The following is a 70,581-nucleotide window of genomic DNA, read 5'->3' on the forward strand; positions in this document are numbered from 1 at the left end:
GGAATATTTGCTGTTTTCTAACACATTTTTCACAAAAACCCCAATGAGTTTGAGTTACATTAAGCAACCATTTAATGATGTAGAAATTGTGTTAGAAGCATAAAAATTCAAATGAAAAATAACATTTTGACAGTTGTCAGCTGTGTGTGAATGAGAGGGAGGCAGGTGGAGCAGTGAGGCTACAAGGAGCAGAGGTCACAAAGGTGCAGGACTTCAAGAACTTAGAGTCCACTGTCCAGGAAAACAGGGAGTGTGGTAAAGAGGTTAAATGGATGGACAAAAGTAGAAGGGATGGAGCAGGTGGAGAAAAGTTTCAGGAGTGATTTGGGACAAAAGGGTGGCAGCAAAGGTCAAAGGAAAGGTTTACAGACAGTGGTGAGAGCAGCTGTGTTGTATGGTTTGGAGACAGCGGGACGGACAAAAAGACAGGAGACAGAACAGGAAGTGTCAGAGCTGAAGATGTTGAGGTTCTCCTTGGGAGGGACATGGATGGACAGGATTAGGATTGAGGTCATCAGAGGTACAGCNTGGTTTGGACATGAGGAGAGGAGGGACAGTGGGGATATTGGTAGAAGGATGTTAGAGACAAAGAGGAGATATATGGATGCAGCTAGAGAGGACATAGAGGGAGTTGGAGTGAGGACAGAGGACACAGAAGACAGAGTTAGATGGAGGAGGATGACTCACTGTAAGTTTATATGGTAAGTATAAATATATGCTTACAGTAGAACAGAGCTAATGCAGGACAGTGAGCTGTATTCTAGACTACTGGTGATGACATTTTGGGGAAAAAAAGAGTCATCATTGCCCAACACCGAGAGGCGGTAACAAATTATGCAAGACTTTCAATAAAAGTTGTTTATAATTTATTGGAGTCAACTCTGTGTGTCTGTTAGCTAAATATGTCATGAACCACTGGATGGATTTTAATGAAACTCTCAGAAAGTAGTCATTAGATGTGTGTCTACATCTGATTAACTTTTAGTCAACCCAATTTGAGATGGTTGCCACAAATAACCAACATCAGCCAATAAAAAAAAAATCTCTACAGTACAGTCAGTTTTACAGGCTGAGCAAAACCCTGATGTGGTAGTAGCTGAGAATATTCACAGAATATACAGAGAATATGGGTATTACATAATTTTTCAAGGTTTGACCAAAAAGGCAATGACTTTGTCCTTGGAACTTAAAGTTATTATTAGAAACAGAAGTACTTTTTGGGTTACCACTGTGAGCCGAGTGTACCATGGCTGCTGACCTCTGTGCGATATCTGACAGATATAGACATGTAGAATCAGCTTCGTATGAAACCACACACTCCTTTTTCATGATGACTAAGAAACAAACGCAGGTGTCTGCAAGTTTGTGGGCTTTGTTTCTGCTGGAGGAACTTCCACAGACAGGATATCTTTTTTTTCTGTTTTGGTGTTGGGTGGGAGGTCATCTAACTGTTGTTTTTTTTTCACTTTCACTGTGACTGCAAGTCCATCTGGGCCTGGAAAACAGCAGTGCAGCTGCAACGAGAGGAACGCCAAGCAGGGGAGGGGAGACAGTCGGGGAGAGTGAGGGAGAAAGGCTTCTCCTGCAGGACCGTAGGAGAGTGCAGAAAAAAAGCAGGTCCAGGAAAGGCTCGGCGTGCCTCCCGTTGGGGCGGGCATGAAAACACAGGGGCGCTGGGTGAAACACGTCAGGACTAAACCCTTGAAACATAAAAGCAGTGAAACACTTCTGTTATTTGGGCCTCAGCTGGACACCACAGCGCTGCGCTGCAATACCAGATGACTGGTGTGGGAGGTATAAAATTGGACCCGTGCACAGGAAGTCAGCTCCGCTCTGAAACTCTAACCAGCCCACAGCTCCTTATGTAGAATATTAGCTGTATTGTCTGTGGCGTTGCGGTGAGCTTTAAAACAGATCAACTGCTACACGAAGTTCTGATATTTAAAAAACATGCAGGGGGAAAAAATAATGCAGTCATAGGAACAAAATGTGTTAAGCTAAGCTGAGCTTATCTTAGAGTATCGCAGAGGAGGCACACCTTAGCAGATGTGTTTTTTGACGAAATTTTAGGTCAAGGCACATCTGGCATTCATTGATTTTTTTCCAACTGACTTCCCTGGCTAGAGCTAACCACAAGCCTCATTGGAGCTCACACCTTTAGCCCTGTTAACCCCTTACAGGTCAAGCTGGAGCTCAAACAGTGTACTCTTGGCGGATGCTATTGTTTTGTCATTAGCCTACAGTAAAACTCAGGTTACTGGACAATTGACTAACGCCTCAAGTTGACAAAAGTTGCTCAAAAAGTCTACAAAGAAGATAAAAATCAACTTAGGGAATCATTTTTAAAAAAACACGTAGGGTTTTCATTTTGAATTTCTGGCTACAAACTGTTCAAAGTCTGAGGATTTGAGGGCAAGGAAGTCAAATTAAACAACGGTTTCATAAACTTCAGTTTTATAATGATTATTATGCTTCATCTGAATCAACCCAGTTGAATTAGATTAAAATAAAAACTCAACCAAGCTAAATAGGAATAAACTAGTCTTCATATAACTAGATTTGAATTTGAATGGCACGCCATGATTTATTGGAAAATCTTGGAGAACGTTGTTTTGTTTGTTTGTTTTTCTCATGAACCAGAACCACTGAAAGGATTTTAATGAAACTCTCAGAAAGTAATGACTGGATGTACATCTACAACCCATTAACCTTTTGATTCAAGATGCTCGCCACAGCTGAGCAACTTCAGAAAACACAAAAATGGTTCTAATTTTACAGATATAGATCTTAAGCTCGGTGTGGTAGTAGATGAGAGTCATTCACAACACATACTCTGAGTGCTAACATATCTTGTGAGATCTTGCGAAAATAAGATTATCTTAATTTGGCATAAAAGGTGGCACATTCTTTTAAAGGAACTCTAGACCTTTAGTTTTTCAGGTTATTTAGCGGTATGTAAATAAACTGAAATGAACTAAACTGGACTGAATTAAATTGAGAAATTGTTAACTTTGTTGTCAGGATCGACTTCCTCTTTTGTTCATCCGGAGCCAGTATTGTCACAATCAAATGTTTGGCCCTAAATACCAAGGAGTCAACACAAATCTGCAGAGCTAAACAAACAGACATGCAAACTTATTCAAAGCAGGAATATGTGCCTCCATAAGGTCACTGATCCACTGACAGCCTAATATGTTCAAAATTAAAGCAAATCTCAATGCAGTGCAATATGTTCCACCCATTAGCTTTTTTAGGATCTATTGTAGATTTACTACAGCCTCTGTACTTATTGCCACTCAGGTTTGATCTTCCTACATGGTCACGTTTTTTTTTAAGTCTCCATCAATGTCACATGAGGATGCTGGCATCACAAACTGTCAACAACGTTGTCTTCGCCACAAAACACCTTATAAGGTTAGAGGAGGACAGAAGAACCTATAAGGCTGTGGATTTTCACGCAACAGAATACTGATCCAAAATTAGACTTCTTTAACATGTTCCACACACTTTTTACTTTACTTTCTTCACATTACGTACACGCTGCCTCCGACAAGCAGCAAACTATATATGCTTTGCCTACGCATTGTAATTTATTCATATTGGACATTGTCACATGTTGAAGCATATATTCTTTTGACAGTTCAACAGTGTTCCAGTGAGCAAGTTCTCAGTCATCCAGGACATGGTAAATGAGTTGGTTTTGTTTTTTAACCCTTTTTTGGGTTCCAATGTGACACCTTATCAAGTCAGGTATGGATCACAGCTTTATAAATTCTCACTGACGCACTCCTGACACTGAAACCTTTCTGCTAAAAAAAATAAATAAAAACGCTTCTGCTTTAAATATCAGTCTACAGACCACAGAAGCGCTCTAGTATCTATTAACAGGAAAAGGCTGCTGAAGTAACTGTGAATGATGTCTAACCATCGCTCTTTTTTTGCTACTCTTCTTTTGATCACATATACAGCACCTGTGAAAAGGTCTTCACTTTTGTTAAGCAATTTGTGAATCGTTTGGGCATAAAAAAAACCTTAAATTGAAGGAATAAACNGGGGGGGGGGTTGTGTTTGTTTCTGGACACATAAATTAAATTAAAAGAAATATTTAGATATCAGATATCATTAAATACATGATGAACTGAAGGATGATTCATCTTTCAGGTCCTGTGTCAGGCCTTTCTCAAAGACCTGACCATGAGATACTGTTTGCTCTAGATTGTTTATTTATGCCCAACACTTCTGCTTTTGTCTGCTACAGTCCACTTTTTGTATTTTTTGTAACAATACACTGTCATAGGTATCAGTTGTATTGTTTAGTGTGGCAACAACCTGAAAATGAGTGCAGAAAGAGCAGCTAATTGCAAAAAAAGAAAAAAAAAACCCATTGAAGGGCCTTCACAAAGTGCGCAGAACAATTGATCGAGACAAATTTCAAATATTCCAAGTAGTTCTGGTTCCTTGGAAGCGAAGTACAGATGAACTAAAGGCCTTGCATTCCTTGAAGGAATGTCTCTTTTCAGCTGCCTCTCTTGAGTTTTTAGACTAAGATCCTCTCATGTTGAGAAATGACAGAGTTGGTCAAACCTTAAACATAAGGAAATGAGAAATCTTGCGTGATATCACAAGATGTTACGCTCAGAGTGGGTGGTTACAATGACTCAACAACCACATCAGATTTCAGCCTAATGTGTGTACCACTGACTGAGTTACAGTCTTTTTTGTGTTGGCTAATGTTTATTAGCTGTGGTGGCCATCTTAATGTGGATTGACTCCAAGCATTATTCAGTTGTAGGTGTACATCCAGTCATTACTATCTGAAAGGTTTACTCAAATCAGTGGTTCGTGAGATATTTTGCTAACCCACAAATAGGGTTGACTCCAATGGTTAATACACAATCAGTAGCACTCGGAGTATGTGCTGTAAATCACAGCTATCACCATACTAAATTTTAGCTGTCAAACTGAGTGAATTCTAGCCATTTTTGTGCTTTCTGAGGGGAGTTGGCTGTGGCGGTCGAATTGAAATGGGTTGGCTCCAAAACATAATCCCTTGTAATGGTGCATCCAATGAATATATCCTCAAAGTTTCGTTACCATCTGACCTGCAAATCATGATATATTTTTCTAACAGACAGAGAGAGGAGACTCCAAATAGGTAATGGCAAAATCTTAAACTAAGATCTTGAGCGAGCTGTTGGCGCTCAGAATATATGTTGTGCATCAGTCCCAGCGACTACCACACCCAATTTTAGGTTTAATTCTTTAGGTTTTATTTGATTTTGTCTTGTGCTTCATATTTATATTTCAGTAAGAAACAGACAGATACACACACAAACAAAAACATTATTGTCCATCTTTGTCTTTCAGCAGTGGGGTCTGGTTAAACTTGTACAGTACTGGATTCAACAATAAAGGAAACTATCTTTCTATTATTAATTCAGACTAAAAAAACAAACTCTCTTTTGTCATACTGAGCAATATTTTCCCCTCCCCTGCCACCACTTTTACCCTGTGTAAATGAACCAAACAGCTCTTCTCATTGGTTGGTTGGTTGATGCTGAGGTAGTAGCACTGGTCACAGACCAGTTACTCAACAAATGAAATCTATTTTTGCGACGCCGTCTCAACCATGTGAGAACCTTTATGCAGACATGACAAATTAGCACCCGCGTTTGTTCATTTCCACCGTGCGGCCTTTCACCCGACAGCGCACAAAAACCTTTTCGCTCCGAAGCAAATCAGCTACTCTGACGCTCTATTAACGGGACACATCGCAGCCACAACTCCAGCCTTGTTTCACTGTGTGACAAAGAGAGAAAACCGACCAAACAGAGGGTAGGATGGGAAGATGTGAAAGGCTGGCATGCAGCAGAGTGCGTCGTGATTACAGCAATAATATGCTAAAGAGTGTATGACATCAGCAAATGACATCTGGTGCATTTTTTTTATTATAGACCGTAGCTGCATTTTACTGGAAACATTTGGCAACAGTAAAAGTAGGGGCCTTTAACCTTTTACTGACATACTCATCCCCACACTAATCGCCTCTGAAACTTCCTCCTTTAGCCAAACCCCCTCGTCATCATGTTACTTGGGCTAACACTGATTTGGTATTAGAGATAGACAAACTTCCTCAAACGACACATCCTTTTCTGCCAAATGTAAGCAAATAAAAAAATAAACAGAACAAAACCAATATTGTTCCAAAGAAATCGACGAATAATACAAATACTGTAAATCTGCAACTTTTATCTGACTGAATTTTATAGTCCAGGTCCCAATTTCTGACTGAAACAACGCATTCCTGTATTCACGTGAGCAGAAGGTGGGGAAATGCTGCGTTCGGCATGTTGCTCATGTACACTGATACCTAACTTAACAGGGTCAAACAGTCAAAGTCCTGACATTTCTGTGACGGAAGTCTGGACTACTTCTGGTTTTCTATCCTCAGTCTAAACCTCTAACTCCAGCTCATTTAATAACAACTTTAAATGTTTTCCTTGGCCCAGCTATGCAAATTAAAGACCTGGCCTTCCTTGAAGGAATGCATATCACCCACCACCTTTCATGCCAGAGTTTTAACTAAGATTATCTTCCACTGATAAATAGTTGGGTTACAGTTGCTTTGGTCCAATCCTAAAAAAGTTATGTTACGCCTGGTCCAGCAATATTGCAAGATCTCACACGATTTGTGAGCACTATCACATCAAACTGTAGATGAAAAGCTGTAAAATTCACTGGGTTATAGACAGTTATATGTTTTATAAAGTCAGTTGGCTGTGGCGGCCATCTTGCATTGGGGTAACTTAAAAAGTTAATCAGTTGTAGATGCAGTTGTATAGATTATTTTCGGTAAACTCCAGTCACTCATGAGCTACAGACAGAGTTGACTCCAATAGTTAAAGGCAAAGATCTAACGCAATCAGTTTGGGCTCAGAGTTTGTTCTGGAGGCGACTCTCAGCTACTACCACACCAAATTTTAGCTCAGTATCCATAAACCTGACAGAGATATAGCCATTTTTGCATTTGCGAATATCGATAAGCTGTGGAAACCATCTTGAAACAAACTCCAAAAGATAATCTGTTGTGGTAATACAGCCAATAAGTACTTTCTGAGAGTTTCATTAAAATCCATGCAGTGGCTTGTGAGGTTTAGCTAACACACACACACACACACACACATGGGCACAAACATTATCACCCACCATTTGCTTTTCGGTGGTGGGTGATAATGATACTCTCACTGCAGCTGTCAGTCAGCTAGCCCAGCTGTTGATGTTGTCTTTACAACAAACGTCAATACATTTTTAGGTAAAACTGCACAAACAGAATTAAATTGAAGTGTGTTTCTTTGGCTATCTACTTGCTAACATAGTCTAGCCATTTAATGAACAAAAACTTCTATTTTTTTTTCTTCCACTTTTCAATAGCCCCTTCCTTGTGCTGTAAACAGAAACTTTCAAAACAGCATCCAGGAAAACCTTTCGCTCATCTATTTTGAACAGATTGAGCACTCTGTGTTCCTACAAGAAGACAGTGCATTCAGAACGAGAAGGCTTTTGTACTTTCCCAGAAGCTGTCAACTGTGCTCCAGCAAGATGATGTACACACACACATACACACACACACACACTTCCATTGTGCACCACAGGCCGTGATTGCGTGGCAATCATGAGAGAGGGTTAATTGTTTTCTGGCCGGCGCATAATGTGGCAGTCTGTTTCCCCTCGGCTGAACGGGTCAAAGCAGACACGTCACATACTGCACTCGAGGTCAGCGCAATGGAGATAAAGGGGATGACTCACACAGATGAGACAAAGGACCATCGTGCAAAGGGTCGCGGAGGGGTTTCGGGTAAATGATAGAGGAAAACAAGGAAAGCTGAGAGGAAGAAAGTGGGAGATTAAACATTCGAAATAAAGAGACCAATGAAAGACGACCGGCAAAGCTCACAGAACACAGGATATTTCTTAATATCCAAACTTTAAATACCTGTGTCAAAGTGAAAAAAATATATAACAGCATCCAAAGGTATTTTTAGAACACAAAGCAGGCTTTTGTCTTAAATTAAAAGTTGAATGACAGTAATAGGAGTTTTGTTAAACAAACGCACAAAATGAAAGAACAGTCCAAAAAGTAAAAGCATGAAATTGACATTTTACAAGCAGGTATTCACGGACTGGTTCCTTTTCAGGCAGTTTCAGTTCAGGCACTTCGGGAAACCCCAGTCCAACTGGACCCCAGGTTTCACATCACAAAACTGACCACTTCACATACCTAGCAAGATTTACTAGGAAACGAGTCAAGCGATATCGTTTTCTTTGTTTTTTTTTAATGATTTTCCTCATTTCTAGTTATCACGAGAAACCCTCTCTTTTAAATCACAATAAATAAAAAATAGCCTGTTATCTCAAGACAACAAGCTGTTATTTCTAAATAAACAGATGAACAACTTGTCTCAAATAACAATGAATCTGCAATCGCATCTATTCTCGGCATCCGTGCACAGTTACACACTCAGTTTTATGGATTTCATTCAAATAATTAGTGGCACAGTACTGCTGAACGCAAAAGCATGCAAATGAAAAAGATAGTCCCCTTTCACAACCTGTGACGATATGTTTACAGGCGTGTTGTTCAAAAAACACAGATTCTGGGAAATTGTCTGCAAATCTGTAATTTCACAATTGCAGGTCTTAACTGAACTTAAATTCTGCACAAACAAAAAAAAGTTAAATCTATCCTCTTTGCATTCTAAAGTTGTACTTATAAAGACTAAATTAAATCAATTTCTAATCCTCACCACATCCTGAAATTGATAAATTCTACCTCAGATAGGCAACTCATGAGCACTTCCTCTGTGTTTTTATTGCGTTTATTTAACGCTCAGCTCTCCGAAGGGCCCATCACGGATCTCCAGTCAGCTTGAGGTCCAGACATTAACCATACCGCCATTCTTTTCATTTTTTTACCCATTCCGTTGTAGATTTGCTGCTGCGTTTGGGACCATCGTCCTGTTCTGTGACCCAGTGTGGTCCAAGCTCCTAGCTGTCGAACAAACAGCCTCACGTTTAACTCTAAAATACTTTCATGTGGTCGACTCAGTGACTGCAAGGTGCCCAGCTAAGCCCAAATCATGACCCCTCCACAACTGTGCTTGACAGCTGGTACGAAACGTTTGTGCTGATTGGTTTCCTTCAAACCTGCTGGTGTGAAGGTACAGTCAAACATTTCTACTTTGATCTTGTATTTTCAAAAAGTCAGTTTTCCAGAAAGTCTTGTTTCTCAGACGTAATTTTGCAAACCTATGCGGTTCTCCAATGTTCCAGTTAGAAAGACGAGGCTTCTCCATTCGAAAAAAAAAACACAACCTACTTATTCACTCCAACCGTCTGACCGTGAATGTCACCGTCTCACGTGCAAACTCAACTTTTGTAAACTTAGAAATGCAGCTTTCAGGTTTCTTGTTTGTCTTGTTTTTGTTTAACAAAGGTTTCTCAGAGCGTCCCACAGTCTAATCTCAGGGGAAACCCATGGTGAATCAACTCACATATTGTTAGGCAGCAACAACTGCTTCTCTAATATCACTGCTGGCGTGTTTCCTTCACACAATAAACGATCCGGAGCAACAAACTAAGCATTTTAGAGGTGCTGGCCGCTCCTTAACCGCCTACTTTCTGTGAAAGCAGTAAGACTGGAGCAAGGTTTCTCACAAAACCACTTCTACTTTTTGATTTAGTTTAATAAATATGACGTAGTTGGTGTGTCAAGCATTGTTCAAATGCAACTGTATATACCTACTTTTGAGATCTGATATGAAGTGCGTTATATAATGTGTCATGAAACCCTAAAAATGAAAAAAAGGGTGGTTACTTTTCACTGTTACACTATATCCTTGACTTGACACCACAATTTCGAGTCTGCTCAAGTCAGAGTTTAAAGCGTCCTGCCGTGTTCACACCTCGTGCAAACATAAACTGATCTGTGATGAAGTCTGTTGTAATAAAAATGAATTTTGTGGGGCTGCGCTGCGACAAACGAGCTACAACGTTTGCAAAGTCGTGGGATTCTGGAAACGTACACAGCTTCTAAAAGACGGAGAAATGTGCGAGTGTCAAATCTAATGTCTAGTTTTATCTGTGCGACACTCAAAGGGCGTGGCGCTGCACTCGAGAAAGCGCATGGAGCAAGTTCCCTGCACACAGCATAATGTGCATCCGCTGAACTTCCCCTTTCTAGTAAAGCTGCTTCCTCAATGTGTCAGGTTGTTGTGGTGTGCAGCTCAATAGTTTTGTTAGAAAATTCTCAAACTTTTTAGTAAATGCTCTTAATTGAGCTTCAGTTAAATGTAACAGTGCTAAGTTCTGTTATGTGTTTCCTCAGACACACAACTATTGCTGAGAAATACTACAAATCATAGTTTTGTTTGTTCTTCTTGGACTAACTACCTCTATTAGGCGTTCGTTAAACCGTTACAGACATCTCAGCCTGCAATTATAGAATTTGAGAAGGTGCAATTCTAAAAGCACATTGGGTTAGCAAAATATCAACTCATGAGATGAGTTCCTGTCTCATGTGTTCAAGCAGCACTTCCCTCCAGCTCCCCTGCCAAAAACTTTTAACACTGTACGTGTTAAGCCCAGCACTTGATGTGGTAATGCAATTCACATAAGTGTGCAATGGGTGTAGTAATCATGCCGAATGAAGCACAACACCCCACGGACTAAGAAAGTGTCGTGCATTTGTTTTTAACCCTTTGCAGTTTGCATCCACGCAACGCTTTCGTTAGAAGGGGAGGGTTTTTCAACGGAGTTCCGCAGCTCCGTCCCGGGGTATTCTCTGGAATCTGCCCCGACAAGTTGAAGCAACAGACTTGACAGGTGGGCAGGTGCTTTTCGTGCCAAACCATATTAGCTGTGGCAGACGTGGAGTGCTGCTCTAAAAGAATAACTTCTTGTTAAACTTATATAACTTTTTTATTCACACTGACACCACTTCTGCGGGCCCTCGGTCTGCTGTTAAAACTTGGTCGCGCCCCTGTTTTTTTTCCACTCTCGCGGTGTATAACATCACAAAATATATTATTTCAAAAGTGTCCAAACAAACCGTTACACCTTAAAGGTGAACCATAGTATCTCTAAAAGTCTTAAACAAATAATAGACATTTAGACTGAGTACTCACATCTTCCATTATAAAGGAGCAGGGTCCGTTATGTGGCTGAGAATTAGCTGAAAATCGTACGACGTCGCTTTTTTCTCTCTCGTTTTCTTTTTTAAAAAATATAATTCTCCTCCTCGCCCGAATCGCTTTACTTGTCGACGAGCAGCGGACTCATTTCCAGCAGCGGACGCAGTAAAATGTTGAAAACAAGGAACTGTGCAGTTTATGACAAGGGTCGCATCGTTTTCCTCTTTTTTTTTTTTTTTTTGCCTCGGAGGAGGAGGAGGAGGAGGACACACACTCACAGAAAAAGAAAGAAGAAGAAGAAGAAAAAAAGTTCGAAGAAAAAAGTTTTTGGTTTCCGGTTTAAGTCCTTTTTTTACACCAGTGCATTAACAGTTGTGTCGAGGAGGAGGAGGAGGAAGGAGGAAGTCTCTGCCCTGCCGTGCCCGGCTCTTCGTGCCCGGTTATGGCGCACTTTTTTGGGGCAGAGTTTGCTCGCCAGGGTCGGCCTTTGCTCGGTGGCTCAGATACAGAAAACACCTTCAGGCGCAGCATCCTCTGAGAGCCACACATACATATTTCACTGTTTGTAAAATAAAGCAGGTTTTTCTTTTTCTTTTTTTTCCCAGCACAGCTTTACACACTGTTCCATATCTTATTTGCTTTTAATCGACGCATTTTGACAGATTTACTCCAGGGCTGCTGTGGTCTCTGATTTATCTGAACTTCCTGGTAGGTGTGGCCGCCATGAAAATCATAAACACTAATACTTAACAGATGGGTTAAAGGCCACCAGATGAGAGGGTTTTTTTCATATCAGGAAATAATAATAACAAATCTGACCCAGGTCTTAAAACAACAACGTGACTTTCTTTATGTAACTATTGTTTGAGAGAAAACTAAGCCATAAAGTAAAAAAAACAGTACACTAAGATGAATGATGGGGTGATACCAGCAGAAAAAAAATAAAAACATGCTGTAATCAACTTCTTTTGCATAACTTTGTCAGTTTGGCACATTGCTGTGAAACATTTTTTGGCTCACTCTTGACACAAAATTGAAAACTGCATAGTTGTTGTTTTTTTTTTCCTTTCCAGTCAAGGTTGAGGTCTGGACTTTGATCTTTGATTGGACCACACCTTGGTTCGTTTCTTTTTTTTTACCCATTCTGTTGTAGATCAGCTGCTGTTTGGTATCGTCATTTCACTCGAGGATACTTTGGTAAATGCAGGAATTCATGGTTGGCTCAACGAGAGCAAGGTCCCGTTGCTGCTAAACAAACCCATATTATTATCCCTCCACTGTCGTGCTTGACAGTTGGTATGAGGTGTTGGTGCAGCTTTGCCGTCTTTGTTTTTTCATCTAAGAAAGTACTGTAAATTATGGCTAAAAATCTCCTGTCAAAAGGACATTTTTCCAGAAGTCTTATGGTTTGTTTACGTTTAGTGTTGCAAAATTAGTTCTTTTTGGAGAAAGTTTTCGCTGAGATTTTCTTTTCCCTGGTTTCTAACAAACGTCTTTTGAATTTGAGAATGGGTTCACAGGGCTGCCTTACCTTGTGGTGAACTTGTTGTAAGTAAAAGACACCACAAGTTGTAGGCTGAGGGGTCTATGATCCATTTTCTCTATAACACCCCTGCCTCATTTTAACCTGTTTTCCACTTCCTGTTTGAGTTATCAATCAGTTAAAAAAATGTCTTGTTGTTTTTTGCTAACAGTGAGGTCTTTGGTGTAATTGGTGTCACAAATAGTGTGATTTTATTGCACAATGGTCTTCAGTGTTGCATTGCATTTTTTACATGTGTTTGTGTCTTAACCATTGTTTTTATTAGAAACAATGAACGAAACCATCACTGCTGGACGTAAAATGCAAATTAGTATTTAATATTCCAGAGGTATAGATATGTATTTTAAAAAACAAAAAAAACAAACAGTTTCTTCAAGTGATTTGTGCCAACTATGAGGGTTTGCTCTCATGGCCTGTGATCAGTGGAGGCCTGTGAAAAGTTGTCAGGTTGCAGATTCTGACTAGGAAGCCAAGAAATACAATATTGAGGCTCTGTGTTCTTCCTGTTTGTTCCAGACATCTTCTTCTCGCAGGATTCAGTTCCTGCTTCCAAGTCATGGAAAATGCCTGAGTTCATATCTTACCACCCACCTGTGCCTGCCTTTTGTATCTTGTGCACAGCAAGCACAGGATGCAAAAAAGGAAGTTTCTGCTGGTTATAGGGGTTCTTCAACTCACCATTAGGTCATAGTCTTGAAGATAAGGCATCAGGCATTGTGACCTGACAGCCTCACTGAACTCAAACAGACTGCATAGTGAAAAAGTACTTTTGATCCAGGAAAACCAGCTCAAAGGACCAACAATAAATAGTGATTTGATCATATATTATGGGGCGGTAGCTGGTATACTGGTGTTGGTTGACACATAAAGGAATCCTGTAAATGTGCTGTGGAGCAGCGGTACGGCATATTGGAAAGTCGCAGTTTTAATTCCCCGCCATACCCGTATGTCACGGCATCCTTGAGCAAGACAGCTAATCAATAACTGCTTCCGGTGCTCCACTGTGATGGGTATAATGCAGAGAGCAAATTTCGTTATTGTATGGGTACATTCAGTGATGACAACGTATAGCGCTTTTTTCTTTCTGAATGTAGTGTTCTGCAGAACTTGTTAAACAGCACAGCTAGACACATAGTAGTGTTATGTTGGGGTCTGTAATAAACCAGAAACCACATGTCTATTAGTGTCATATGTAGTTGCGCTCAACATTCGAAGCAACTGAAACTTGTAGTCACATAAACAACAAACTTGCAGTGTTTGAAAAAAGAAATTTAGCACAGAACCATGTGAGTGAATGTCCAGATTAATAAAGTTTCCTTCAATATTCTGTCAGAATTGGTAAATAATTCTGTCAGTGGAGCCAAGTTCAACTCAGTAAACAAATTACCATCAATAAAAAAAAGTTACACTTTACTAGTTACATCTTGAACCAGACTGTGTAAAAATACTTGTCCCTTCAAACATCAAGAACTGGGAGGACAACGAGAAGTATTGCAAAATATCATCCTATTATCATGTCACTGCTGCAGATAGTGAGGCAAAAATATAAAGCTTTGAGACACATTAGTACTTCCTTATCAAATGCATCGTAATGAAGAAAGATAGGGGAACAATTAATACTCATTATGTGAACTAACAGCTGATGTTTGAAAACTTTCATCAAATGTATGTTACATTTTATTTTGATGTTATTCCTCCTTGTCCAGTTGACAGTGATGTTCCTGTGACTGTAAAACTGGGCACTGATGATCTGAACACTAACAACACTTGGAGTTGGACCTCCCATCTGACGTGGACCTCACAGAAGCAGATACAAATCACCTGTTAAGTTTTTATTTTTCATCAACACTCTCAAGACTAATAAATAATTTAGTTGCAGACTAAAAACAGTAATTAAAATCTGTCCTGAAAACCTGGAGTATTAAAAATTTAATAATAAGAAATCATATATTTTAGCTAACATATACTAACTGTGCTGTATCATAATTTATAACATTTGAAAACTAGAAGCACTCAGAGAGCACACACCTCCACCAAGGGCACAGGTCACCACTGAAATTGAATCCATTGTTTTTTGTAACAACTCCAACAGTTCCTGTTCATTAGTTTTTTACCTGATCTTTGCTAACAGACAGACAAACTATCCAACGGACACAACCGAAAACAGAACTTCCTCAGTGGAGGTAACAGAAGGGTCACATGTAGGAGCAGAGAGAAGTTTTTAACAAAGGGCTTACCTGTGACCTTGACCTTTGACCCCATGAAGCTTGAAATCAACAGACATCATCTCTGACCCATGAGGTGTCCAGCTGTGTGGTTTGCCATGCCTACATTACACTGTTGTAGAAATAGAGTACTAGGTCAAATGTGACCATGACCTTTGACCTTGAACTTCAGTTCTCCCTTGTAGTGACTTTCCTGAAAACTTCATGACACTACCGAAAACCTCCTTGATGGAAGTAACAACTAGAGTTTCATTTTTTACTGAAACCAGAAAATCTTAAGTATTCCATCAGTGTGAGGACACACACCTGAACCTCTTAACATTTGAAAACAACATTTTATATTCTCATCAGAATATGCACCTGTTGTTGATTTATAACTTGAAGCCTTTTTCTGTTATTTATTATATCCTTTCTAACAAGTGTGTGAAAGCTTTCTGTCATCAAAACAAAATGAACACACATACAGATCTTTCGGAGGTCTTCCAACTTTAAAAAAAAAAATCCAACGCTGTTAATACAGCGTTGGAAAAACAGAAAATTTACATTTCCCCGTGGTGTTGACGAAATATAAACAGAAACACGAGTGTTTAGCGGAACCAATGAGCTCGTCGTCGAGAGCTGCCCGGAAAGTATAGAATGTCGGACATGCACTGAAATATTAGCATAAACAATTTCATATTTTGGTGGCATCTCGCCTTTTAGCAGCTGTTAAGAAAGAAAAGGCAGTATGAGTTTTTTATGAGGATTTATGAATGATGTCCGAGGCTGCTTTTGAAGAAGTCTCCGTTTTATCGTCCATATACTGCGGAGAAGGAGAGTTCCGGGTCGTTCAACAGTCTGGTACGAACTGTGGTCACTAACCTTTCACTCCTTTAACACCAGCCTAAATAAAGTCAGCGTTACTGTTTTTCACACATATGTAAAACAGGGGGGGTTTCTTCATTATTAGATAAATATAATAAAACGCTAAGCCAAGTAAAATCTTCAAGTGAGTTCTGTGTAGTTCTCGTAGTCATGCTGACTCGTGTTGTTCTAAAACCAGGAGGTAAAAACAGTCCACCTCTGTGACTTTGTTCGAGTTGTTCTAATTGACGACGTAGGAAAAATAAACAAATGAATTAAAATAATCTAATGATACAAAAAGTTTTGTAAAGTTTCTCTCAACAAGAAATAAAACAGTTGGATTCAGTAGTCAAAAAAGTATTGATTTGAACTTTTTCGGTATACATTTTTGACAGCCTTAAATTTTTGAGGCTTCAATACTATATTTGTGTTTATGTATATACTTATTTTATATATACATGTATGTACAAAATAAGGCTCAAGTTAAGCTCTTTGCTTCACATAAAAGATGAAAATTGACTTCATTATCACTAAACGTACTTTTCACTGATGAAATGAGAAAGTATCCAACCTTTCAATGCATTTCCTGTAGTGGTAATGACAGCCATCTCCCCTGCCACAGCTTCAGTTCTCATCATTTCTGACTTTGGAAATGTGTGGCCTTTTTTTCTTCAAACACTTATTCCTGTACATTTTTTATTTGTTTGCTTGTTTTTGTTTCTGATCTGAAACAAGCTGAAGTTCCAGCATCATCTCCTTGTCCAGTGAAGTTTATAGATTCATCCCCGAGTATCACTTTTATTCAACCGTTCACAGTTCAGCTCATCAGAGCCTTGTTTTAGTCTATTTCATTAATTAATGGCTTTTCTACAGGAAATCCCATTTCCTTCAGACAATTTCTTACAATTCACTCACAAACACTGCTATTTCTATTTAGTTTCTTTTGTTGTACATTTTTACTTTTTTGACATTTTCTTTTATGTAGGCTACTTGTGTTTTTTTTATTGCCATCTGTTTGTTTTAGATCCAACTGACTAAATTACCAGTATATTTTACCACACTCTGTGATAAATCATTTTTTTGAGTTACTTTTTTTTCTCTCCATTGTTTCAGTAGACAGATGTGACAGATCTTTTTGTGACCAAACTTTCTGTCACTTGTCCGGCTGCAGCAGCTCATTACAGTCTGAAAGATCTAAAACTGCAAACTCGCATATTTTTGAAATGTCATCAGTCTGCTGGTGTGGCATCAGCTGTTTGTGGCCCAACTAAATGAACATTTTTTTTATTCCAGCTGATTCAGCGTTTGAGTGTTTATCTAACTCGTAGCATCTCCGTGCTGGTCTAACATCACTGTCTCCCTTGTAGCTCAAGATGGACTTGTGGTGCAGATCAACTGCAGCAGTGGAGGAGACAGCAGGCAGAATGTGAGCGTGATGTTCCATCTGCACCCCAGCTATCCTTCCCGCCCTCCCAACATCTCAGTTTCTTCCACTTGCTTCTCGAGGACTCAGTGCCACACCATCAGACAGAAGCTACTGGATCGAGCTGCAACCCTACCGCCAGAACCAATGCTTCACCAGCTGGTAGAGGACTTACAGGTGAACAGCTGCACTTGCAGACAAACACTGCTTTGGTTTCTTAATAGGTTATAGAAAGAAGTTTAGGTTTTCTACTGATTAGGAGAGATAATACAAGCATAGCAGAAGAGCCAAGCCAAACATACAAAACAACTCGCCTAGTTTATGTAGATCTTTGTAGTTTTTAATACAATGATCTGTCTGCTGAGCTTTGAAAATTTAGCTAACGAACAAGAAAAGTGGCAAAGGGATATCAAGCGATGTAATGTGTTCACAGCAGCATTGTGTGAAACTGACAGAAGACCACAGAGGAGTCGAGGAGAAGATGAAAGAGAGCGAAGAAGAGGAGGAGTGGACTGAAGTTCTGTTGCTAGACCACATCCGATCTCGAAATCGTTACGTTGGACTTCTGGAGCACTGGAGCCAGCAGCTGCAGCTGGCTGGCAGGCTCCTACTGGGACAGAACATTCTAGTTATTTTGCAAGGAGAAAGACGTAACATCAAGGTACTTCCTGTCTTACCCACTGCAAACCCTTACAAACAGAATTTTTAGAGACAGAGTAAATGTGAGGAGGAAGAAATGAGTGTTAACAGTCTGTCACATATTAAAATAGAAAATGAAGAGCTGCTTTTTCTTGTGATTGGATGCCCAGTAGTCCTGTATGTGGCAGAGTGTAAGCAGGGCTCTATCCTCCATGCACACAAAAGTAATTCTTAATATTATGTTTTGGAGAGCAAAGTGAGGAAACGTGGTCAGTATGTCCTCCCGCATCTTACACTTATAGCAGCATAGCAAAAGGAATAGCTTAGGAAATCCAAGCCAGTCATGACTACAGGATTTATCATAAAAGAAGGTTTTAAGCCCAGTTTTAAAAGTAGTCATGGTTTCAAGACCTGATTTTACTTTTACTAACTCTAGGAACCCCAAGTAAACCTGCAGTGCTCTGTTAGGAAAATATGGAACAATAGGAGCTTTAGTAACAGATAGAGCTTATTCGTTAAGTTTTATATGTCAGAAATATATATTTTTTTGAGTTGTATGTAAATATAATCTCAGCACTCTTTACTTGTGTTGCTGTGTACATCATAGTCTCATCATTTACAGGTAAAAGTAAGGATTTCTGGTTATTTTACTACATGTTTAGCCTCAATATTCTAACCACTGTTATCTATTTCTTGACATGTTAGAATATTGTACTTTTTTTTTTTCAAGAGCACTGTGGTTACGTCTGATGCCACCGTGCCCTCTGATTGTGATGATCTTTCTTCAGGAGTTTTGTCGTAGGTTAAAGGCGGTTAAGGTGGATGTGGACTCTTCAGGCAAGAAATGTAAAGAAAGGATGATGAAGGTTCTTGTTGGAGCCCCGTCTCATTCCACCTTTAAAAATGGGTACGCACCGCGGATATGTGACAGTTCTGCAGCAGATAAATACGAAGGGGGCGGGACCTGTGGGGCAGCAATGAATACTTGTTCTTACAGTGTTGTCTTTGACAGACTCATGGCCTCCCTCTCTCTCTCTCTCTCTCTCTCTCTGTCTGTCAGTCTGCAGGGTTTCGTAGTGAACAACTACCAGTCATTATCAGAGCTGACTGCTGTCTTCCAGGAGCTGAACATGACTCAGGTTTACCAACAGGTGCTGCCGTCATTGAGCAGCTGACAGGACAAGAACTGGCTGATCCCAGATCTGCTCCTGCTAACTTCCAGCAACAACACTTAAGCATCCTCATCAGCTCCTGCACAGACACACAGGAGCTGACGGTTGGAGAAACAGCTTATCAGCAATGACTCATGAACTTCACTGATAGAGTCATCAACATATTATTTCTGCTATTTATTGACGTTTTTGTTGTGATTGCTTCTTATGTAGTCATTGTGTGTTATATTTTTTAGACCACTGTGAAATATTAGAGGCTTTCAGTCATGTTTTATGGGCTTTCAGGTCTAGCATGGATTTTATTTTCAGTTAAAGGCATAGTTCAACCAATTCGGAGTGGGTTTAAAAGTCTTGACTCTTGACAAGCACTCAAGTGTAGAAAAAATAAGTCAAGAGAGTTTGTACAAGAATCAGCATCTGATTCAAACTAAGCATTACAAGCGATTTAAACTACAGCATGCAGCAGTATGTTCAAATGATCATGTGACCCAGACAGCACAAGCTGGCCGGTTTTTGTAACTAATGTTCTTATAGCAAGATTGCCACATGTTTTACTTCCATCTAGTGGTTGAATCAATAATGACAACTGGATGAAGCCACAATCGGAGCTGACCCCCTCTTCTCCTGACACTCATCAGTTTCTGATTTGATGCTGGATGAACGTATTTGGAGTCCGAGCTCCACATCATGTGACGTTCACGGCCGTAACTATGACAGAATCTCATCTACAAACTCTGAAGTGGCTTTCAGCCAAACTTTGCAGTGTTCCAGAAAAAAGATCTGATGTTGGGCTTCCTGTCTGAGCTCTTTTTTTGTTTTTTCTTCTTCTCATTTTGTTAAGAAAATATAATTCATCCATGTTTAGATACCAAATGTACTGACCCAGACAAGTCTGTTTCCTTTGGATACCCTTGCCTCTTCACTTGCCTGCCTTCAGCTGAAAAGCAAACAAAAACAGGAAGTCTTATATAATACAGAGCCACTTTCTCAGCTCCATAATGAGCATATTCTACAAATAATAAAAAAGAACATCAACAAACTTAAAGTTAGACACTGAAGGGGCAGCGAGACAAACACGTTCCAGCTGGTTCCTCTGAACTGTTTAAACCACGGGTCAGTGACCAGATCACAACTGTGCGGGGTTTTTTCCTCTGAAACACTTCAAACCATGTGCCTTAAACATGTGGGGATGGACTGTTTGCCAGCTTTTGTACTCTCCTCTGTTTCCAGAGTTCACATCTGTATTGAACCTGTCATTTGTTTCTTGTCATTACTGGTGTAAGATTTAATCCCTCCATTTTTTCAGTCCAGATCTCCTGGTCTACTTCACTTGTTTGGTTTGTGATAGGCCATGTGTTGTTTCACCTCTGCCAGGACAGTTCAGCTGGTGTTAAAGTGTGTCACAGCTTCAAATAGTAACTCTAGCCCAAATAAATGATTCTTTTGAACTTTTTTTTTTCCCCAGGACTGAATTATTATGCAAGTTCAATGATTTTTAAAAACAAGAATTAGGTGCACAGGTTTGAGTGTTTTGTGGAGTTCCTATAATCCGCACAGGGTCAACATGTTACATACAGGTTAAAGTAGCTGTACATTCATCTAAATGTTTTAATAAGTGGTGGTAAAGGTTCTAGGATGACTTAACTCAGCAAAGCCAAGGTGTGTTTGCTTCTCGATGGTGATGATGATTGACTGCAGCTGATAGTTTCACTTTACCTGCATAAAAAGCTTTTGATTGACCATTATTCATCTGTTACCCTCAAATGAAAGGAAGTTCAGGAACCGTTTTACAATATCAGAGACTGAGGGGGTGCCGATCAGGACAGAAGCAACACCTTCAAGCCCAATGCCTTTAGGAGAACATGTTTATGGTCAGACGTGACAACGATTGATCGGTCTGGAGGAGTCGAGGTGATGCTTTTGAACCCGAGAGCGCTGCACCACCTGTCAAGCACGACGGTGAACAGCGGATGACCTGCTGTTCGACTGACCCGCACCACCTCCAGCTCACCTCCAGCTCACAAGGAAACTAGTTACAACGCAGCAGACACATGTAGACGCAGCGACGGCTGACTCTGGTTTCAATTAGCCTCAAAAATAAAGTTCAAGACGAGTCCAAGTGCAGGATATGTCGAAGGATAACATTGCAGAGCTTTTTTGATTTCAACTGGGTGTCACCACACCCTCTGATGAGGAAACCTGGCCCAGATCCTGCTCTGGCTTTTGAGGGAGAAAACAACTTCAGCATGCCAGATGGGTTTCTGTTCCCACACATGAAAGAGTGCAAGAATTAAAGTCTGATGTGTTCCCAGTATATAGAGGTTTCAAAAAAAAAAAAGCTTCAAAGGACGAACATGTTTATAGCATTTAAGGCTTATTGTCGTGTGTCGGGAGCTCAGGGAAGCCACTGTGGCTCCAGCACAGGGGGGGAAAAAAAGCCATCAACATGTGATAGGAACACAGAAACATGGAGGGAAGTTTTCCTGGTTGAAGGTTTATTAGCTAAAGCCTAATTTATTTATCAATCTGGACTTGATTCCACTTTTAATAATGTCATCTGAGCAGTGCTCCTACAGTACCTTTCTGTCTTGTAAACACTGCTTGTCTGGTCCTTTAGGCTGTGTCGTCCACGTGGATGTGTTCCCAGCACATCTGGAGAAGCTGGAGATGTTTTGCCTGTGCGCCCCTCAGTTGCCCAAGAAGACCGAGATTTAAAACGTTCGAAATCAAGTCAACTGTTTCCCATTTTCTTGCTCTTCAGGACTGCTCTGATGTCTCGGGTTTTGAAATCCCAGATGTAGTTTGATACAGTGCTCTTTTTCTCTTACTCACCTCTCTTTCAAGTGGAAAACCTAGATCTTCACGACCCCTCTGTTTTGAGGACGCTCTGACCTGGTCATCCAGTCATCATGATTTGGTTCCAGTCTTTGTCTTTCCTGCGAGAACTCACAGCTCATTTGCTGCCTAATAAATCCACCTAAAGGCCAGTGCAGACGGAGGAAGATTCACTCATTCACTTTAGGAGATACATTGCAGCCAGAAAAATAAAAAAAAGAAAGAAAGAAATCCAAGGTTTAAGACTGTAGCATATCTTCTTTCACAGCAAATCTTTCTTTAAGGTCAAATATGAGCTTAAAGTGTTGAATGTTGTTTTGTTTGGAGGCAAATATATTTCAATAATACGCAAATTTTATTTATTTTTTTCTTTCAGCTGTTCCCTTTTCAGGGGTCGCCACAGCGAGTCATCCTCCTCCATTCTGCGTCCTCTGTCCTCACAACTAGTTCAACTCCCTCCATGTCCTCTCTAGCTGCATCCATATGTCTCCTCTTTGTCTTTTTACTGGCAGCTGCATCTCTAACATCCTTCTACCAATATACCCACTGTCCCTCCTCTGCACATGTCCAAACCATCTCAGTCTGGCCTCTCTAACTTTATCTCCCAGTCCTTCAACCTGTGCTGTACCTCTGATGACCTCAATCCTAATCCTGTCCATCCTTGTCCCTCCCAAGGAGAACCTCAACATCTTCAGCTCTGACACTTCCTGTTCTGTCTCCTGTCTTTTTGTCTCCAAACCATACAACACAGCTGCTCTAACCACTGTCTATAAACCTTTCCTTTGACCTTTGCTGCCACCCTTTTGTCACAAATCAATACAATCACAATTAATTAATATGCAAAGATATAACTCAAAAAACTGATCTGGCCATAAAAAAATATTTTCATTTTATGACTGATAATGGTTTGTAGACAGTACATTTTGGAGGTCAGGGGCATTTCTAAACACTGGATTTCATACTTGGTAATGCTTCGATGGGCCTTTCTGAATCTGAGTGTCATTGTTTGTATATTTACTCTTCTGCAGGTGAAATGAGGTGAACGACTGATGATCTGCATTGATTTCTTTTGTTTTTGCAACCCGAGTAAGGTCTTTTTTTGTACAGAGATCTCCTCAAACTGCATGTTGTGGGTCCACAAAAATGAATTCCAAATGCAAACACGAAACTTGGAAGCACTTTTAGATTTTTAGCTCCAAAACTGCAGAAGGAATAGTCCATTTCAGCTACCAAACTGAGTTTTATTATATAAATAAAGCTTCAATTCCTAACCTCACCCTCCGTCAACACCATTGTTTGTGAACACTGAGATTCTGCAAGTTCATATTTGTTTCAGTAACTAGTTTCAGCAGGAACAAAACGTCCACATATTTCCAGACATAACTGCATTTAAATGTCTGGACAGGGATGCTCGTTTCTTCTTGGTTTCCGATGAGACAATGTTCCTAAATTTTACTCTCACACTCTCACTCACCCCTAGGGACAATTTAGAGTTACTAATTAACCTAACATACATGTTTTTGGTCTGTGTGAGGAAACCGGAGTGCCTGGAGTAAACCCACATGAGCACAGGGCAAACCTGCAAACTCAAGCCTGAAAGGCCCCAAGCTGGGAGGCGATCCTGCCACCTTCCTTCTCACTGGAAGGTGACAGCTCTAACCAAGCGCTGCTCTGAGAGAATCATCCATCCATCCATCCATCCATCCATCCATTTTCTTTTACCCGCTTCTCCATTCCAGTTCACGGGGAGCTGGTGCCCATCTCCAGCAGTCACTATGTGAGAGGCGGGGGACACCCTGGACAGGTCGTAAGTCCACCACAGGTGCACAAAGAGACAAACGAGGCAATCATTCACCCTCTCACTCACACCTAGGGACAATTTAGAGTTACTAATTAACCTAACATGCATGTTTTTGGTCTGTGGGAGGAAACAGGAGTAAACCCACCTGCACACAGGGAGAACATGCAGAAAGGCCCCAGGCCGGGATGTGATCCTGCAACCTTCTAACCACTACACCACTGTGCCACCCCTGAGAGAATCAGCCTCTCTAAAATGCTCTTCTTACACCCAGTCCTCTTACTGACCTGTTGCCAATTAGCCTAATTAGTTGCAAAATGCTCCTCCAGCTGTTTCTGATTTGTACCACTTACTTTTACAGCCTTTTTTATGTTTTAGATGTATTGCTGCCATAAAACTCAAAATTACATTGTTTACACCCCCCCTCGTTTTCCAGGTTTAATCATTTGATAGGTTTCATTGTGAATAAAATATGGGTTAGGAGATTACTAGATTCTGTTTGTATTTATATTTTACACAACATCCCAACTTTTTTTTTTTTGCAGTGGGGGGTTGGTGTTCCAGATGTGCGCCTGTGGATGGGTGCAGGTGAGAGCAGCGGCTGTTCCTCCTCTCTGCTCCTCTGCCCCCACCTCCTCTCCAGCCGGGAGTCCAGTCCAGGGGAAGTTTCTCTGCTCATCCGACGGCTCGCAGTCCTCCGCGTTAAAGTGCCCGTCATGGCTCTGCTCTTGCTTCTCGCCTTGTTCCGCGTGGACGGCGGTCGGTGTGCGCTCCCGGGACGCGGGGACGTGTACACGAACCACTGGGCGGTTCGGATCTCAGGCGGTCCGGAGAGAGCTGACGGGATCGCAGAGAGATACGGCTACAGGAACCTGGGACAGGTACTGCTGGCTGATGCAGTGAGAGATCAGATCAGTCCTGAGTCCTAATTTACTCAGAACAGTTTTAAAAACTAGACTTATTACCAGTGAGACCAAACTTATCTAAAAATAAACCTCTTATTTTCCTTTTTATAAAGTATCTTGTTTGAGTTAACGCAGGAATTTACAGCATATGAGGCTTTTAGGTGGTTTAAAAGTTATAAAATCTTTTCTTCTTGTTGTTGTTTGTCTTAACTATTTGTCAGATCCATATGTGGGATGTGGAAAATGTAAAACTGTTATACCTTAAAGCTACATCTTTGCAAGCAAAAGAGTAAAGCTCCTTTAATGCTTCATTATGCACAAAACTGTAATCTGATTTGTTTGTTTTTGCTGCAAGATCCATTTTAATTTCCCCCTGTGACCGTGCAAATACTTACGGCCATGTATTCTAAGTTAAAGATGGAAATTTCAAATGATCAGCAATAAAGACAGATTAGGTGGATAGGTGGATAGGTGGATAAAAACTAGAAACTGTACAGAAAGTAGTGTAAAAGAGAAATACAGAAGACAACAGCAGTGTTTGTAGCTGTCGGACATAGGAATTTCTTGTCCTGACAGTGACCTGGGAAATCTTATTTTTAGATGGACATGCTCTCGATCCACAGTTTTTGCCTTATGGTGAAGTATAAAACAGATACTGAGGTTGTAGATATAGCAATGGGAGAAAAAAAATGTAAAGAGGCAGGGAGAAGAAGAAAACAATGTTTTTAGTCGGAAACATCTGTAGTTTGAAGAAGCAGTAACATCTGCCAGCTATGCACATGTGGTAAGAATTCTGTTCTCAATTTTTCTTTTTTGGGGGGGGGCAAAGCCAAAAGAAAACATGCATTTTTATTCTTTATGTCCAGATAGGAGAAATGTGCTTTGAATGTAAAAAAAAAACAAAGTTAGCAGTCTGAAGTTTCTTCTGTGAAGGGCTGCAGGCGTCCTTCATTTCCGCTCTGTTCAGTTTGTAACCACATGTGATTGTGCTGGTTTTTAGAGTGATGTAAAAACAAGGATTTATGCTGCTGCCGAATGTGTTTTGCTCAGATAGGAAGCCTCGAGGATCATTATCATTTCCACCACAGCAGAGTGGTCCGCAGGGCTGCTTACTCTGTGAAAGGACCCCACAGCTTCATCCATATGGATCCCAAGGTGAGACCTGGATCAGTTTCTGTCAAAAGAGATTCACATACAGTCATCCGATGGATCCACGTGAATCCCCTTTGATTGAAACCGGCTTTATCTCAGTGATACATGTTGAGCCTACCTGAGATCACCTGAATGCGCCAGAGCAAAACTGTTTCTTTAATAAATCAGCAACACCTGGTTGCTACTTTACCTTAAAAATCCTATGGAAGCAGGAAGGGGCTGCTTAGTTTTTCACACATCTTTTTTAAAAAAAATATGGCTTTGTTTTTATTAAATAAATAATCACATGGTAAAATCTGTCCTGATACATAAAACTCCAGGTTGACTATCTTTTCCCATGACTGTACTTTTCATTCTCATATCACAAAAAAGGTGAAAGAGTCACATAATAGAGTTGAAATCCTAATTAATGGTTGTGCTGTTGCAGCCTCCATCAGGAAAGATGAACATGAGGAATAAGCAGGTGATGGGGGCATCATAGAGACAAACAATCATTCATGAGTACACCTAAACATGAGTTAGTTGCCAGTAAACCTAACATATGTGTATTTGGACTGTGTGAGGAAATCAGCAGGGAGAACATGTGAACCCCGCATAGAAAGGCTGCAGCTGGGAGTCAACCCTGGTCTTTGTTGTTGTGAGACAACAGCACTAACCACTGCTCCACTGTGCTGTCATTAATTTAATCCAGTTAACTTCAGTACAGTTCAATTTAACGGTATTTATAAAAGCCAATCACAAGAAAAGTTGTTAAGCTAAGAGAACCAACAGATTGCATTGAATGCATAATTCCTTTCAGTCACCCGGCCAGAACAAGCTTGGTGAGGCAGGAGACAGTGGAAAAGAGAACCTCTTAACATTAAGATTGATATTTTACTCATAATTTATTGAGGATTTGAATAAAGGGGCTCATCTACAAATGGCAAAATGACTTGATGCTCACAGAATGTCATTTGGCTTTAAGCTTTTGACCAGGCAGTTTAAAGACAGCTGAGTTTTATAGGTAAAAAACAAACAGCCGATGCAGTTTAGGGTTTTACCTTTCAAACTTAGTCTGAGTGTAGTATCAGTATCTGTAACATTTTCATTTCTGTCCTCAGGTGCACTGGATCCAGCAGCAGGTAGTAAAGTCCAGAGTGAAACGCTCCCTCCAAAGTGGCCCAAGCTTAAGTTACTTTAATGACCCTAAATGGCCCAACATGTGGTACATTGTAAGTATACTGTACCGAACAGTGATCAGGTCATTTTGACAAGAAAAGACAGGTAATGCATGTCTTTATGCTTCTCCTCAGCACTGCAATGACGAGAACAGCCGGTGTCGCTCCGAGATGAATATTCTGGGAGCCTGGCAAAGAGGATACACGGGCAAAAACGTGGTGGTCACCATATTGGATGACGGCATAGAGAGGAACCACCCTGATCTCATTCAGAACTTTGTATGTGTTACGCAGTCATCTGTTTTAAAGTATAACAAGATTTATTACACCTTCATCAATAGAGGTGGATGTGTTTGTTTCATCAACTAATAAGCCAGAGAGAAAGAGAAGTGACAGAAAAGACACAAACTGATGCTATACTGACTTGAAAATCTCATTTTTCTATATCTTCGTTTGTTCGTTGCCATTTCCACTTTTGTTGTTGTCATTTTTGTAGGACCATCTTGCGAGCTATGACGTGAATGGGAATGACCACGATCCTACACCACGTTACGATTCCCGCAATGAAAACATGTAAGACAAAAAAGGTTTCTTATCCTATTAAACTTTAATCTGTACCCTGGCTTCTCCAATCCACCCCAGTATACTCATTGTACACTCATCTAAAAAAGTACAAAAATAAAAAAACTTGAAGGTTTTCTCTCTTTCTTTTTTTCTTTCCCTCTTAATAGTACAATAGGGGGTCTGATACAAAATGTTGGTTTCTTAATAGCAAAAACTACATTAAAACCTGCAGTGGATACCAAATCATGTGCCAATGAAATAATCTTGTTTAATGTTCTGATTAGTTTTTGTGTTTTAATCAGCAGAACAAACCAGTTCGGTATTTCAGCAGGTCTTAATTGTTTCTGAAGATATAATTACTGAGGCAGCTGTGTTGACATGCAGACACGGGACTCGGTGTGCTGGCGAAGTGGCAGCAGCAGCCAACAACTCCCATTGCATTGTTGGAGTTGCCTACAACGCTCGTATTGGAGGTAGATTTCTCTGTTCCTCTCTTGCAATACCATTTTCTAAATCATCAGTGCAAAGTGTTATATTTCTTTTCTGTTGTCTTTGTGCGGTCACATCAGCTACAATACAAAATAGCTTTGAACCAAACAGCTGATGCACATATTTATCTTCCTTCATTAATAAATCCTCATAAACTGGGTTTTGGGGGATACCATTGCCACTTCTAAGGCAGAAACTGGTTAGAAGACTGAATATATGAGTGATTTTTTTTTTTTTTTTTTTTTTGTCTTTTTTGTAAGGCGTCTTAAATTTGCCAAGCTACTTTTAAAAACACATATCAGACGTTTAGGATGCTATCACTGTATAATAATGATTCAAATGGAAAACATTATTACTTTCATACCTCAGCATTGCTGCCACAGATTATACAATAGATGTGAGACTCGAGAACCTAACTTGCTCTTGGTCTTGTTTGAAACAATCAGATTTTTATACATTTGTTAGGATGCTCACAAATAAACACAGAAACACAAACGAAATCATATTCTGGAAACTATAGAAAACCATCTTATGGCACTGTACAGCAAAAACTACAAGTCAGCTTCAAATCCAAAATAACCTGTGACCAAAGAGTAAATATCTTTACCTGTAATAGCTGAGATCGGACAGATATGTTATCGATTTGATGAGACATGGAGGTGCAATTTGTTTTGTGACACTGATGCTACCTTGGAATCAGGGATTCGAATGCTGGATGGGGATGTGACTGATATAGTGGAGGCCAAGTCTTTGGGAATTCGACCGGACTACATCCACGTCTACAGTGCCAGCTGGGGACCAAAAGATGATGGCAGGACCGTAGATGGCCCAGGGCCCCTAACCAAGCAGGCTTTTGAGCAAGGCATCCAGAAGGTCCTAAATGTTGTTCCAGCTGTCTGTCCAGTGCTATATGCAGTATGAACATACACAATGTGTGTGGATTTGCAACACTACACCTGTGTATTTATGTCACACAGGGCCGCAAGGGCCTGGGGTCCATATTTGTCTGGGCAGCAGGTAATGGAGGCCGGCAGGGGGATCACTGTTCATGTGATGGCTACACCAGCAGCATCTACACCATCTCTGTCTCGAGCACCACAGAGAATGGAAATAAGCCCTGGTACCTGGAGGTGTGCAGCTCCATCATGGCCACAACCTACAGCAGTGGAGAGTTTCATGAGCGGAAGATCGTAAGTACGAATCCCCTTCAACTCAGCCACTGTGTAGAGACGTGTTTAAAGGTGACATTTGATGGTTCAAAACAAATACGTTCAAACATCAGGTACCAGAGGCAGCAGAGATTCGCATTTTTTGTCAGGCAGATGTTTGTGTTTAGGTCACATTTTTATACTGATATGTATCTCCTGTCCTCATGATTCACAAAATATGTGTGCATTGTGTCTGAGCGAGGCCTGTGGTTATTGGAAAGAAAAAAAGGTAAATGTGAGTTGTAGTGAATGTCAGCTGTACTTTGACTCCGTATGTGTAACCCATGTTGTGTGAGTGTGTGTGGGGAGGTTAATAGGTTTCAAAACCAGTGGGAAGTAAAAAGTGTGTTTGTACTTTTTGGTAGGTAACCACTGATATCTGGCATCGCTGCACCGAGGGTCACACAGGCACTTCTGTCTCTGCTCCTATTGTGGCTGGAATCATAGCTCTCGCCCTGGAGGCAAAGTTCGTCATGTTTAAATGTTGTTCAATTTCTTTCTTTTTTCCCCCTTGCATTTCTTTCTCGATACAAGTCATTTTTTGCCAGACTCAGCATTTCTCATATTTATTTCGAAACAATGGCACTCTCTGTTCTTGTAGGGGCTAAGATATTATATTAGGAATTGTCAAAGTTCTTCAAGTATTGATAGAATTAAACTTCCCCATACACTGCATGAAGTCTGATTTGCTCTTTATGAACTGCAAATGCAGTTCATTCTATGATACTGAATTTTGTGGCACTTTATCATCTTCCCAAAGTTTACATGGCAGTAATAATCTTCAAACGTTGGCTAGTAAGTAGCTTTGGAGACACTGAAGCTACAAGGAAAACCTGCTGGTCAGCCTTCCAGTGACACTTCTCTTCCACTCAGATAACGTGACAGATAAATGAACACAGACACTGCAAAAAACATGTTTATGTTTACCATTAATAAGACACTTTCTCAATTTGGAAAAAAAGACAGTACTGTAAGCTGAAACAACAAAAAACTGAAAGTTAAACACAAAATCTATGACAATACTGGTACTAACACTGCAAAGAAGTACAAACTGTGATGTATGTTACCAAAGTTTCATGCTACAATATACGACTATCCATTATATTTATAGAAAAGAATGAAAGTTCTCTTCAAACTTTACTACATTTCATAATTTGACTGGAGTTGTAAAAATAATAAAAAGCCAAAAAGAGTCACTAAATAAATGCTCCGATAACATGAGCTTTTTGCTTCTTGTAGCCTTTTGCTCACATGGAGGGACGTCCAGCACCTGCTAGTGAAGACGTCCAGACCAGCCCACCTTAAGGCTGATGACTGGAAGACCAACGCTGCTGGACACAGAGGCATGCTGCGTTCTGCTTTTAATGCCAACTTAGTACATTTATTTTTTACCTCCTTTTAAATTGTGAAACGGTTGTTTTACATTGTGAGTGGGAAAAATACTTTGGTGCTCGTAGAAGCCTAACCAACAAATACTTGTGATGTGTTTTGTCACAGTCAGCCACCTGTACGGTTTTGGCCTGGTGGATGCAGAGGCCATGGTGCTGGAGGCGACAAAGTGGAGGACTGTTCCTCCTCAGCACACCTGCAGTCAGACGCCCGATCGCCAAACCAGGTGAGAGGAACCCCAGACAGGTGCTGTGAGAGAAAAGAAATACTCTGGACCCAGGAGACAAATCTGGTGTGAGAATGATCAAAAATAACACAACATGAATTGTTCATATTATTGAGGTACTACAGTGGTGACATTATGTCTTGTTGCTGTGCTACTTTTATTCTTAATGATAAAGTTGTCTTCCAGCCCTATAAATAAATCGATATAAAGTTGCCTAAGCTTCCTTTTTATTGTTTACAGATACCATTGATGAGTCCCCTTAATGGCAACAACTAATTGATTCAAAGACAAGCTAATAAATAAACCCAAAGAACTATAGAAATACATGTTGGGACAAAAACTGCACAACAAAAAAATTGCAGCATTTATACAGATCTAGCTAGTATGGCTAGCCGAGGGCAGATACCTTCACTTCAAAGCTCCCCAATCACAAAGCACTGATGACGAGTTCTCCTGATGTTATTCTGGTTTCAAGATACTATTTACTGGAAGTACAGATTCATCAGCTAAAGAAGGGAAGTATTGCTTCTGAGCTTCCTCTCGATCCACAATCGTGCACGCCGACATGGGTGTCGACTCCTGCGGTTAATCGATCCACTCTCTCAAAAAGTCTCCATGAAATACTTGATGCTTCTTCTGACGTTCTGGCAAATATGTTAACTTGGTCGGTCTTTCTAAGATCTTGTATTCCCCCTGCCTCTTGCGGAGAAGACTACTCTCAGGTGTAGTAAAGGGACATTTTGGAGGCAGAGACTTTGCCATATCCCTGTTTCTGTTTCTTTTGTGAGTGAGTCAGAAACCGCTGGCAGGGTTTTGAAACCTTTTCAGTTCATCTCTCGTTTTCAGGACAGACTTGTGGGAGTTTGTCAAAAATTTTAAAAGTGAGTTGGAGAATAGCAATTTGTAAAAAAAAACAAAAAAAAAACAGGAATGACATTTCTGTTTATGTTTGTGATAGGCACATCCATGCCAGTCAGACCCTGAACAGCAGCGTTACCATCTCTGGATGCTCACAGGAACCAGAGCAGCATGTGGCTTACCTGGAGCACGTGGTGGTCAGGGTGTTCATTGTTCACCCACGACGAGGAGACCTGGAGATCAACCTCATCTCTCCATCCGGCACAAGGTCACAGCTTCTGGCCAGGAGGTGAGAGCTCCAACCCACAGTGTGTCACTCAGGGTATCATGTTTTAAATGTCAGATGTAGAGGTCGCTAGTGGACGTCTCTCTGCCTGAAAGAATAAAAACAGTTCTGTCTTAAAGAGTGCACATAATAAACAATCAGATACAAGCTATCTGAACCAGTAGCTACATGCAGCATGCATCACGCTGAATTGTAACACAAGTTCAAATAAAAGATACTTTACTTTGTAGGACTGTGACCTTCTATATTATGAAGAGAAGGATTTTGAAACAAGCAAGAAAAAGAGAAGATATTTAAAGATAGTGTCATTGATTCAAATATTGAATTTATTTAACTTTTTTACCCATTTCATCACATTTAAAGTCATGGGAGGGAAGTTTGACCCAGTTGCCACGGGAACGTTTCACCATCATTATATCAACTTTGCTCAGACACACCAATTTATACCAACCAGTTAATCTAACATGCATGTTTTTAAACTGTACCAGAGTACCCAGAGAAACCTCACAAATGCAAAGAGAACACGCAAATTGAGATTTAAACCAGAATACCTTCTTGCTCTGAGGATGAGAAATTTATCCATCAATGTGCATATTTTTAAATAACATCTGTTTGCAGGTTATTTGACAGCTCCAACGAGGGCTTCAGGGACTGGGAGTTCATGACTGTTCATTTTTGGGGTGAGAGGTCAGAGGGCAGATGGACACTGGAGATTACTGACTCGCCTTCAAAGCTGCGTAACCCTGAGGTGCTGGGTGAGATCCACAAAGACATGAACACTTGGACTTGTGTTACACGTTTTAAATCAACCATTTTCCAAAGTGCCCTACAGCTTTGTTGCTAAAAGAATAGTTTTATCACTAAAAAATGGTGTCTTGCACAGGCAGCCTTAAAGAATGGACTCTCATCCTTCATGGCACGTCTCAGAACCCGTACCAGCAGCACTCGGTTCAGCACTCCCACTCAAAAATGTTGGAGAACCCTGGATCAGAGGTGCTGGAGGAGCCAGAGCTCCAGGAGGAAGAGGAGGAGGAGGAGTATAATGGTGAGAGAATCCATAAATTATATTTTTTTTTCCTCAAGAACCTGTAGATGCGGGTTCCTTTTCATTTTTAAATTAATGGTCTCAGTGCATTAGCATTTAAGCATCTTTATTACTACTCCTTCCGTAACTTTGGTAAAACTCATTTAAAAAAAACACATCACAATATGTGCCTTGACTGGGAATAGTCTGCTATGATTTTTGGTAGTAGTACATCAAGCAGAATAGATGACATTCACACAAAATTAAAAAATTTCTCCATTGGGCACCAATGGGATTTTGGCCAAATGAAGAGGGGAAAAAAACCCTGCCCCTGTGAAGCATTTTACCTCATGCATACTTTACATTCAAAGATGTGGGTTACTGAAAGTTTACAACTTTATATGCAATCGCATTTGAAGTTTTATGATTTTTCAAGACTTTTTCTCTTCAAAACTGGAAGTGAAGGGTCTTTTTAACTTGTCATATTTAACACATACTTACAGCTGATGACAGGATGCCTCTACTACTTAAGGAATATAAATATTTTCTTCACTATGACTTTATATTTATTTGAGGCTTACTTTCTACTCTGTGTTCCTATCTGCTAGTCTTATTAAGAGTGCTGTCAGAGAGTGACAGACTTTCAGACACTGGTGTGTGGTTACCATGTTGACCCTAATGAGCAAGGGGCAGAAGCTTTAACATTTTTTTATTTTCATCTAGGGTCACTTCACTTATACAGTTTATACATGAACAATCAGCACTTTGTCATCTTAAATTATAACAAATGTCCCAAATTACTTTGAGACATTATAGAAAATGTTGATGTATGTTGGAGTTTCTGACTATAGTTAAAAAATATTATATGTATTATATTCCATAAAAAACTAAGTAGTTAGATCATTAGTAGTTGACTGGTTAAATGTGGATAGATATATTTTAGCATTTAGTATTGTTTTCATTAAATCAGGGAGATGAAATGCAGATTATATATGCCAAGACTATACATTTTGAAGACCTCTTTTGTATAAATAATTAATGTTGCTCATAATATTAATATTAATGAGGGTTATGATGATAGTGGTTGTGTTAATTGTTCTGCTGTGCATTAAGGGCCATGCCACAGCGAGTGTGGAGACCAGGGCTGTGATGGACCCAACACTGAGCACTGCCTCAACTGTATCCACTTCAGTTTGGGCAGCTTAAAAAGTGGCAGGTAAGAGATGACAAGAGAAAATGGAGCAAAGCAAACATGTACCTGCATCCATGTTGCTCAAAGAAAACATTAAAACTCCCATAACTGCCACTTTAAACTTGGAAAAAAAAACCTGTTACTGTACATATGTTTTTCTAATTCCTAGAATTGTACCACTGAAATTAACTCTGAAACAACGTCAATCAACAAATCTGTATTTTTCTGTAAGCTAACTCTTCTTGCACATTGTTGTATATTTGTAGAACATGTGTAAGCCACTGTCCTCGGGGACACTACGAGAACATATCGTCTCGTCGGTGCAGACACTGCCATAAAGGCTGTGAGACATGTGTTAGCCCATCGCCTGGCGATTGTCTCTCCTGCAGAAGAGGCCTGTACCTCAACACACTCAACTCCAGCTGCACCAACACCTGCCCCCCAGGATACTTTGCAGATGAAAGTGAGTATAACATTCACACTGTTGACCAAGGGCCAACACAAAGACACATAACAGAGACCCGTTTTGCATGCTGTCTTTGCCAGATCAGAGGCAGTGTGTGAAGTGCCATGACACCTGTGTTACATGTCAGCGACATGCAGACAAATGTTCTGCCTGCAGCAAAGGCTACAGGTATGTACAGACAGACTGACATTTAAACATTCAAATTTTGGTTTTAAGTAACTTATTGTAAAGTTGTTGTTTTCTATCTCAGTCTAGCAGGGATGACTTGTGTTCCTGAATGCACCAATGGAACTTTTTTCCATCTGGAAGAGATGTCCTGCAGCCCTTGTCATTCGTCTTGTAAGACTTGTACAGGTCGGTGTGATCGTTGTAGGACTTCTACAAGTCTTTTAAAACATAAACTTTGCTTTACGAGATCCAGGAAATTGCCTACAGTGTACAGCATCCTGGTTTTGATCTGTCCACATTACTGTTTAATTATGTGTCTTCTAGGGCCGGGCGAGGAGGAGTGTATTCAGTGTGCTGAGGGCTTCCTGCAGCAGGAATGGAGATGTGTGCAGGCCTGTGCACCTGGATACTACTCCGGAAAAACAACAGGCCTTCCTCATAAGATTTGTCACAGGTTACGTATTTGTGACAGCATGTTGTCTCACTCTAATGCCTATACTTATCAGCCACAGCATTATGATCACTGATATGGAAAGTAAAAGCATTAGAAAATATGAAAAATGAATAGTGTATGCAAACTGTTGTGGTCCGCAAACAGAGAACAGTCTTAACATTTGGTGGATATTCAGAAGTTTCTTTCACAGAACAATTCTGTGATACGACCACAAAAGCAAGTCCATCTTTAGGCTGCCTCTGGTTGTTCATAAATCAACAATTTGGCTGCCCAAGACCCACAAAGATGTGGGTTTTCATTGACAAAGCCTGCATCCCAGAACCAAAGAAGGCGGGGAGTATAACTCAGCTGCATTGACGGGAAGTGCTATGCATAAAACATGTGTTGAACAGCTCCCATTTAAAACCCCAGAGCCAGCTGGTTGCACAGACCCCGTCTCATCACAGCATCCCACCTTCGAGCCAGGCAGCCTGCTTACACATTGCCGCGACATGTTTTAGTTGTGGGGTGATGTGAGCATGTGTGGATTTGTACAGCCTCAAACACCTATAAAAATGTCACAATGCCAAATACATGCAGTGAAATGCACACTGGCTGTGCATGTCGTCTTACTTAAATAAGGTAAATAAATAAAAATAGGTTGTATATTTTGGATGGCAGTAACTAAAATTGCAATCTGCTAATCTGCTCATTTTGTGTGAGTTTTAAATACTTGCAGATTTTGCATACAGATCTACAATAACAGTGTTGGTTTACATATCAGATTTACAACACTCGGTAATATCAAAATATTATTGTAGTTTAAACATATGCAGCACTAATAAAATCTGTTTTATTCATTATTTCACTAATTATTTAACTATGTATTTGAACGTGCATTTCTTCTGATATCAGGTGCCCAGTCCATCACAGAGATACAATCTTTCAAACTTTCACCGAAAGGGAATTTAGTCTTCGTTTAAGCTAATTTTGGGAGAAAACTGACATAATGGGAGAAAGCCCACACATTTATGGGAAGAATGCTCACACAGAAAGACCTCAGCTAAGATCCAATCCTAACCACTGCTCTGCCAAGATGCCCCAAAAGAATATGTGACCGGAATATGCACACTGTGCAGTTAAATATCCCTAAATTTCACAGTCCTACTATCAAAGGCAATGGTTTGAATGCCCTCAGATACAAGCTTGTGAAGGATTTGATAGTTTACTATCAGGTCACTGGGCTGTCTGTTGGTGTGTGTCTCCAGGTGTGAAGAAAACTGTTTAAGCTGCAGTGGTCCAGGAACAACGTGCACCAAATGCCAAGCAGGATATAGTCTGATCAGCAAGACTTGCATAGTGAATGCACTGTGTAATAATGGTAAGTCTGACCTCATAAACCCTTATCAACTTCATTCACCAGCACTTCTCAGCGTCAGGTTGGGTGGAGAGAGCGAGGAACCCAATGCGCACACTCATCTTGGTTCCAAGGAAAATAAAATCCTTTTTAAACAAAAGAATAAAAACAAAAAAAAACAAACAATAACAAAAATCCAAAGCGTGGCAAAAATGACAAGCTAAGGAAAGACATGGGAGGGAGGAACCAGACAGCGCATATAAGCAACAACGGACGAGCGAGTAAATGGAGGAAATGACCAGGTTTTAAAGGCAGAGGGTAATTAGGGAAAGTGGGCACAGGTGAGTGATAACTAATGAGGAGCAGGTGGAGATGGGCGTGGCAGGAAAACAAGTGCCTGACTGAGGAGAGGTGAATAATGACCGGAGTACAGAAACACAAGGAGCAAGAACTGAACTAAGACCAGATTAAACATAAAGTTAACTAAATCACAAGATAAAACAAACATTAAACCCAGACTGAAACATGAATCGGAAACATGAAAAATAACCTCTAATCCTGACACTCAGGTGACGTAGTGCTTTTTCTCCAGCTTCACGCACAACATTATTTTCAAGATTTGACAAATAAAGACTAAAACCTTTACACCCTGCCTTTCTGTGCGTGTCTCTTTGGACATTGGTTCTACAGCTTCTTTCATTGATGCAGACCTAAACACAAAGCAGGCCGTGTTCAGAAGCTGCACTAACATCCATCCTGGGTGATCTAATCTGACTTGACAGCAGCAGACTTATATTACCAGGATGCCTCTGTTTATTTTTTCTTTTTTTTTTAGATTATTCAGATTAAACACCACCAGGTTTGATCTGCTGTACATTTCCACCACAGCTGTACTAACATATAGTATATTTACTCATTTAAAATACCACTTCCAAACAGAGACATGTATATTTAACATGAAGAGGTGAAGTCATTCATCATCTTCTCTTTCAGAAAAGGTTACTTGATACCAGATGTTTTGTTTGAGTGGATCTTTGAAAAAAAAACTGTTTTCTTGTAACAGTGTAGCGTGTTTCTCATTAAGTTGATTCTTATCTCCTTCTCCCGTCTGCCAGCTGATGAGGTGTTCTGTGAGATGGTGAAGTCCAACCGTCTGTGTGAGAGGAAGTTTTACCGACAGTTCTGCTGCCGCACCTGTCTGATGAACGGATGAGGAGCCAAACACTCATTATTTCTGCTTTTTTTTTATTCCAAATCATTGCCACAAAAAGAGACCATTTAATTTGTACAGGACAGACTGACTTAGTCTTTCTAAAAATGTATTTTTTTTTAATCTAATTGCGCTGGTCATCAAAATAGGACATTTAACACTTTACAGCTGTGATTTGAGGGAAGCTCTCAGGTAGTTTTCCTGCAGGTTTTTATGTGTGCAAATATTCTGCACTGAATATGAGCTGGACTGAACATGGAGTATACAGCATTTTGCGCAGTTTAAAACTTTCCAGATTGTGATTTTCACTCACATGTGGGAAAGATTGGAACTGGCACACAGAAATGTTATATTTCTGGGTTTTTTTGTACCAAAACTGCCAAAATAATAAATTGTAAATCAAAATCAGTTTAATCCTCTTCTTAAGCTTGACTCATAATCTTATCATACAGTTTCACTTTTCTCTGGTGATGCTCTGTTGTCATCAATACAAAGCATTTTTGACCTTCATCTCTCTTGGTTGGTTTTCTAAATTAGTACTTGGCAGAAAAACAGTTTGTTCAGCGTCACTTCTCTCATCAGTTTGTTCACACAGTTGTTTGCTTATTGTTCTTGAGTCATTCAGTCAGAGAAAGGCAAGCATGAAGTGCCTCAGAAAAACAAGGGTTCGTGTTCGTCGCCCTGAACAGTTTACATACGTCTTGGCACAGATTCTACAGATCTGTGCAGCTCTGCAGAAATCTTCGAACATCGTTTTTTCCAGACTTTATCACTTCCTTGGTGTTTTGATTCTGTTTGGCAGAGATCTCCCAGATACGCTGGCTTGAGATCTGCCAACAAACTATTCAGTGATGCCTGGTGCCTCATACTGAGTACCTCCCTTTGGTGCTAAATACATTCAGACCAGTCAGTGCATGGCTCTAGCATAAAAAAATATTTTGGACCATGTTGACTGTCGGGTGGAGCATCTCTGTGTTGGATATGTCAGAGCCTGTCAGGCTGGCATCCGAAGACTGAGGAGGTTGGAGAAACATTTTAAAACCTGGTTGTGATACAGCTCTGTATTTACTTACATACAGGGTAACTACAGTACCTTCAGAGTATCCACAGGGTACCTACAGGGTACTAGTGGAGTACTTTCAGGGTAACTACGGGGTACTTATAGAATACCCACACAGTACATATAAAGCACTTATAGCATACGTATGCAGTACCTATGGTGTATTTACATGTTACTTACAGGGTACTTTTGGGGTACTTACAGGGTAACTACTGGGTACATAGGGTACTTAAAGGTTATTTAAAGGGTAGGTGCAAGGTACAAACAGGGTATTTATAGGGTACTTAGAGAATAACTACAGGATACTTGCCTATGAGTGTGCCTATGGGTACTTACAGTGTATTTACAAGACACAGGTTTTGTCTGCTGTTGAAGTAAAATGATGAGCAGTGTTACTTTATCCATTTGTGGTCACATTTTATGACTGCATGTTTCATCATAGAAAAAAGCTGAATAAACAAAAATGTATTTATTTGAAGCGATCTTATCCATCAAAGAAACAAGTGAACATAAACAGTTCCAGCAGAGGGGAGCCTTGCTGAAAGAGTTGACTTTTCCTGGTTTTTCGTCACATGCTCATTTATTCTAAAGCGAAACAATATACTGTGCTCGATGCACAGTATATTTTCAGACCTGTCAGATTCTTGGATAAACAGCTTCCTTATGTTGTTGACAGAGAACGCATCTTGGTCTGCACTGCAGTTCACTCAAATCTACCATATTTGTTGTAAATATTGTCTTTTCAGACAGTTGAAAAGGTTCACAGGGCAGATATCTCTATCTTCACTCCTTGTTTTATCACTGCAACAAGTTTGACCAACTAAAGATTTATGGCATTGCAAACTACAGTATAAACCGCCAGAAAAATGTTTGAAGTTGGCTGAGTTAAACCTGGCAGCTTTATGAGCATATTGGATTTATCAGTCGGAGGCTGAGGCAGATTCACTGCAGCAGGCCTGAAGTGCTTTCTTCACAAAGTACGGTACAATCATAAAGGCTGAAATATCTTTGTAAACCCCACCAACACCATGCAACAGTATTATAAGTTAGACACATTAGTCTCCCATTTGTGGCTATAGAAACAATAGAAGCAAACTGCTGCTGAGGCTGAGAACGGCGACTAAAAGAGGAGCATCTGTCACAGGGTCAGTTCCACATTGCTGCCATCTAAGCTCCATATGGTCTGAGGAAATCACTGCTGCAAACTAAAAACTCAGGTAAGGTTTGAAATTCTTCAGGTGTCTCAGCTGGAATGCGTTTGCTAACTAAAAGTTTAACCTTCTGACATCCGTGAGTCATCTGTGTGTTGGTGGTTCTGTTTGGTGTCCTGGTTCTGGCAGGGTTGATGGTCCACTCCAGTTCCCTGCAGTTCTTGATACAATCTTATAGGCTTTTGCTGCCATTTTTTATTTGTACATTGATTAAAGCAGTTAACTGTAAAGCATACCCTTGGAAATTAAACTTACAGGTTTTGTTATACCTTCTCCTCTGTTATATACTTCATCTCCCCCCTTCTGCCTCCAGTTAGAGACTCTTCCTGACTCTAATGGCTCATTTTCACATAAAACTATTACTGAACATCTGAGCCATAAAGCAGCTGTTTCTGATAATTACTGCATGCATCTCCTCTGAGACATTAAAAGTGCAGAAACGCAGTGGTGTATTGGTGCAGTGTAGAACTCCTGTTGAATACATATCATCATCTTTGCTGGTGGTGTACTGATCCTAAAACTCAAAGACAATTAATTTTGCCTCTTCAGCAATTTCTTCATAGGTCACTCCTCTTTACATATTTATTTATTTGATTTTAGCCAAACACAGCGGAGACATTCAGCTGTGTTTGGCTAAAAGAGGTTTTTGACAAATACTGCAGAAACATCTGATCAGTTTAAAAAAACGCCTTAATGCGTCGCAGATGTACAGCACTGACAGCTGGACACTTTCTGACAGCAGATGGTGCACTTTTCTGTCTAACTAATATTGTTCTCAGAAGCTCTGCCTTGCTCTCCATTTTTTACACTCCGTTCAGCACAGAGAACATACGGCGGCATGACAAATCTGAACCGGTTCTGAATTTGTCTGTTGAAACGAACGGATCCAAATGAATCTGGGGCAGCGCAGATAGCATTGTTATGAGTTAAATCAGCGCCACTGTTCTACATCCCACATTTTAAAGCGATTAAATTGCTTTGACCCAAACAGCTGCACAACAGGAAAGGTGTGACAGAAATATAGTATGCAAATATCAAGGCAGCCTTTACTAGTAAACATGATCTAGTTAGATGAAAGGATTTGTTATAACTAGGTCTTTCTGTGACTCTTATGACCTCTGACTCCAAGTACATTTCAGTCTTTCCATTTTACAAGAAATAGGCTGAAAGATGCAGCATTTGCTTGAATTAAGGCCTCCATCTTAACCTTGTCTTTTTGTCACTGAGATCACCTTGATCAACAGAGACTTAATGATGACAAATCAATGTGATCATAAACTGTGCACCACTCATGTAAAGTAAAGATTTTAAAATTTAGGCATGCGTATGCTCATAAAAGAAGTCAAAGATCCTAATTTATCATTCCAAGCTACTACCTTTTCCAAAACATCTCACGTTTTCTTTTGTGAACGATCAGACGACGTCATGTGGTTATTTTTTTCCTGACTTGATGAAGTGCAGCTTACAACACAAACTATACACACTGAAGTCGTACTGTCACAAGGTGTGGGACAGTAGGATTAACAGTGACTGCAGCTTTGTATGTGTGAGAGGTCACAATAACACAGCAAGTCACAGATATAAAAGGAGCCCGGACAGCACTGACAGTCAAACAACAAGAAAACGTTGTCAGTCCACTAAATAAAGAGGCTACTATTTTTAGAATCAGCAACCTGTTTTTATTTTTTAGAGCATCGTGCAGATATTTAAGCAGACATTTCCCTTCCTGCTGCCAAAGGCAAGTTTCCTTAAGTACAATAGTGACAGTAAAGGCAGCATTTCTTCTAAACAAATCTAAACTGACTCAGCGTGACTTGCGTATGACTCAGTTCAGTCGAACCCTTTACAACTTACAACTGCTGTCAGGAAAATGTAGCATTTTCAGGATTTTTTTTTAAAAGAGGAACTACTTTTCCCTGAGAAGCCGAACGCAGTGTTTGAATGTGACGTTCAAAACCATGAAGGGTTGCAAAATCTCCGTTTTCCATTTTTACTTCTTGTTTATCTTAAACCCAGTGGTTTACACAAAGTAACTTCTGCCTTTCTAGAGACTTCGTGTAAAACTGCATCCATCATTTGGGTATAAAAACACCATCAGCTAAGTACCTTTTGATGATGAAAAGTTCAGTACTCAGCATGACAGTGTCATAATAATACACATGAATAAAAAAAAACCCATTACATATGTACTGTACATGGTAATACGCCTAATACAAGTGGCATACAGTTTATTTCTACATAAATGATGCATAATAAACTTGTTTTTATGTTGTTGTTTTCTTTACATTTATTCCAATCAAAATAGAACACTTTCAGAATATTTAATCAATATTACCATAAAACATCAGAGAACCTAGTTTTTCAGAAATCTTAAGAACATTTTGCATCACAACTTAACTGGTAGTTTTATGAAGCAGCCTGCGTGACCTTGCGAACAATTAATCATAAATAATGCTTCTGCCTGGGGGTGTTTTCTGTCTGAAAAATACAGTCATACATTCCCTTTACCCTGGGGCTGTGTTGTTCTCCTGAAAGAGTGTCGTAACAAAGCTGCCCTGTTAAAGGAAGGTCAGTCAAACAGGTTTGACACCAGCCTCAAAGCTGTGGCTCATTCTGCTCCGCTCGTCAAAAGCCCTGAAGAGTAAGCAGGACTCTTTTATATTAGAAGGTTTAGCATGGCAGGCAGTAATTCAGAAGTTACCTACCATGCTTTAAAATCATGTCAGTCCAACCTCAGATGAACAGCAGGTCCTTGTTAAGCCTTCCAGACGAACCACATGAACTTCACAGGCAGAAACCGAAGTTCCACAGTTTCAAATGAACATGTGACATATGTGAAACATGCGTTTTTCATGGTTCCACTGTGATTTTCAACACGTTCATGGGCTCACATGTGAAAAACATGGTCAAATTAACGTGTTTTTTTTTTCTGTCAGGGTGTTTGACAAACAACAAAAACACCAAAATGCGGAAAACTGTTTCTAGAAGAAATAAGAGGGTGAGTGGAAGGTTGAGCTGAGCTCATTTTGAAATTTGACAAGGAGTGTGTTTTTCTTTTCATGTCGACAGATAAAAACACTAGATACGGGAGAGGGTTGTGCTCTTTTTATTGTTCTTTTTTAATAGTGATATGAATTGTTGACACTGTGTATACAAAAACAAGGAGTGAGCACCAATTATGAGGAAAAAGAGTGCCTTGTCACCCACTTTGAGGGTTTTCTTTCTTTTTTAAAGTTTTAAGGTTCTGAGGTAATAACAGCCTGCAATTGTGGTTCAGCTTTCTTCGCCGGAGTGGCGTTAAGGCAAAGATTTCACATCCTTCCACTGAAAATTACTCCATCCAGTCAGAGTCAGGCTCACAGCTGACACACACACACACACACACTCACACACCAGCACTAATAAAAATGATTCCTCTGTGTTATAACAGGCAAAGCACAGGTATGATGACAGAATCAGAAAGTCTGTATTTCGAGTGTTGATGGAGATTCTCAGTCATCCTGTTCATCGCAGTTCTAATAAAAACAAAACCAAAAGAAGTCAAGCTGCAATTAGGATTGCCCAAATTAGAAGTTGGTCATCGTTTGTAAAACAGATTTCCCATCTGATGTGGGCTGACCAACCTGTTTAATTGTCCTAATATTGTTTGATCTCGTCTCGTTTTGGTACCAGTGCACATTTCATCACATTATTCATGTATAGAAGCTTAATTCCACTTTTGCTAGTGATCATTTTGAAAATAATAAGTTGAATTTTTGGTATTCTTTGGTCCAGCTGGATGCGCTCAGTTTCGGCGCTCCTTCAACCAAACTTTGCAGCTATTATGCTGAGACAACTGCTTCATCCAGACCCACTGGAGAAACGACTTCCTCTCGACACCAGAGGAAGACAACGTGGTCGGGAGATGGACAGGTTTGGAAATGCTGACTGGGTTGAGTCTGTGTAATGTAATCTTAATGAACACACAGGCAATCCTTTACGCGGTTCAGTAGTTGCTTTATTGTTCAGAGTTCAGGTAAAACACAATAAAANAGTTGATGCTGTTCTGCCATAGTTATCCTGAGAGCTTCTGCTGGGTCTGTTTGGCCTGAGTATTCTGTCATGGTTTGTCTACGATTTGACCCACAAGCAGAAAACTCACAAGACACTGGCAGTAAGTTAAAGATTTATTGTCCAGAAGGTAAGTGAAAACTGGAACATGGATTCCACTGGAACACGGACTCTTTGCGGCTCTGGATTCAGGAAGTACTTGGAGAGGAAGAGGTAAGGTTAGATGTGGTTCCGTTTCAACCCACAGTGATCCTTTGAAGCTGGTGGTATTTAGCTTACGGGTTGTGGAGTCGGACCAAGCTGGAGCAGGTTGGCGGCGGCCGTGAACGGAGGAGAGCGGACAGGTTTCGGTCACGAATGAGGTAAGTTCCTTGAGCAGCTTGAATCTCCACTCAGCAGTTCTTTTGTTCTGGAGAATCCCCAGACTGTATTTCAGAGTTTCCTTTAGAACAACAAAACACAAGGTTAACAGGTACATACAGGGTATCCTTCAAGGCTATGATTCAGAAGTTCAGGGGAGCTTGAAGTACCACGAATGGCAATACTCAGGCGTCGACTGAGTGGCAGCATGCTCCTTATATGCCTCTCCCTAATGACCCTCATCTGATCCAGGTGTGTCTCATAATCCCCATCCACTCTCCAGAACGCTCCATGCCGCCACCTGCTGGACAGAAACAAACATACTCCACAAACCCCAACAGTACCCCCTCCTCAACGGCTGCCCCCTGGCAGCCCAGAAGATGTGGAAGGGATGGAAGCAAGGTAATCCGAGATCAACGTGGCATCACAAATAAAAGATCTCGGCACCCAGGATCGTTCCTCTGGACCATAACCCTCCCAGTCCACCAGGTACTGCCATCCACGACCCTGACGGCGAGAGTCCACTATCCGCCGTACTGTGTACACCGGATGTCCCTCGAACATCCGGGCGGGAGGAGGGGGCTTGGCTGGAGGGCATAGCGGACTGGCTAGGACCGGCTTGATTTGGGACACATGAAACACTGGATGTATCTTCAACGAGGAAGGGAGTCGAAGGCGCACAGCAGAAGGACTGATCACAGAACCAATTTCAAATGGTCCGATAAACCTAGGAGCCAGCTTTTTGGACACTGATTTCAAAGGAATATCACGGGATGAAAGCCACACCTTCTGGCCAGGTATGTACGTAGGAGCAGCTCTACGTCTACGGTCAGCAAAACGTCTGTTCTGCTCCACCGTACGCTGTAATGATGCCCTAGTAGCACTCCATACTTTGCTGCATCTTTGAATATGTTGCCGAACTGTCTTAACTTTAATGTCTCTCTCTTCTGAAGGGAATAATGGAGGTTGATACCCCAGAGCTATTTCAAAAGGCGAACGTCCAGAGGCAGCAGAGACAAGACTATTGTGGGCGTACTCTACCCAGGGGAGGAACTTACACCAATCCCGGGAGTCTTCAGCACAGAGGCAGCGAAGTGAGGACTCCAGTTCCTGGTTCATTCGCTCCACTTGGCCGTTAGACTGAGGGTGGTAACCAGATGTGAGAGAGACCTTTGCATCCAGAGCATGACAAAAAGATTTCCATACCTGAGATGTGAATTGTGGTCCCCGATCTGATAAGACCTCGGTCGGTATGCCATGTAATTTGAACACATGTTTTACGAGAAGCTGGGCCGTCTGGAAAGCTGAGGGAAGCTTACGGAGAGCAATGAGATGACAAGACTTGGAAAACCGGTCAATTATTGTAAGAATGGTAGTCATACCTTGTGATGGTGGGAGTCCAGTTACAAAGTCAATAGCGATGTGGGACCAGGGTCGTGTAGGAATGGGTAAGGGTTGCAGAAGACCCGCTGGAGCTTGGTGGGACGGCTTATTTCTGGCACACGTGGGGCAGGCTGACACATACTCCTTAATGTCCTTATACAGGGATGGCCACCAGAACCGCCGTGTGATCATGGCAATGGTTCGACTAGCTCCGGGATGAGCTGAGAACTTAGCAGAATGAGCCCAGTGAATGAGTTGAGAACGGACAGCTGAGGGTACATAACTTTTGTGGGGGGGTCCACCGGGAGGTCCGGGCTCCTTTAACTGAGCCTGCTTAATAATGTCCTCTATCTCCCATGAGAGTGAGCCCACCACACACTTCGGCGACAGGATAGGTGAGGAGTCCCGTTCGAACTCATCCTTGGAGAACTGTCTAGAAAGAGCATCAGGCTTTACGTTCTTAGAACCTGGGCGAAAAGAAATTGACAGGTTAAATCGAGAGAAAAATAATGACCATCGTGACTGACGGGAATTTAGCCTCTTAGCTGACTGAATGTAGGACAGATTCTTGTGATCGGTCCACACCAAAATGGGATGTTCGGCGCCCTCCAACCAATGTCTCCATTCTTCCAGTGCCAATTTAATGGCTAACAACTCACGATCTCCAACATCATAATTCCTCTCAGCAGGAGATAACTTACGCGAGAAAAATGCACAGGGATGCAATTTTTCATCCTCCTCAGCTCGTTGTGACAATACAGCACCAACCCCAGAATCTGAAGCGTCAACCTCCAGAACAAACTGTCTTAACGGATTGGGTTGAGTCAGGATAGGAGCCGTAGCAAATCTCTGCTTGAGATTGGAGAATGCTGAGTCCGCTTCAGGAGTCCAGGCAAACGTGACTTTGGTGGAGGTCAGTGCAGTCAATGGAACTACTGTCTGGCTGTAACTCCTAATAAAGCGTCTGTAGAAATTAGCGAAGCCCAAGAACCTCTGCAGTTGTTTCCTGGTCTCCGGGACAGGCCAGTCCAGAATAGCACTTATCTTTCCGGGATCCGACCGAACCTGTCCGCTCTCAAGGATGTGACCCAGGAAGGTAACAGATGCTTTATTGAACTCACATTTCTCAGCTTTAACACACAACCGATTCTCCATGAGGCGCTGCAGTACAAGGCGGACATGTTTCTGATGTTCAACAGGGTTTTTGGAATAAATGAGTATATCATCCAGATATACGAATACAAAAACATTAATAAAGTCTCGTAGAACATCATTAACTAGGGCTTGGAAGACAGCTGGGGCATTCGTGAGCCCGAAAGGCATCACCAGATACTCGAAATGGCCCAGAGGAGTCTTAAATGCCGTCTTCCATTCATCACCCTGGCGTATTCGCACCAAATGATAGGCATTACGTAGGTCCAGTTTAGTGAAGATGGTAGCGCCCTCCACTGGTTCAAAAGCTGATGACAATAAAGGTAAGGGATACTTGTTTTTTACAGTTATTTGGTTTAACCCTCTGTAGTCAATACAGGGTCTTAAAGATCCATCCTTTTTACCTACAAAAAAGAACCCTGCTCCTAGTGGAGAAGATGACGGCCGGATGAAACCTGCTGCTAAGGACTCGTTTATATATTTCTCCATTGCTTGCCGTTCAGGGCGAGAAATATTAAACAATCTGCTGGAAGGTAAAGGAGCCCCTGGGAGTAAGTCGATAGCACAATCGTATGGCCTATGAGGGGGCAAGGATTGAGCTGGAACTTTACTGAATGCTCGTTTCAAATCCTGATACTCTTTGGGAATGCCAGCGAGATCCTTAATATCCATTTCCTCTTCCGCACCCACCTGACCAGTAGGTGGCAGTGCGGATTGCAGACAGGTTGAATGGCATCTCTCTGACCAGGTTTCTACTCGGGAATTAACCCAATCCAAATGGGGGTTATGCAGCTGTAACCACCTGTATCCAAGAACAATGACTGGACTAGAAATGGGAAACACAAAAAATGTTATTGTCTCTTGGTGGTTCCCAGAAACCCATAGTTGCATCGGTCTAGTCTTGTGTGTAATCAAATTAAGTTCTCTCCCATCAAGGGCGGAAACACGTAAAGGAATAGACATTTCAACAGTCTCAATTCCTGCCTGCTCCACGAACTCTATATTAATAAGACTCTGTTCACAGCCTGAATCAATCAAAGCTGCCACATCCACAGATTCTTGACCAACCTTGAGCACAGCATTAAGTGTTAGCCGAGGGGTTTCTTCGGTCCCGTTTTGGTCCATCAGAACCCCCCGGTCTGATGGACCCTCCCTTTTGGCCTCGCCGAACTGAAATTCTTATTCCTCGCTGAACATGCAGCCAAAAAATGATCCGAGGCGCCACAGTATAGACATAATCCTTCCTTCCTTCTTCTCAATTTCTCCTCTGGTTCTAACTGCGTGCGACCCAGTTGCATGGGTTCCGTCTCAGGCTGTTCTCTAGCCTCAGGACCTTGGTATACTGGTCTGCGTGACGGTGATAATCTCTTGTGTGACAAAAAACTCTCAACACGTTGCTTCTTGCGGTCTCTCATACGATTATCTATACGAATAGCCAGGGAAATTAATTCATCAAGTGTCTCGGGTTCCTCACGAACCGTTAACTCATCTTTCAAAGACTCATTTAATGATTGATTAAATGCAGCTTTAAGCGCCAAGGCGTTCCAACCTGAAGATGCCGCTAAGGTGCGAAATCTTATGGAATGTTCTGCCACAGAATGTGAGCCTTGCTTTAATTTTAACAAGTCTCGAGACCGCTGTGTCTTGTCCTCATTAATGGAAAACACCATCTTAAATTCATCCAAAAACGCTTGAAAAGTGCAGCCAAAGTTGACAGGATCAGTAAAACGTGCTTCTGCCCATAATAACGCCTTTCCAGTGAGGAGACCCAAAATAAACGAGATCTTCGCTCCATCGGTAGGGAAAGACTGAGGAGATCTATTGAACACTAAGGCACATTGTAGCAAAAATCCTCCACACCCAGACTCACCTGAGTATTTCTCAGGATTAGGTGAACTGACGTCACGGGTATTCATCAGACGCTGACTCTCCACAGGAGGTTTACTCTGGAACGTTGCGCCATCTGCTGGAGAAGAAGACGGGTTACTTGTTAGTCGGAGAAGGAGTTGAGTGATCTGATCCATACGTTGATTGGTTGCTTCCTGCTGGTCATGTAGTGCTCGGAGCACACTCTCATGAGATTGTAAAAGTTGATGCTGTTCTGCCATAGTTATCCTGAGAGCTTCTGCTGGGTCTGTTTGGCCTGAGTATTCTGTCATGGTTTGTCTACGATTTGACCCACAAGCAGAAAACTCACAAGACACTGGCAGTAAGTTAAAGATTTATTGTCCAGAAGGTAAGTGAAAACTGGAACATGGATTCCACTGGAACACGGACTCTTTGCGGCTCTGGATTCAGGAAGTACTTGGAGAGGAAGAGGTAAGGTTAGATGTGGTTCCGTTTCAACCCACAGTGATCCTTTGAAGCTGGTGGTATTTAGCTTACGGGTTGTGGAGTCGGACCAAGCTGGAGCAGGTTGGCGGCGGCCGTGAACGGAGGAGAGCGGACAGGTTTCGGTCACGAATGAGGTAAGTTCCTTGAGCAGCTTGAATCTCCACTCAGCAGTTCTTTTGTTCTGGAGAATCCCCAGACTGTATTTCAGAGTTTCCTTTAGAACAACAAAACACAAGGTTAACAGGTACATACAGGGTATCCTTCAAGGCTATGATTCAGAAGTTCAGGGGAGCTTGAAGTACCACGAATGGCAATACTCAGGCGTCGACTGAGTGGCAGCATGCTCCTTATATGCCTCTCCCTAATGACCCTCATCTGATCCAGGTGTGTCTCATAATCCCCATCCACTCTCCAGAACGCTCCATGCCGCCACCTGCTGGACAGAAACAAACATACTCCACAAACCCCAACAGTACCCCCTCCTCAACGGCTGCCCCCTGGCAGCCCAGAAGATGTGGAAGGGATGGAAGCAAGGTAATCCGAGATCAACGTGGCATCACAAATAAAAGATCTCGGCACCCAGGATCGTTCCTCTGGACCATAACCCTCCCAGTCCACCAGGTACTGCCATCCACGACCCTGACGGCGAGAGTCCACTATCCGCCGTACTGTGTACACCGGATGTCCCTCGAACATCCGGGCGGGAGGAGGGGGCTTGGCTGGAGGGCATAGCGGACTGGCTAGGACCGGCTTGATTTGGGACACATGAAACACTGGATGTATCTTCAACGAGGAAGGGAGTCGAAGGCGCACAGCAGAAGGACTGATCACAGAACCAATTTCAAATGGTCCGATAAACCTAGGAGCCAGCTTTTTGGACACTGATTTCAAAGGAATATCACGGGATGAAAGCCACACCTTCTGGCCAGGTATGTACGTAGGAGCAGCTCTACGTCTACGGTCAGCAAAACGTCTGTTCTGCTCCACCGTACGCTGTAATGATGCCCTAGTAGCACTCCATACTTTGCTGCATCTTTGAATATGTTGCCGAACTGTCTTAACTTTAATGTCTCTCTCTTCTGAAGGGAATAATGGAGGTTGATACCCCAGAGCTATTTCAAAAGGCGAACGTCCAGAGGCAGCAGAGACAAGACTATTGTGGGCGTACTCTACCCAGGGGAGGAACTTACACCAATCCCGGGAGTCTTCAGCACAGAGGCAGCGAAGTGAGGACTCCAGTTCCTGGTTCATTCGCTCCACTTGGCCGTTAGACTGAGGGTGGTAACCAGATGTGAGAGAGACCTTTGCATCCAGAGCATGACAAAAAGATTTCCATACCTGAGATGTGAATTGTGGTCCCCGATCTGATAAGACCTCGGTCGGTATGCCATGTAATTTGAACACATGTTTTACGAGAAGCTGGGCCGTCTGGAAAGCTGAGGGAAGCTTACGGAGAGCAATGAGATGACAAGACTTGGAAAACCGGTCAATTATTGTAAGAATGGTAGTCATACCTTGTGATGGTGGGAGTCCAGTTACAAAGTCAATAGCGATGTGGGACCAGGGTCGTGTAGGAATGGGTAAGGGTTGCAGAAGACCCGCTGGAGCTTGGTGGGACGGCTTATTTCTGGCACACGTGGGGCAGGCTGACACATACTCCTTAATGTCCTTATACAGGGATGGCCACCAGAACCGCCGTGTGATCATGGCAATGGTTCGACTAGCTCCGGGATGAGCTGAGAACTTAGCAGAATGAGCCCAGTGAATGAGTTGAGAACGGACAGCTGAGGGTACATAACTTTTGTGGGGGGGTCCACCGGGAGGTCCGGGCTCCTTTAACTGAGCCTGCTTAATAATGTCCTCTATCTCCCATGAGAGTGAGCCCACCACACACTTCGGCGACAGGATAGGTGAGGAGTCCCGTTCGAACTCATCCTTGGAGAACTGTCTAGAAAGAGCATCAGGCTTTACGTTCTTAGAACCTGGGCGAAAAGAAATTGACAGGTTAAATCGAGAGAAAAATAATGACCATCGTGACTGACGGGAATTTAGCCTCTTAGCTGACTGAATGTAGGACAGATTCTTGTGATCGGTCCACACCAAAATGGGATGTTCGGCGCCCTCCAACCAATGTCTCCATTCTTCCAGTGCCAATTTAATGGCTAACAACTCACGATCTCCAACATCATAATTCCTCTCAGCAGGAGATAACTTACGCGAGAAAAATGCACAGGGATGCAATTTTTCATCCTCCTCAGCTCGTTGTGACAATACAGCACCAACCCCAGAATCTGAAGCGTCAACCTCCAGAACAAACTGTCTTAACGGATTGGGTTGAGTCAGGATAGGAGCCGTAGCAAATCTCTGCTTGAGATTGGAGAATGCTGAGTCCGCTTCAGGAGTCCAGGCAAACGTGACTTTGGTGGAGGTCAGTGCAGTCAATGGAACTACTGTCTGGCTGTAACTCCTAATAAAGCGTCTGTAGAAATTAGCGAAGCCCAAGAACCTCTGCAGTTGTTTCCTGGTCTCCGGGACAGGCCAGTCCAGAATAGCACTTATCTTTCCGGGATCCGACCGAACCTGTCCGCTCTCAAGGATGTGACCCAGGAAGGTAACAGATGCTTTATTGAACTCACATTTCTCAGCTTTAACACACAACCGATTCTCCATGAGGCGCTGCAGTACAAGGCGGACATGTTTCTGATGTTCAACAGGGTTTTTGGAATAAATGAGTATATCATCCAGATATACGAATACAAAAACATTAATAAAGTCTCGTAGAACATCATTAACTAGGGCTTGGAAGACAGCTGGGGCATTCGTGAGCCCGAAAGGCATCACCAGATACTCGAAATGGCCCAGAGGAGTCTTAAATGCCGTCTTCCATTCATCACCCTGGCGTATTCGCACCAAATGATAGGCATTACGTAGGTCCAGTTTAGTGAAGATGGTAGCGCCCTCCACTGGTTCAAAAGCTGATGACAATAAAGGTAAGGGATACTTGTTTTTTACAGTTATTTGGTTTAACCCTCTGTAGTCAATACAGGGTCTTAAAGATCCATCCTTTTTACCTACAAAAAAGAACCCTGCTCCTAGTGGAGAAGATGACGGCCGGATGAAACCTGCTGCTAAGGACTCGTTTATATATTTCTCCATTGCTTGCCGTTCAGGGCGAGAAATATTAAACAATCTGCTGGAAGGTAAAGGAGCCCCTGGGAGTAAGTCGATAGCACAATCGTATGGCCTATGAGGGGGCAAGGATTGAGCTGGAACTTTACTGAATGCTCGTTTCAAATCCTGATACTCTTTGGGAATGCCAGCGAGATCCTTAATATCCATTTCCTCTTCCGCACCCACCTGACCAGTAGGTGGCAGTGCGGATTGCAGACAGGTTGAATGGCATCTCTCTGACCAGGTTTCTACTCGGGAATTAACCCAATCCAAATGGGGGTTATGCAGCTGTAACCACCTGTATCCAAGAACAATGACTGGACTAGAAATGGGAAACACAAAAAATGTTATTGTCTCTTGGTGGTTCCCAGAAACCCATAGTTGCATCGGTCTAGTCTTGTGTGTAATCAAATTAAGTTCTCTCCCATCAAGGGCGGAAACACGTAAAGGAATAGACATTTCAACAGTCTCAATTCCTGCCTGCTCCACGAACTCTATATTAATAAGACTCTGTTCACAGCCTGAATCAATCAAAGCTGCCACATCCACAGATTCTTGACCAACCTTGAGCACAGCATTAAGTGTTAGCCGAGGGGTTTCTTCGGTCCCGTTTTGGTCCATCAGAACCCCCCGGTCTGATGGACCCTCCCTTTTGGCCTCGCCGAACTGAAATTCTTATTCCTCGCTGAACATGCAGCCAAAAAATGATCCGAGGCGCCACAGTATAGACATAATCCTTCCTTCCTTCTTCTCAATTTCTCCTCTGGTTCTAACTGCGTGCGACCCAGTTGCATGGGTTCCGTCTCAGGCTGTTCTCTAGCCTCAGGACCTTGGTATACTGGTCTGCGTGACGGTGATAATCTCTTGTGTGACAAAAAACTCTCAACACGTTGCTTCTTGCGGTCTCTCATACGATTATCTATACGAATAGCCAGGGAAATTAATTCATCAAGTGTCTCGGGTTCCTCACGAACCGTTAACTCATCTTTCAAAGACTCATTTAATGATTGATTAAATGCAGCTTTAAGCGCCAAGGCGTTCCAACCTGAAGATGCCGCTAAGGTGCGAAATCTTATGGAATGTTCTGCCACAGAATGTGAGCCTTGCTTTAATTTTAACAAGTCTCGAGACCGCTGTGTCTTGTCCTCATTAATGGAAAACACCATCTTAAATTCATCCAAAAACGCTTGAAAAGTGCAGCCAAAGTTGACAGGATCAGTAAAACGTGCTTCTGCCCATAATAACGCCTTTCCAGTGAGGAGACCCAAAATAAACGAGATCTTCGCTCCATCGGTAGGGAAAGACTGAGGAGATCTATTGAACACTAAGGCACATTGTAGCAAAAATCCTCCACACCCAGACTCACCTGAGTATTTCTCAGGATTAGGTGAACTGACGTCACGGGTATTCATCAGACGCTGACTCTCCACAGGAGGTTTACTCTGGAACGTTGCGCCATCTGCTGGAGAAGAAGACGGGTTACTTGTTAGTCGGAGAAGGAGTTGAGTGATCTGATCCATACGTTGATTGGTTGCTTCCTGCTGGTCATGTAGTGCTCGGAGCACACTCTCATGAGATTGTAAAAGTTGATGCTGTTCTGCCATAGTTATCCTGAGAGCTTCTGCTGGGTCTGTTTGGCCTGAGTATTCTGTCATGGTTTGTCTACGATTTGACCCACAAGCAGAAAACTCACAAGACACTGGCAGTAAGTTAAAGATTTATTGTCCAGAAGGTAAGTGAAAACTGGAACATGGATTCCACTGGAACACGGACTCTTTGCGGCTCTGGATTCAGGAAGTACTTGGAGAGGAAGAGGTAAGGTTAGATGTGGTTCCGTTTCAACCCACAGTGATCCTTTGAAGCTGGTGGTATTTAGCTTACGGGTTGTGGAGTCGGACCAAGCTGGAGCAGGTTGGCGGCGGCCGTGAACGGAGGAGAGCGGACAGGTTTCGGTCACGAATGAGGTAAGTTCCTTGAGCAGCTTGAATCTCCACTCAGCAGTTCTTTTGTTCTGGAGAATCCCCAGACTGTATTTCAGAGTTTCCTTTAGAACAACAAAACACAAGGTTAACAGGTACATACAGGGTATCCTTCAAGGCTATGATTCAGAAGTTCAGGGGAGCTTGAAGTACCACGAATGGCAATACTCAGGCGTCGACTGAGTGGCAGCATGCTCCTTATATGCCTCTCCCTAATGACCCTCATCTGATCCAGGTGTGTCTCATAATCCCCATCCACTCTCCAGAACGCTCCATGCCGCCACCTGCTGGACAGAAACAAACATACTCCACAAACCCCAACAGTACCCCCTCCTCAACGGCTGCCCCCTGGCAGCCCAGAAGATGTGGAAGGGATGGAAGCAAGGTAATCCGAGATCAACGTGGCATCACAAATAAAAGATCTCGGCACCCAGGATCGTTCCTCTGGACCATAACCCTCCCAGTCCACCAGGTACTGCCATCCACGACCCTGACGGCGAGAGTCCACTATCCGCCGTACTGTGTACACCGGATGTCCCTCGAACATCCGGGCGGGAGGAGGGGGCTTGGCTGGAGGGCATAGCGGACTGGCTAGGACCGGCTTGATTTGGGACACATGAAACACTGGATGTATCTTCAACGAGGAAGGGAGTCGAAGGCGCACAGCAGAAGGACTGATCACAGAACCAATTTCAAATGGTCCGATAAACCTAGGAGCCAGCTTTTTGGACACTGATTTCAAAGGAATATCACGGGATGAAAGCCACACCTTCTGGCCAGGTATGTACGTAGGAGCAGCTCTACGTCTACGGTCAGCAAAACGTCTGTTCTGCTCCACCGTACGCTGTAATGATGCCCTAGTAGCACTCCATACTTTGCTGCATCTTTGAATATGTTGCCGAACTGTCTTAACTTTAATGTCTCTCTCTTCTGAAGGGAATAATGGAGGTTGATACCCCAGAGCTATTTCAAAAGGCGAACGTCCAGAGGCAGCAGAGACAAGACTATTGTGGGCGTACTCTACCCAGGGGAGGAACTTACACCAATCCCGGGAGTCTTCAGCACAGAGGCAGCGAAGTGAGGACTCCAGTTCCTGGTTCATTCGCTCCACTTGGCCGTTAGACTGAGGGTGGTAACCAGATGTGAGAGAGACCTTTGCATCCAGAGCATGACAAAAAGATTTCCATACCTGAGATGTGAATTGTGGTCCCCGATCTGATAAGACCTCGGTCGGTATGCCATGTAATTTGAACACATGTTTTACGAGAAGCTGGGCCGTCTGGAAAGCTGAGGGAAGCTTACGGAGAGCAATGAGATGACAAGACTTGGAAAACCGGTCAATTATTGTAAGAATGGTAGTCATACCTTGTGATGGTGGGAGTCCAGTTACAAAGTCAATAGCGATGTGGGACCAGGGTCGTGTAGGAATGGGTAAGGGTTGCAGAAGACCCGCTGGAGCTTGGTGGGACGGCTTATTTCTGGCACACGTGGGGCAGGCTGACACATACTCCTTAATGTCCTTATACAGGGATGGCCACCAGAACCGCCGTGTGATCATGGCAATGGTTCGACTAGCTCCGGGATGAGCTGAGAACTTAGCAGAATGAGCCCAGTGAATGAGTTGAGAACGGACAGCTGAGGGTACATAACTTTTGTGGGGGGGTCCACCGGGAGGTCCGGGCTCCTTTAACTGAGCCTGCTTAATAATGTCCTCTATCTCCCATGAGAGTGAGCCCACCACACACTTCGGCGACAGGATAGGTGAGGAGTCCCGTTCGAACTCATCCTTGGAGAACTGTCTAGAAAGAGCATCAGGCTTTACGTTCTTAGAACCTGGGCGAAAAGAAATTGACAGGTTAAATCGAGAGAAAAATAATGACCATCGTGACTGACGGGAATTTAGCCTCTTAGCTGACTGAATGTAGGACAGATTCTTGTGATCGGTCCACACCAAAATGGGATGTTCGGCGCCCTCCAACCAATGTCTCCATTCTTCCAGTGCCAATTTAATGGCTAACAACTCACGATCTCCAACATCATAATTCCTCTCAGCAGGAGATAACTTACGCGAGAAAAATGCACAGGGATGCAATTTTTCATCCTCCTCAGCTCGTTGTGACAATACAGCACCAACCCCAGAATCTGAAGCGTCAACCTCCAGAACAAACTGTCTTAACGGATTGGGTTGAGTCAGGATAGGAGCCGTAGCAAATCTCTGCTTGAGATTGGAGAATGCTGAGTCCGCTTCAGGAGTCCAGGCAAACGTGACTTTGGTGGAGGTCAGTGCAGTCAATGGAACTACTGTCTGGCTGTAACTCCTAATAAAGCGTCTGTAGAAATTAGCGAAGCCCAAGAACCTCTGCAGTTGTTTCCTGGTCTCCGGGACAGGCCAGTCCAGAATAGCACTTATCTTTCCGGGATCCGACCGAACCTGTCCGCTCTCAAGGATGTGACCCAGGAAGGTAACAGATGCTTTATTGAACTCACATTTCTCAGCTTTAACACACAACCGATTCTCCATGAGGCGCTGCAGTACAAGGCGGACATGTTTCTGATGTTCAACAGGGTTTTTGGAATAAATGAGTATATCATCCAGATATACGAATACAAAAACATTAATAAAGTCTCGTAGAACATCATTAACTAGGGCTTGGAAGACAGCTGGGGCATTCGTGAGCCCGAAAGGCATCACCAGATACTCGAAATGGCCCAGAGGAGTCTTAAATGCCGTCTTCCATTCATCACCCTGGCGTATTCGCACCAAATGATAGGCATTACGTAGGTCCAGTTTAGTGAAGATGGTAGCGCCCTCCACTGGTTCAAAAGCTGATGACAATAAAGGTAAGGGATACTTGTTTTTTACAGTTATTTGGTTTAACCCTCTGTAGTCAATACAGGGTCTTAAAGATCCATCCTTTTTACCTACAAAAAAGAACCCTGCTCCTAGTGGAGAAGATGACGGCCGGATGAAACCTGCTGCTAAGGACTCGTTTATATATTTCTCCATTGCTTGCCGTTCAGGGCGAGAAATATTAAACAATCTGCTGGAAGGTAAAGGAGCCCCTGGGAGTAAGTCGATAGCACAATCGTATGGCCTATGAGGGGGCAAGGATTGAGCTGGAACTTTACTGAATGCTCGTTTCAAATCCTGATACTCTTTGGGAATGCCAGCGAGATCCTTAATATCCATTTCCTCTTCCGCACCCACCTGACCAGTAGGTGGCAGTGCGGATTGCAGACAGGTTGAATGGCATCTCTCTGACCAGGTTTCTACTCGGGAATTAACCCAATCCAAATGGGGGTTATGCAGCTGTAACCACCTGTATCCAAGAACAATGACTGGACTAGAAATGGGAAACACAAAAAATGTTATTGTCTCTTGGTGGTTCCCAGAAACCCATAGTTGCATCGGTCTAGTCTTGTGTGTAATCAAATTAAGTTCTCTCCCATCAAGGGCGGAAACACGTAAAGGAATAGACATTTCAACAGTCTCAATTCCTGCCTGCTCCACGAACTCTATATTAATAAGACTCTGTTCACAGCCTGAATCAATCAAAGCTGCCACATCCACAGATTCTTGACCAACCTTGAGCACAGCATTAAGTGTTAGCCGAGGGGTTTCTTCGGTCCCGTTTTGGTCCATCAGAACCCCCCGGTCTGATGGACCCTCCCTTTTGGCCTCGCCGAACTGAAATTCTTATTCCTCGCTGAACATGCAGCCAAAAAATGATCCGAGGCGCCACAGTATAGACATAATCCTTCCTTCCTTCTTCTCAATTTCTCCTCTGGTTCTAACTGCGTGCGACCCAGTTGCATGGGTTCCGTCTCAGGCTGTTCTCTAGCCTCAGGACCTTGGTATACTGGTCTGCGTGACGGTGATAATCTCTTGTGTGACAAAAAACTCTCAACACGTTGCTTCTTGCGGTCTCTCATACGATTATCTATACGAATAGCCAGGGAAATTAATTCATCAAGTGTCTCGGGTTCCTCACGAACCGTTAACTCATCTTTCAAAGACTCATTTAATGATTGATTAAATGCAGCTTTAAGCGCCAAGGCGTTCCAACCTGAAGATGCCGCTAAGGTGCGAAATCTTATGGAATGTTCTGCCACAGAATGTGAGCCTTGCTTTAATTTTAACAAGTCTCGAGACCGCTGTGTCTTGTCCTCATTAATGGAAAACACCATCTTAAATTCATCCAAAAACGCTTGAAAAGTGCAGCCAAAGTTGACAGGATCAGTAAAACGTGCTTCTGCCCATAATAACGCCTTTCCAGTGAGGAGACCCAAAATAAACGAGATCTTCGCTCCATCGGTAGGGAAAGACTGAGGAGATCTATTGAACACTAAGGCACATTGTAGCAAAAATCCTCCACACCCAGACTCACCTGAGTATTTCTCAGGATTAGGTGAACTGACGTCACGGGTATTCATCAGACGCTGACTCTCCACAGGAGGTTTACTCTGGAACGTTGCGCCATCTGCTGGAGAAGAAGACGGGTTACTTGTTAGTCGGAGAAGGAGTTGAGTGATCTGATCCATACGTTGATTGGTTGCTTCCTGCTGGTCATGTAGTGCTCGGAGCACACTCTCATGAGATTGTAAAAGTTGATGCTGTTCTGCCATAGTTATCCTGAGAGCTTCTGCTGGGTCTGTTTGGCCTGAGTATTCTGTCATGGTTTGTCTACGATTTGACCCACAAGCAGAAAACTCACAAGACACTGGCAGTAAGTTAAAGATTTATTGTCCAGAAGGTAAGTGAAAACTGGAACATGGATTCCACTGGAACACGGACTCTTTGCGGCTCTGGATTCAGGAAGTACTTGGAGAGGAAGAGGTAAGGTTAGATGTGGTTCCGTTTCAACCCACAGTGATCCTTTGAAGCTGGTGGTATTTAGCTTACGGGTTGTGGAGTCGGACCAAGCTGGAGCAGGTTGGCGGCGGCCGTGAACGGAGGAGAGCGGACAGGTTTCGGTCACGAATGAGGTAAGTTCCTTGAGCAGCTTGAATCTCCACTCAGCAGTTCTTTTGTTCTGGAGAATCCCCAGACTGTATTTCAGAGTTTCCTTTAGAACAACAAAACACAAGGTTAACAGGTACATACAGGGTATCCTTCAAGGCTATGATTCAGAAGTTCAGGGGAGCTTGAAGTACCACGAATGGCAATACTCAGGCGTCGACTGAGTGGCAGCATGCTCCTTATATGCCTCTCCCTAATGACCCTCATCTGATCCAGGTGTGTCTCATAATCCCCATCCACTCTCCAGAACGCTCCATGCCGCCACCTGCTGGACAGAAACAAACATACTCCACAAACCCCAACAAGTACACTCAAACATGTATATCAAACTGACCATAAAGATGTGACTGATGAGTGTGATCATTAGAAACTGAATTTAGCTCTTAGGAATTTGTGAAATTAAAAATGAAGTTTAAAAAGTGTCACATAGATTCCTTTTTTCTGAGGATAGGACACATTTATGAGAAATAAAAGCTTGAACTCTTCTTTTTGCTGTAAATGTCTACTGTTATTTTCAACTACGCTGTTTTTGTGTTAGGTTCATGTAAAAACAGATCAAGGTTAGTTTTTCTACTTTATTTCGTAAATATAGTCATTAGGAAGCTGTAAGCAGAACAAGAATGAAAACTACTGCTAAACGTTTTTATAATAAGTTTTAATTTGTTTTATCTAAAATGTCCTGCGTTACAAGCGCTCTGCACAAAAAAAGTGGGCCCTACAGCTGACACACACACACACACACACTCACACACCAGCACTAATAAAAATGATTCCTCTGTGTTATAACAGGCAAAGCACAGGTATGATGACAGAATCAGAAAGTCTGTATTTCGAGTGTTGATGGAGATTCTCAGTCATCCTGTTCATCGCAGTTCTAATAAAAACAAAACCAAAAGAAGTCAAGCTGCAATTAGGATTGCCCAAATTAGAAGTTGGTCATCGTTTGTAAAACAGATTTCCCATCTGATGTGGGCTGACCAACCTGTTTAATTGTCCTAATATTGTTTGATCTCGTCTCGTTTTGGTACCAGTGCACATTTCATCACATTATTCATGTATAGAAGCTTAATTCCACTTTTGCTAGTGATCATTTTGAAAATAATAAGTTGAATTTTTGGTATTCTTTGGTCCAGCTGGATGCGCTCAGTTTCGGCGCTCCTTCAACCAAACTTTGCAGCTATTATGCTGAGACAACTGCTTCATCCAGACCCACTGGAGAAACGACTTCCTCTCGACACCAGAGGAAGACAACGTGGTCGGGAGATGGACAGGTTTGGAAATGCTGACTGGGTTGAGTCTGTGTAATGTAATCTTAATGAACACACAGGCAATCCTTTACGCGGTTCAGTAGTTGCTTTATTGTTCAGAGTTCAGGTAAAACACAATAAAAGTTCAGCTTACATGTTTTTAATTTACACAAATACTGTTTCACACGGTTAGATCTGACTTAAATGCATAAAATAAATGCTGCAGAACAAACTATTAATGTGCTACGTAATAAATAAACTTCTAAAGACATTGAGAACAAGATGAAAACAAGAAGAACTTTCACAGCAGTGATGTTTCATACAAAAGAAGTACATTTTTCACATATAAATAAACACAATATATATATATACACAGTATATATAAATATTTTTATCAAGTCTGTTTGAGAGTTGCTTAAAAGTGTCTCATAGTGCACAGAGTTACAGAGAATTTCAGTGATTTCTCCTGGGTCAGACGTGAGGAGTCATTTGGGCCGTGACTGACACCAGAACATCAGCTGTCAGCATTAAGGTGGCTTACAGGAAGTCTTCTGCGCTCACGGCTTAAAGTGCTGCGGCGTGAGGTAGGAGTAGGAGACCCACGAGCTCATCTGCTCCTCATCCTCCCCTGTCTCCTCTTCTACGCTGTACCACTCAGCCCCGTCCTCGTCTGAGCTGGACCTGCCGTCACTGTCGCCTCTCTGGCGGAGGTTCTTGGCGTTTCCGTTCGCCAGCTTGCCGTGACACTCTTCGCAGAGTCGCAGCGGCTTCGTCGGGTGGATGTGCTCGATCACCCCCCGCTTCTTGGAGCACGTCGCGCACACCAGCAGGCCGCAGTTCCGGCAGTGGTGTCGGCGATGGGTCAGTGTGAACTTGTAGTCGCAGCGCATGCAGGTGGGGGAGGCCTCGTCCGGCACCCAGGTGACCGCAAAGTTGGACCGGAGAGTGCACTGGCCCCTCTGCAGCAGCTTGGACTGACAGTCTATCATGTGGTCAATCCAGGCTTGCTTCTCCTCCTCGCAGGAGGCTTCCACGAAGAAGGACTTGCGAGGCGTGCGGATCAGCCACTGGTTGGTTGAGTCGATACTGTCCTTCTTGTCTTTCAGCTGGATGGCCTCTGAAAGGACAACAGAGTGTTAATACAAAAGCAGTCGAAAGTGGGATACAAGCATCCTGGGAAGAGTTAGCTACAAAAAACATGTGTTGCAGAAGAGCAGTGTCTCACCTAAAGGAATGATCTGCTGCTTCGTGTACCAGCGGCCGTTCAGGATGATGCTGCCGTACACCAGCATGTCATTGAAGAGGAAGAAGACTTTTGGCTGCAGGCCCCGGCGGCTCTGCTTCATCAACTTGCCCTCTCCGATCAGAATCCGTCCGTCCTGGTACAGGGGCTTTCCTGCCGACCCAAACGAGGCCTCCACAGCCCGGATCCGCTCGCGGTTCTCTTCAGCAAAGTTCAGCTGACTCATGATCTCACCTTCAGTGTTCACACAGTTTGCTGTAGTGTCGGATGACTTTCTGACTTCAGAGGCCCTGAGGAGGTATTTATGCACTCCAGCCCTCACTGACGAAACGGGGCTTTCCTTCCAAAGAAAACAAGCTGTAACACAAATGTTGTGCAAAAAAAAAAGGAGCGGCTTAGAACTAAATTTGAATTCAAGTCGCCTTACATAAGAAGCTCCGCCTGTTTATAGGAAACCCATGTCTGCTGCTGTGGACCAGTGATACTTGGAGTCTTTAGACTCTGATCTGATTTAATTTAATTTGTAGCCAGCAGGAAGTAGGAAAAAACCCAGAACTCATAGCCTCCTGACTTTTATGAGCAAGTTTAACTTGTGGTAAACAAAGAGTGGTGGTTATTGAAGGGTGGCAGAATAGTTAATAAATGTTTGAGTTTCTCCATTATGTAAAAAAAAGCTGTGATCAATCAGATTGAAAGGATTAATGATTAGTTGCATTTTATTCAACATTTAGATTACAATTTAAATTAGACACCAATAACCGTGACTGAATAGGAACAATTTTTCCATAAATAATAATAAAAAAAGTAATTTTGCACAGTTCCTACATGGCACTACCCCCAGCATTCATGGAATAATGACTTTCCGACTGGAGCACACAGGCAGTTTTTATTTTATTTTATTGCTTTTCTTCTCTCACATAATCAAACCAAACATTTGAACAACAGTCATGTGAACAAAGCCTTACGCAGATCTGCAAAGCAACAATGAGACCTGTATCAAACATTCAATCTACTGTACGTCAGAAACAGGACTTGTTATTTCTAAAAGATAAAAACTCTAACATCCATCTTAAGGGAGGTTTACTTGATGATTGTGGAGACACCGAGGCATGCACACAGCGCATACATGACCTACAGAAACCTGTAAATCTGGACAGTTCAGTCTTTATCTGTAAACACTGATCTGACTGAAACCTCTGCACAAACGCCTCCTCAATCACCCCCAGGCAAGCGCCGTTGCGTGCGAGCCTCCCGGGGGCAAACGGGAACTTCTGGCACCGAAGCGTTAGCAAAAGCAGCTCAGTAACTTTTCTTATCATTGGAAAACCTCGTTAAGTTGGGGGTTTGTGTGATTTGTAGTTAGAAGCAGAATAGAGTGGCCCAGTTGTTTTTTCCTCCAAAGCGGAGAAAGTCCTGCATCTGCTCGAGGTGTAATTTACCTAATTTACTGAATATAATGTAAACAAATTGGGACTTCATTAGAATGTACTGGTTTGAATTTAGGTAACTGGATTTGAATTTGAGTGTAAATGGAAATGAGTTATATTTCACTTTCATGTAATGAAAATGAATCTGGCGTAACCAGATTTTATTTGGATTTAACTTCATTTTCTCACTGTATTAGGAGAACTTCTGCTCGGACCTGGTGATGTGTGAGCCGAACTGAGCTAAAGGCTTGTGTACAGATTCAAAAGGGAGAAGGAAAGAAAAGTTTTGCATTCTGTTATATAAATGTGAAAAGTCAAAACCAAAACAAATGCACATGGAAGAGAAATACAAGCAGAGTGGCGTAACCTTCCCAGCATTCCCACAGGCAGTGGATATTGTGACAAAACATCATCGTCGCCTCGGGCAGTTTAATAAGTTTTTATAGCACCTCTGGCGATTCTGCTTCTTTACTTATTCTTGTAAATCAAGACGTGACAAAACCTGCTGCTGAAGTGAAACTTGTGCCATTCTGAAGAAAGAGCGTTAACACAGTTCTGTCCCAACTTCGGGCCGATTTCAAAACTCTCGATTGTTTCTAAAGTGTTGAAAAAGATCGTTTTTCTCCCGGATGCAGAATCCATTTGCTGCACGCCGAGGATTTCAGCAGTTCCTTTTATTTGACCAGAAGGACTAGAGGAAGCGCAGCACACAGCGTCCTGCAGTGACACTTTGGGCCCTTCAAAGGTCGATGGTCCCTCTAACTTTGAACTTCTTGGCGGACCGTTCGCTGGCTCGCTGCTCGAACTTGCTCCCGTAGATGTGTGAAACAAAGCCGTTAATCTCGATGGCGAAAACGCTGTTCCTCTTCGGGATGACTGGGATGTGGAAAGACGGGGAAGGAGAAAGAGGAGAAACGTTAACCTGGTGGAAAGTTCATTTATACTAAATGAAGCTGGCACAGATTTGTTCAGGTCTACGTGAAAAAGCTGAATTTTACTCATTCCAATGAATTTATTCAGTTTAAACAAAACAAAAGTTGCCTTAGACACCTTTAGGGCTACAGACCAATCAGGGCCTACAACCAGTTAAGCCAACACCATATATGTTAGTAGTTTCTACTTAAAATATCACCAATTTTAAAGCAATAGTTTAGTATTTTTGAACTGATGTTCTGTCAGATAGTTATCAGTTGTGCTATCAGTCATTGAGCACAAAAAAAGGTAGAAGTCTTCATCCAGGCTAGGCCGATGGATCGCTAAACGTGGGCCCATTTTTAAATTATTTCCCAGGTTTTTAAAAAACAACAACTTTCTCAAAAACAACACGCCGCGCTGGAAAAATCAGCAGCGCCGGCACGGATCACTACAGACAAAGTGTGTGTTTGACAACTCCTGTTCCAAATCCTTCAACACAGATCAAGCGTTATCACTACATCTCTCCTTCGAGCCAAAACGCTGGTTGACCCGCTGGGACACCACCCTTCTTGACAGCTGGCGGGACCGGGTCATTTGAGTATTAAATTGCCTCGGGCTAGTATTCAAATAGGTTAAAAATAAAGTCTAAATAGACTTGCCTAAACCTGGTGTGCTGCCAGTCCCTTATTGATTATGTTGGAGCTTTCTGTAGCGCCCTTTCTTAGACTCGACGGTACCGGTTCTAAGACCACCCCCCCTTCAAAGCTCAGAGGCAAAAAAGCAGCAGGTTGATTTTTAACCTTTCAGTTCTTACTAAAGGTGGGAAGAAGGCCTGGCTTGGAAGTGTTTCGTGAAAGGGGCCTTTAGATGTGTCCTTAATGCAACAAGCTGTGTTTGTATAATAATTTTGAAAATAACATTTTATTTCCTCAAAGAGATCAACTCGAGAAGCTGACAGATTTTGTTTCACGCCAAAACTTTCCCCTGAAGGAGGAAAGAACGATTCAGCTTCAACAGCTGTCGGCAAGTTCGGAGGCAGCACCTCTCAGGAAAGCTGAACCAGTTTACCTGCATTCATTTTACTCTTATCTCTTCCATTTCGGTCTTTTAGCTCAATTGTCCGCTATTAAAAGAACCATGGTGTTGTTTTTGTTGTTTTTTTTCAGTTCTGTTCTTTTCTTTTAGCACTGAATCCTAACCAGGCGTCTGACCTTTGAGTTTGTTCTCCTTGGTGATGATTTTGAAGACGTGTTTGAACTCCTGCACGAGAATCCCTGTCGTCCCTACGTACGACGGACACTTAGACCGCACCACTGTGACAAAGAAAAACCAAAACGTTAGTGCGTTTTACTGAGTGGCTCGCGTAGATACGGGGCGGGTCCCGTCAAGCGGTGCAACCATGCGAGCACAACAATCATCGTTCCATCAGGTAAACACTGAAAAACACCCCACAGCTGCGGAGTCGAGCAGCCATCCTTTCCCTGCAGAAGCAGAAGCCTCCCTGAGAGGTGGGGTAAGCTCAGAACAATGGGATCAGAAAAAAAAAAGGTTAAGCCAACACCGGTAACACAATGTTCTCTTGGTTTAGAAGTGCGATTAGAGCCTCCAGACCAAGGATTGGAACAGGGCGTTATGGTTTACAATTAATGTCTTAATAGTGTTATTAAACTTTATCATGATTTACAATATACAACTTCACATTTTAAAATCTGCTTTGACTCACATAAATGTTGGATTTGAGCTTATTATGAGTAAAATCAAATACACTGCACTATTGGAGTTATTTTTCATGCTAATAATAGGAAAAAAGGTGACAAATTAAATGTAGAGGCTCCCCTCAGAAGCTGTCAGATTTTCTGTTTTGGAGCTCAGTTTATTTTTAGCAAGTTTTCAAAAATGCCACTTAGTTGATAGGTGAACAGGGTCTGTCCCACACATGGTGTGTCGATTCAGCAATGTTATGAACCTTTTTGTTCATTTATTTATTGTAAAATCAGTTTGTTCCTGATGTAACGGCGGGAAAAACAGACACTGGTGTTGCATCTCTAAGACGTGACGACTTAAAAATATCAGAAGCACTTAAAATGATCTCAAATTGCATGCAGCAATAAGACAAAAAGGCCTAACAATCCTAGGCAGAAGGTAACAGAATATACTGAGGCACAATTTGAGGAAGGCTTAACAGGATCAGAAACTGTAAACCTGTCAGCCCTGCTTCAGAACAACTGACCCCATTCTGTGCATTTTTACTGCTCCTTTTCACATTCTGCTTCGAGCACGCAACGAAACTGGACTCCCCGTCACCTTCTGTTGTTTGTTTTAGTTCAGCAGAAAGTCCACTTTCTATATTCAGCTGAACTAAAACCAAAATGCTGACTTGGATCTGACCAGTGTGGGTCTCTGAGACGTTGCTGTACGAGGTTCAGCACAGGATCTGCATGTTTGCACCAGCTTAGGCTTTTTCACAACATGGCGTCTTTAAATACTGAATAGTGCGACAGGGTTTATGATCACCGAGGCTGCAACGTTAAAGGAATATCTACCTGTAATGATGGCGCCATGGAAGTCTGCCTTTAGAAGCTTCTGCTGTACAAACTGTGGATTGCTGGAAAAAAACAAAAAAAACAAGACTAAAATCAAAAAGGAACAAAAATGTCATCTGGAATGATGTTTGTGAAGGTTTTAAGTGATTTACCTTGTTGGTTTCAAGCCCCCACACAGGTCAACTATGTACTGTCTCCAGAGTTCATGTAAAGGCAGAAAAAGCTCATATCTATAATGACAAGAAAAGATGATGAGAACAAAACGAAACAGAAAACAGATTTAAGCCCCATACAAAGCACAGAAAGTGCCCCCCGGTCTTTAGCCTTCGTACACACCTCTGGTGTTCAGGTTTGATCTGGAAAATCTTCATCTTTCTCTTCTGTCGCGCATTTAACCCTTTGGCTTTCTTGCTGCTTCTCTTTGCGCTCTCTTTCTTGGGCCTGGCGTAGCCCAGGATCACGGCCTTGTGAGTTAGCATGTCCTTCAGGTCGTACTGCGAAGGTTTCTGAAGGCTGTTCTTCAGGAAGGCCTCGGTAAACGCTGCTGCTTTAGAGCTGCTCTGAGGCTAGAAAAAATAGACAAGTTTGATAGTGGTATCTGGGCTATTGTGTCCCATAAATGCACACAAAATAAAAGTACATTTTTCAAAACTGCTACTGAGGACCATCTGCTTACCTTGACATTAAGGCTCTTCACCAGATTGTGAGGAATTTGGGTATAAATTTGAGCTTCTGTTGAAAAGAGATAAAGTGAAATTGCTGTTACATAGAACATGAAGAGTCTATAAGTTCCCAACATGACGGTCCAAAGACATATACACTGCATAAAGTTTATTCTTTTTTTAAAAATATACACATATGCAAAACAACAACACACCGGTTTAACAAAAGTAGGGAAGTATGACAAGAACTGCAGCTGCACAGAAATGATTTAGTGTTTTCTGGATCTGCAGATTGAGAAAATGGCCGTGTCTGCACCAGTGGCTGATGGGTTTTCAGGTAAGTCAGCATAACTTGCAGATGCATTTACTCGATAATGAGATCAACAAGTAGATGAAGCGTAACCATGGTGATCATGTACGAGCAGGGGCTGAAAAAAAAAAAAAAATCTCAAAATGCAGCTGCACGGAAATTTCTATTCACATGAAGTGGTCCCCTCTGCAACGAGCGATCCTCTTTATGTTTGGAGAATAAGTGAAGTCACCAGTGCTGATGTGCACTTCTCAAAGAAATCAACAGAGCATTTCCAGCCTCGAGAACAGGAAACACCCCTGGGAGGTGAAGACGAGTTTGCTTTCCTTGAAACTGATTTGACATCTAAGACAAAAAAAAAAAATTCCCCAATGAAACATTTTAGACTGTTAAAGAGTATGCTGTTGGACCCGAAAGGATTGAACACGTTTCAAATTCAGGGGATCTCTCACCGTGGCACTAAAAACTAAAAACAGGCCGTCACAAAGATTACACCAAGTTAAACAATGCTTTATATTACATATCATTCCAAGCTTTTATCATATTCTTACACAAATAAGGAGTATGTTCTAAAATGGGTTTCCAATACATTTTAATGATCTTTTTGCTCCACCTTGTACAAACAGTGGTCCAAGGGGCAAACCGCTTGTAACTTATCTGTTTTTGTACAGGTAGGAAGGTTTGTGAACCACTGCTTGGTACAAAATACAGAACTGAGCAGCCAGCCCTACAAGTGAAGCAATATAACACGAGATCTGTGAGGCTGCGTCTCTAATGGAAAGATGTTGAACGATGCAATCCATACAGATATTCAGTTTAAGACAAGGACATTAGGAAGCTGTAAACAGGATAAGGCTGACAACTACTGCTAAATGTTTTTATAATATAATAATATAATTTTTTATCTGAAATGTCTTGCATTACAAGCCCTCTCTACATAATAAGTGGGCCCTAAAATGACACAAGAGGTGAAATCCTAACGACTTGTCCTGCGCTAAGTGTTGTTCTGTTTAATGAACCGCTTTGGGAACTTTGCCAAGCTGAATGGAAATGTGGGCGCAGCCTGATCAGATCACTGGGCCTGGCCAATCAAAGCACAGAGGGAGTTTTGAGAGCTGCCTCTCTGAATACTGGTTCTACAGGAAGTGATGAATTTACTCCGAAGCAACCCACCTCTTCTCTTTGATGGTGATGAATGAAATCTGTCGATTGGTAATTTTCCTAAACCTTAAATACTGTTCAGGTCTGTTCAACTTTAAATTCATTTTTTGTTGCTTTCTATAGATTTTACTCATGTAGGTTATACAGTACACTCAAACATGTATATCAAACTGACCATAAAGATGTGACTGATGAGTGTGATCATTAGAAATTGATTACCAGTACCCCTTTTCTGTCAAGTTCATAATCTTGTTTTTTTTTTTTTTTTAAAAAAAGTTCCCCACACTTTAAGGCTGATTTCACCAAAGCATTACTTAAAGTGTTTATAAAACTTTGCAAATTGCTGTCTGTATGGAGGCAGAAACTTTCTCCTCATTGAGCAATACATGAGCTGAGACAACATTTCAGTTCTCATCTGTGTTCATTGAAGTTGATGGGAATCTTAAACTGGAAACGTATTTTGTACAGCTACTGGTCTCTTCAAATCTCAAACACTTAAGGATCAGTTTCCCAAACAGACAGAGATATAAAGCAGAGGTGTCATTGTTTTCCATGAACTAATATCTCCAGATCTGGTCCATGTTTTTTTAATGTTATCTCAGAGCGGTTAATAGACATTGCGATCTGTAGTGAGAGTAGTGTGCAGGTGGAAGAGAGCCTGGAGAGGGAGAGGTATGCTCTGGAGAGAGAAGGAATAAAAGTCAGCAGAAGCGAGCGTGTGAATAAAAGGGAGGTGGAAATGTTGGAAGCTGCAAAAAACAGAGGTCCTGAAGGTGGACGAGTTTAGGCACACGAGAGGCGCAGGCAGGGGGGAGACAAGTGACAAAAGGACACCTACAAGAGAGACAGGGAAGGTTTACAAGACGGTAGTGAGTAAAGCTATGATGGAGTTGGATCTGGCGGAGACGAAGATGTTAGGATTTCCATTGGAAGTGACCAAAGTAACGAGGTGTAAACAGAGGGACGGCTCAGGCTGGTCGTCTTCTTCTTCTTCTATGGCGTTTTCTGGCAGTTTGAAAACGCTGTGCATTACCGCCATCAACTGGACGGAGATGTGATTCAGAAATCTATTTACTTTATATCTTCAAATCACCTAACATTCGCACACATACTAAATCCTTTCAGCTAATTTGGTAACTTTCAAATATTTAACAAGTGCTAGAATTATATCCTGAGACTGATGTATCTTTAATAAATTAACCATTGTTACTGAACTCCCCATTACCCTTTCCAGCTCCTTCCTCTCTTTTATAAATTTTCTACAATAAACCAACACATGTTCTACCCCCTCTGTTTCCCCACAATTGGACTCAGGCTGGTCATTTTGGAAACACTCATTTCATCTCTGGGACGGTGCATCATGAGGCGAACAAACCAGCGTTTATGTTTTCACATTTTTTACCCTCCCACCCTTGAAGCCACACTCACCGTCCATGCTCACGGCTTGTTCGGGTATTAAAGTAAATTAGAATCCCTCTCAGGCTTCACGAAGACGAGAAAAAGTTAAGAAATCGTGTTTTTTTAAATACATGAACACTTCTCTTCCGCGTCCTACTTCTTCTTTGGATTTTAAAGGCAGTCGGTGTCTTCAGCGCTGCATTA

General features: G+C 42.1%; 5 protein-coding genes across 8 annotated transcripts in view; 2 read left to right on the forward strand and 3 right to left on the reverse strand.

Annotated features, from left to right (window-relative positions):
* Positions 1-11,434, reverse strand: part of plekho2 (pleckstrin homology domain containing, family O member 2) — a 19,469-nt gene extending 8,035 nt beyond the window's left edge. Inside the window, exon 1 of the mRNA XM_017419539.3 lies at positions 11,184-11,434. Coding sequence (XP_017275028.1) covers positions 11,184-11,192 — 9 coding nt within the window. The 5' untranslated portion in view covers positions 11,193-11,434. The remainder of the gene's footprint in view (positions 1-11,183) is intronic.
* A 4,146-nt stretch (positions 11,435-15,580) lies between these two features.
* rwdd3 (RWD domain containing 3) lies at positions 15,581-20,486 on the forward strand. Of its 3 annotated transcripts, XM_017419562.3 has the most exons (5): positions 15,581-15,797; positions 17,168-17,400; positions 17,657-17,884; positions 18,651-18,769; positions 18,923-20,486. In XM_017419562.3, the coding sequence occupies exons 1-5, from the start codon at positions 15,710-15,712 to the stop codon at positions 19,035-19,037; spliced, it is 783 nt and encodes a 260-aa protein (XP_017275051.1). In that variant the 5' UTR covers positions 15,581-15,709; the 3' UTR covers positions 19,038-20,486. The 3 variants fall into 3 exon arrangements, with proteins under 3 accessions (XP_017275051.1, XP_037835587.1, XP_037835588.1); XM_037979659.1 differs by lacking the exon at positions 18,651-18,769; XM_037979660.1 differs by lacking the exon at positions 18,651-18,769 and having other exon boundaries at positions 17,660-17,884.
* A 3,744-nt stretch (positions 20,487-24,230) lies between these two features.
* Positions 24,231-38,159, forward strand: pcsk6 (proprotein convertase subtilisin/kexin type 6). The gene is made up of 21 exons (XM_017419537.3): positions 24,231-24,548; positions 25,623-25,727; positions 26,825-26,935; positions 27,017-27,160; positions 27,378-27,454; positions 27,830-27,918; positions 28,635-28,807; positions 28,912-29,124; positions 29,508-29,608; positions 30,382-30,485; positions 30,640-30,757; positions 31,716-31,904; positions 32,520-32,656; positions 32,785-32,946; positions 34,039-34,141; positions 34,384-34,580; positions 34,664-34,751; positions 34,834-34,937; positions 35,076-35,205; positions 36,453-36,565; positions 37,657-38,159. The coding sequence occupies exons 1-21, from the start codon at positions 24,246-24,248 to the stop codon at positions 37,752-37,754; spliced, it is 2,859 nt and encodes a 952-aa protein (XP_017275026.2). The 5' UTR covers positions 24,231-24,245; the 3' UTR covers positions 37,755-38,159.
* A 22,646-nt stretch (positions 38,160-60,805) lies between these two features.
* plekhf1 (pleckstrin homology domain containing, family F (with FYVE domain) member 1) lies at positions 60,806-62,267 on the reverse strand. The gene is made up of 2 exons (XM_017419604.3): positions 61,944-62,267; positions 60,806-61,835 (listed from the first exon to the last, which is right to left on the reverse strand). Exons 1-2 carry the CDS (start codon positions 62,185-62,187, stop codon positions 61,276-61,278), a joined length of 804 nt encoding a protein of 267 aa, XP_017275093.1. The 5' UTR covers positions 62,188-62,267; the 3' UTR covers positions 60,806-61,275.
* Positions 62,268-62,841: 574 nt separating this feature from the next.
* On the reverse strand, positions 62,842-70,565 carry pop4 (POP4 homolog, ribonuclease P/MRP subunit). 2 transcript variants are annotated; one of them, XM_017419556.3, is made up of 7 exons: positions 70,408-70,564; positions 67,523-67,578; positions 67,183-67,412; positions 66,999-67,076; positions 66,847-66,908; positions 65,515-65,616; positions 62,842-64,264 (listed from the first exon to the last, which is right to left on the reverse strand). In XM_017419556.3, the coding sequence occupies exons 1-7, from the start codon at positions 70,412-70,414 to the stop codon at positions 64,128-64,130; spliced, it is 672 nt and encodes a 223-aa protein (XP_017275045.1). In that variant the 5' UTR covers positions 70,415-70,564; the 3' UTR covers positions 62,842-64,127. The 2 variants fall into 2 exon arrangements, with proteins under 2 accessions (XP_017275045.1, XP_024862443.1); XM_025006675.2 differs by lacking the exon at positions 65,515-65,616 and having other exon boundaries at positions 70,408-70,565.
* Positions 70,566-70,581: the final 16 nt, after the last annotated feature.

The sequence above is a fragment of the Kryptolebias marmoratus genome, linkage group LG15, assembly GCF_001649575.2.
Source record: "Kryptolebias marmoratus isolate JLee-2015 linkage group LG15, ASM164957v2, whole genome shotgun sequence".
NCBI lineage: Eukaryota > Metazoa > Chordata > Actinopteri > Cyprinodontiformes > Rivulidae > Kryptolebias > Kryptolebias marmoratus.

Coding starts and splice junctions, on each gene's coding strand:
- rwdd3 (XM_037979659.1), top strand. CDS start 15,710: ATGATGTCCGAGGCTGCTTTTGAAGAAGTCTCCGTTTTATCGTCCATA. Junction 15,798..17,167: donor CCGGGTCGTTCAACAGTCTG/GTACGAACTGTG, acceptor TCTCCCTTGTAG/CTCAAGATGGACTTGTGGTG. Junction 17,885..18,922: donor GAGAAAGACGTAACATCAAG/GTACTTCCTGTC, acceptor TCTGTCTGTCAG/TCTGCAGGGTTTCGTAGTGA.
- pcsk6 (XM_017419537.3), top strand. CDS start 24,246: ATGGGTGCAGGTGAGAGCAGCGGCTGTTCCTCCTCTCTGCTCCTCTGC. Junction 27,161..27,377: donor CTGATCTCATTCAGAACTTT/GTATGTGTTACG, acceptor TCATTTTTGTAG/GACCATCTTGCGAGCTATGA. Junction 30,758..31,715: donor ACGCCCGATCGCCAAACCAG/GTGAGAGGAACC, acceptor TGTTTGTGATAG/GCACATCCATGCCAGTCAGA.
- plekhf1 (XM_017419604.3), bottom strand. CDS start 62,187: ATGAGTCAGCTGAACTTTGCTGAAGAGAACCGCGAGCGGATCCGGGCT. Junction 61,836..61,943: donor GCAGCAGATCATTCCTTTAG/GTGAGACACTGC, acceptor TTGTCCTTTCAG/AGGCCATCCAGCTGAAAGAC.
- pop4 (XM_017419556.3), bottom strand. Junction 67,413..67,522: donor TGAAGAGCCTTAATGTCAAG/GTAAGCAGATGG, acceptor TATTTTTTCTAG/CCTCAGAGCAGCTCTAAAGC. Junction 65,617..66,846: donor CCATGGCGCCATCATTACAG/GTAGATATTCCT, acceptor TCTTTGTCACAG/TGGTGCGGTCTAAGTGTCCG.